The 72,089-nt window shown below is 32.8% G+C and overlaps 2 protein-coding genes and 1 pseudogene across 3 annotated transcripts; 2 read left to right on the top strand and 1 right to left on the bottom strand.

Moving 5' to 3' along the window:
* Nucleotides 1-17,736: 17,736 nt before the first annotated feature.
* Nucleotides 17,737-18,537, top strand: LOC105766986 (mitogen-activated protein kinase kinase kinase 20-like; annotated as a pseudogene).
* Nucleotides 18,538-19,517: 980 nt separating this feature from the next.
* Nucleotides 19,518-20,809, top strand: LOC105765820 (probable calcium-binding protein CML25). Its single transcript, XM_052631660.1, has one exon. It carries the CDS (start codon nucleotides 19,716-19,718, stop codon nucleotides 20,271-20,273), a length of 558 nt encoding a protein of 185 aa, XP_052487620.1. The 5' UTR covers nucleotides 19,518-19,715; the 3' UTR covers nucleotides 20,274-20,809.
* A 21,582-nt stretch (nucleotides 20,810-42,391) lies between these two features.
* LOC105765817 (protein VAC14 homolog) lies at nucleotides 42,392-51,508 on the bottom strand. 2 transcript variants are annotated; one of them, XR_008196266.1, is made up of 21 exons: nucleotides 51,211-51,508; nucleotides 50,980-51,093; nucleotides 50,798-50,863; nucleotides 50,114-50,203; nucleotides 49,906-50,025; nucleotides 49,784-49,812; nucleotides 49,526-49,668; nucleotides 49,353-49,447; nucleotides 49,027-49,113; nucleotides 48,719-48,826; nucleotides 48,503-48,594; nucleotides 48,252-48,333; nucleotides 48,011-48,076; nucleotides 47,559-47,674; nucleotides 47,265-47,385; nucleotides 46,894-47,055; nucleotides 46,635-46,763; nucleotides 46,028-46,096; nucleotides 45,502-45,791; nucleotides 44,893-45,041; nucleotides 42,392-42,721 (listed from the first exon to the last, which is right to left on the bottom strand). XR_008196266.1 is itself a non-coding variant. In XM_012585074.2 (20 exons), exons 1-20 carry the CDS (start codon nucleotides 51,298-51,300, stop codon nucleotides 45,027-45,029), a joined length of 2,082 nt encoding a protein of 693 aa, XP_012440528.1. In that variant the 5' UTR covers nucleotides 51,301-51,507; the 3' UTR covers nucleotides 44,621-45,026. The 2 variants fall into 2 exon arrangements, 1 of the variants encoding a protein (XP_012440528.1); XM_012585074.2 differs by lacking the exon at nucleotides 42,392-42,721 and having other exon boundaries at nucleotides 44,621-45,041; nucleotides 45,504-45,791; nucleotides 51,211-51,507.
* Nucleotides 51,509-72,089: the final 20,581 nt, after the last annotated feature.

The following is a 72,089-nucleotide window of genomic DNA, read 5'->3' as shown; positions in this document are numbered from 1 at the left end:
TAGTATAGTATTTTTTGATATTTAGAGTGTCATCTTCCTTACGAATGATCAAATGTTTCATGAGAGAAAGAAGCACATTGATGTTTGATATCATTTTGTGCATGATATTATTGCTCATGGTGATATTGTTGTGAGATAAGTTAGTACTCAAGATAATCCTGCGAATACGATAACTAAGTCACTTCCTATAATTAAGTTTGAGCATTACTTGGACTTGGTTGGCGTTCATTATTGAAGAATACTCCTTTAGGGGTTTGTTGGAATAGATGGAGAACTTGTTCATTGAGAATTCGTGTCAAGGTAGAGATAGTTAGAGATTGTGTGACCCAAATCTCGTCACTTGTTGAAGAAATAAATACAATGGCAAAATAAAGGGTCTGTGGGGGCGAGAGGCAAAGGGCCGTAAGACCATAATGCACAAGTTGAGTTCATAAATAACTATACTTTTACTATTTGACTTTGATTAGAACAGGGTTTTTCAACCCTTAAATAGATGTAGTTGAAGCTCCTCTTGTATCATTCATTTTTCAACATTAGTAAATTCCTTTTCCTCTGCCCATGGTTTATTTCTCGAAAGAGTTTCCACGTAAAATCTATGTGTTTTTATTTTTTTTTCTTTTCTCATTGCTTTGCAATCATTCTACCACTATTATCGACGTTTATCGTAACAGAGCCACCCATAAAATTCCATTTTTGTCATTTGTAAGCCCCCATCTTGCCATGATCCGTACCCTTTTCAACCACCTCAATTTCACCATCTCTCATACCTTAACCATTCATTGCAACCACCATTGGAAACCAAAAAAAAAAGATGAAGATGAAATAGATCTAAAATTTAACTTTTTATTATGGTGAAAACTGAGTAGCCTTGACATAAGATCAATTGCTATAAGGATATTTCCGGTTAAATATCTAAAATTTAGGTTTATATGAAAATATGTACCTAAATTATGTATTTTTTATTTAGGTACTTAAAGTTTTTTTGTCAAAATAGATGCCTAAAGTTTTATTAGGTTACCATTTTAGGTATCAACCTTTAACTCGACTAATAAAACCTCTAAACCAATCAAATAATGACATGTGGCATTTAGAATTAAATAAAAATATTTAATCAAAGTTAACGTTTTAAATATTTTTATTTAATTAAAATTGTCATGTGTCATAATTTGATTGGCTCATCTGATTTTTAACCGGAGTTAGTGGTTGATACCTAAAGTGGTAACAAAATAAAACTTTAAGTACGTACTCTAATACAAAAAAAGCTTTAGATACCTAAATGAGAAAAGTTGCATAGTTTGGGTACCTACGTTTCATATAATCCTAAAATTTATAACTTGAAGTAAAATTTTCCCTTTTATTGTACAACGTAGAAGACAATCCAATAAGCAATATGTAATTAAAGAAAAGTTTGATTTAGGTTTTACAAATCAAAGAAAAGAATGAAAAAAGTAGTTTTTAGTGAAAAAATAAATGAGTTTTGAATCGAATGAAAAAGAATCAAAATTAGGTATTTAAAAGGTGAAAGAAGTTCACTCAAATCGATTTTGTCGTTGGAAATTGACTTTGAATGAATTTTCGACCAATTCTTAATTTTTTTTCACAGGAGTTCTTGAGGTGAAAAGCAAATAAGAGAAAATGTTTTAATTTTTTTGTAAAAGTTAAAGGAGTACTTGAAATTTTATTAAAAATATCATGACTCGTAATATTTTGATAGAAAATTCTTGTAAGGTGAAATTGGTTAGAGTGATTATTGTAATAGAATAATAATTTAAATATATTTTAATAAATACAATTTAATTAAGTAAATAAAAGTTTATAATTTGGACAACAATAAAATGTTTAATACGGGAAGGCAGGGATTGGGTGTATCATGAGAAAAGTTGGTCGGTGTGGTAAGCACTTAACTTTTGGCACATGAATCTTGTTTGAATTTATGTGGCTTTCCAAACTTAAGTTAGGACAATCGGTTAATTTTTTATTTAAATCTCAAATTCTATTTTTTTCTTATAACAGTAGTTAACATTTTATCTATTATAAAGGTATGCTATTACCAAAAAGATAATCATTGTAAATCTATTATAAAATTCAAATTATAAATTTCTATCAAATAAAGAAAATGAGAACCATCTTCAAAAAGAAAGTGAGAATCAAATTAACAAAATAAAAAAAACCGTATAACGGGTGCAAGCATTATTGTTTTTATGCATATTATATTTTGTAGTCTTTCAAATGATTAATTATGAAGTTTGTAAATTTAAAATGTTCAATTAATCAGTATGAGTTATTAAATTAAATTCATTAATTTATCATGAGTTATTAAATTCAAGTAATCAATTTATATGTTTATGATATTCAAATTATAGTAAAATATTTAATTAAGGAATTGAATAATTTTTGAATTGATATTTTAACACCACTCATTCAAGATTATTTGTATTTAATAAAATATGGTTAATAGATTTTTAATGTGGAATTTTAAAATTTTATTAAAATAATATATAATTAGTAGGTGTGTTGATACAAAGTAACTATAATTTTACTTCAAAATTTAGAGCATATGTTGTTATAGAAAATTAATTTAATAAAGAATGTACTTCATAACGATGAATGTTATTGTTATAAGTGAAAAGTTAATATAAAAATTAAAATAAAATATAAAAAGCGATTCTATTAAAAACTTAATTATTATAATGAAATGTTATGATAGCGAGTAATTGTTATAAAAAGTAAACTCAAATTAAATGCATAACATAGAAATTAAATAACCCAACCATGCATTTGCATTTTGCAACTTTGGACCACCACTATCATCACACATAATTTAAAACTGAAAAGACATTCTTCTAATTTCCTACTAAATTTCATGTTTGATAATATAAATGTAAACATAATAAAAATATTTTAAATGTGGATATAATACTTAATTTTATAAGTGAATTGAATATTAATTTAATTGAGTAATAGTGATAATATTTTAATCATACCAATTAAATTATATTAGTTTAAGAATATTTTTTCATTTTATATTTTTCCATAGAAAAATAAAAGATATACATATCCTAACATTAGAATCGAAATATTTATAATTTTAATATTTATATTTTATTATTCAACTAAAATTTTGTTGATCATTTATATCAATATTTTAACAGGCTGAAAAGTATATCAATTTTTAATAAATATATTTATCATTTTATTTTGTTTTTCACTATAATCCAATGAGTAATTCAATTTATTTTGTTAACTTTTTTTTATTAAATAAAAACTATATTTTTTATTACTCTCAAAATTAAATTAAATTAAATTTATTTTAATACAATTTTATTTTAACTTTATCATATAATTTCTGAATTCGTCCTTTGAACTAAAGTACCATAAATAGCTCTCTCCCCACCTACTAGTGGTGTAAACCACCCCTCCATCTATGCAGACCCTTTCAACCCTCTCCTTTCACCAATTTTCAAACCATATTTGCAACACCTCTAGACCCCCAATAATTTATTTATCTATCTATACTTATATTTAAGTATATGATTAAATTAGTGTTACGAATCAACTTAATACAAATACAATTTAAAAATTATTAAGATGTTCTTACTTTTACTAAGTAACAAATATTAATATAAAAATATTTTTATTTTTTCATGTTTTTAATAAAATAATACTATAATGGAATTTGAATGGAGAGCATATAAATTTTAAACTTTTAATTTAATTATTTTTATTAAGATCTCACTTTATTTTAATATAATTTTTTTATAAATATATTTTTACATAGATTTTTTCACCCATTTTGTGCCATAGAACTATTATTCATTATCCTATTTTTGTATAATTTTATGTTGGAAAAATGTAATTTTTGGAAACTTTGAGGCATATTCTCGATTGGTAAAGGTGGAGAGTTGAATCATAAAATTAAAGTTTTATATTCTACTTCATGAGAACTTTACAACGGTATATCATTGCTCAAAATGGTTGAGTGATGAATGAGAAATTGATGCTCAAAGTAAACTACTTGTATATTATGTTGAGGAAAATGAAAAGCATTAGTCCTACATTGATTGGAAATCAAGTGTGAAACTTGTATATATATGTAAACCAACTTAGATTTTATTGAATGATTAAATTAATGCCCTCCCTCACATGCAAAGGGGGGTTGCAATTCTAAATTTACAAAGGTTGGGGATGTATTTGCCCAATGTGGGTAATGCTAAATGTTCAGACCAGTTGGTCCTAGGGCTTTCCAGGCTTGTGAATATTTTAAGCCCATAATTTATGTTTTTTCTCAACAAATATTATACAAAATCAATTTTAAAAGGACAAATATCACTATTTGATTTTATTCCAATCAAATTGATTTGACTTTATTCAAATTGATTCAAAGCCTCCTTTAGTGCATATTTGTATTTTTATTCATGAAAATTTCCAAAATTCCTCAAAATTGAATACCTATAAAAGCCTAAAGAATACTGCAGAATTCTTTAGAGAGACGCAATGAATTTTTCACTCTCAAAAATTCTGTTCTTTTTCTCTCCAAATTTTCAAACTTTTCGGTGATAGAAGAAGGTAAGGTCTGTTCGTTGATCACTACAGAGGTGCTACTGCTATTTTTAATATAAATATTTATTTAATTTTTTTATTTAAATCTTTTTTTTCATAAATATTTATATTTATATTTATATTTGTTCGCTAACATATTTAGTTCAAATATTTTAAACCTCACTCATTTTTATATTTGATAGCCATATTAAAACTCAATAATCATGACATCGAACTTTCATTGAATTAGAAATCGAATACTATTTTTGTATTTATTGTAGTTACTATTAGTCCTAATTTCCCACTCTTTAACCATAAAAATTATAAAATAATCCTAAATTAGGAGAAAAATATTTATAGTGGAAGTTGGGGTGTGCTTAATTTGAAGAGATAATATCCATGCACTGCACAAGTCCAGGGCACAATTAATGCAACATAAGTTATCACATCATTAATGAGCAAAATATTAAAATATTAAAAACTTTCTAATAAATACTTAAAATTTTATTTAAACATAATTATAATTAATTATAATTCTCCTTTATAACTTTCTCATCTTCCTTCTTATGTATAAACCTAAAGACGAAAATGTTTTAGGGTTCATTAAATCCTAGAAAATTTATTGAATTTTATATGTTAAGGTTTGGGTTGGGAGTTAAAATTGAATTGGAGTGAAGATTTAACTAAAATCTTAAATTTTTTTATTGAAATTTATATGAAATTTCATATATTAACTGAAGTGGAAGGTAGTTATCTTAAACAATTCCTTTGTTTCAAATTCGAATTTATTTTTCTAAAGAAGCTCATCAATAATATGAATATCAAAAGTTTTTTTTTAAGTTGCTTCATCAAATTTAACGCATTCAATGAATAATAATTAGCACTATGTTTTAGAATATTACTTGCTCAAACAACTGATTAAAAGAGTTTAAACTTTAAAACAATTCACAAATTTCTCAAAATACATAATCATATAAACTAAGTTTAAACCGTATACTAAAATTAAACCTTCAAATTTATTGTACTAATAAAATTGAATTACACCAATAGTAATAAAGAACAAGAAAAGATTCGTCATTGTTTGATATGAGGTTATTTTTTCAAGATTTTTAGAACCCTAAGTTAAAACTTCGAGAATGTTATTAAGAGATGAAGATTAGAAATTATAATTTTTTTTTTAGTAATCTCATTATAGGTCCGGATTATATCAGCTCTATTTGACATAAATGTTTAGAACTATCCATAACCCCTTCCCAACTCATAAATATGAGGATAATGCGCTTTAACACACTTGAATCCACATCCTCCTACATTGACAACAATATCCATACAAATCGAGTTAAGACTCAATCGACGAAATTATAATTAATTTTAAATAAAATTTTATGTATTTATTAGAAGGTCCTTCATTTTTTAATATTTTGCTCATTAATGATGTAGGGAATTGTGGTGCATTGATGGTGTATAAAATCATGCACTGACAATACATTAAATATTATCCCTAATTTGAATATGATATATTAATTTTACTATTTTTGTAGAACAAATTTTCATTGTTTGAAATTTTGAAGTTTTTAATTTTAAAAACTATGTATAGATTTAAAATGTTTAGTTGTTAGTTTGCAAATATCTTTGTAATATTAAATGTAATTTTGTATGATGAACGCACTAAAAACTAATAGTAGGTATACAAAACTTAAATTTGATTAGAACATTCAAGAAAGTAATAATACATTCAACTAGAAAACAGTATGAAACTTGTTGATCTTCCATAACTTCAATCTCTACCCTGAAAAATCATTCCAAAATTATTTTTATAACTATTAAAACAAAATGAATATATTTTAAATAAATATTAAAACAACAACAAATCAGTTAATCATTTAGAAAATATTTAAAATATTAATTATGTTTTACACATTATTTAAAGAGAAAATATTTAGTATACTATCAATGTTAGGAGTTGACAAGTGTCCAATAAAAGTATAATAAGCTATTAAAAATAAATAAATATTCTAAAAGAGACCGACACATGATAATTTTTTAATGTTGCTTGTGAAATAAAAAATTAAACTACCAATATACTAAATACTAACCTTATTTAAATATATATTCTTATTCGAAAACAATTTAAAGTTTTATTATACGAATTATAAAAGCTTAAAATTTTAATAATAGAATTTTAAGTAAATTATACGCATAAATTAGACGGTGTAAAATTCAATATTGGTCGGATAAAAAAATCAATATTGGTAAACTACTAATGTTTTTAAAATGTAAAATTGTTTTTTGTTGTGAAATTAGTTTAAGAATAATTTTAATGAGCATGAATTAAAGCATTATTTATATTTAATGTGTAGATATTGGGAATGTACTACAATATTTTAAATGGGAAGCAATTTATGCAAATGCATTTGAATATTTTTTAATAGAAATAATCAAATTTTTTGAATAAAAACATTATAAGAGATTTATTGAAGATATGTCCAAAACCCTGTAGGGGCGTTTCAAATAATAGAAGTCCTCTTTCATCACCAACAATCATTTTAGTTAGACTATCGGCCTCTTTGTTATCTTCTCTAGAAACATGATGAATTGATCAATGCGCAACTTTAGCGGGTGAATGTTGGATTCTCCTAACCAAAGCGAAATTCGAGACTTGTGCAAAACCATCTTGTATAGCTTGAACTGTCTCCAGACTGTCTGATAAAATAATCATACTGTCAAATCCTCCATCAAGTGCAATCCCCAAACCCTCCAAAATAGTCCATAATTCAGCATTCAAAATAGACCATATTCCCACAAACTGATTATATCCAAAAATCCAACTCCCATTTTTGTCAAGTATTACACTTCCAATCGTGGCAATACTAGAACTCTCTATTATTGCATCATCAGTGTTCAATTGAATCAAATTCCCAAGCAAGGTTGGAACCAAAGTCAAATTTACCTTATATTGTAAGGTATATTGTTTAGCCCAAATTGTAAGAGACTTTGATGAAAGAAATAATCAATTTAAATGTTACTGTTTTGCAAGTATTAGTAGAAGTTTGCAAATCACTTTAAAACATTTTAGTACTCTTTAAGTAATAATTATATTTTAGGTATTTACGCAATATTAATTAAATTAAGGTAAGGGAATCAAGATTTTAGAATTTGAAGTTTAAAACTAACGTAAATTGAGTAGTAAACTATTTAAAATATAGCATTCATGATAATTTCTTAAATCCATGAATTTATTAAATGCATATTTAGTAATGAATTTGAAATTTTGAAAATATTTTACTAATAGTAAAAAAACACTTGGAAAACTAAAGATGCTGAATATGATTTTGAGCTTGTAAAGTTGACGTAGAATATAAGATATGTTTTAAATATCAAATATGATTTTTTTAAAATAATCCATACTAAGTGTAAGAGTAAAAATAAGAAAAGATGGTGAAAGAAATTTAATAAGAGCTTCATGCAAACCTGACGTAGCAAATATAGATTTTGGAGAAGGTGATTTATGCAATTCTAGTATCAAATTATTGCAACTTAAATAGTATATTTTTGGGTGAAGTACACCAACAGGCACTCAACTTTGATTTCAATAACAAAACAATAACTCAACTTTTATCTCAATTACTCAACTTTCAAAAATAACAAATCAATCCTAATAACCATTTTCATTTATAGACGTAACGGAAAAGTTACCTATCATTTGACCAGCCATGTTGAAGTCTATTAGAATTAAGTGACCCGAATCCTTGTTAAAATAAAATACAGTGGTAAAATAAAATAAAAGTAAAATTCATATAGAACTACACTTCTTTTATTTTATTTTAGAATAAGGTCTATTTGATATTGATTAGAATAAGATGTTTCAACCTTACTACACTCCTATTAGAATATGGTTTTACAAGCCTATAGATAGATATAATCTACTCCTCTTGTAATCATTCAAATTCGACATAGTGAATTATTTTCTTCTCTGCCCGTGGTTCTTTTCCCAAAAGGGTTTCCACGTAAAAATTTGTGTGTTCTTTGTTTTTCTTTCTTTTTTATTTACGATGCATTGTCATTATCAACGTTATATTTTTCATAAATTGGTATTAGAGCTTCTGGGTTGTTTATCTCAATCGCGGTAATGGCGTATTTGAAGTATAAAATTCTGTTATTGGATCGCGACACCAGATTCATGTTGTGGCAGATAAAGATGTAGGCAATTCTTGCGCAGATGGACTTAGAGGATGCCCTACTAGCTATAGATAAGATGCCTCGACATTAACGAGGAAAAGAAGAGGCGTTAAGATCGAAAGACGTTAACACAATTACATCTACATTTGTCTAACGAAATTTTGCAGGATGTGATGAAGGAGAAGACTGCCGCTGCATTATGGAAGAGGTTGGAACAAACATGTATATCGAAAACTCTAACCAGCAAGCTGCATACGAAGCAGCGTCTTTATGCTCATCGTTTGGTGGAAAGTGCGTCAGTGCACGAACACTTAATAGTGTTTAAAGAAATCCTCTCAGACTTGGAGGCCATGGAGGTTTAGTATGATAAGGAAGATGTAGGGTTGATTCTATTTTGTTTGTTGCCCCCATCTTATTCAACCTTTAGAGACACGATTTTATATAGCCGCGGATCGCTCATAGTTGATGAGGTTTATGATTCTTTGACCTCGTATAATAAGATGAAACATCTTATGGTTAAACCCAAATCTCAGGGAAAGGGTCTCATTATTCGTAAGAGACAAGATCGAAATGCTAATGATGATTGTGGAAGGACACAGAAACATAATCCTCGCAGTAAATCTAAGGGTAGATTGAAGTCTTCAAATAGAGGTAAAACTTGTAACTTCTGCAAAAAGAAAAGGCATATTAAATCTGAGTGCTATAAGCTGCAAAACAAGATCAAAAGGGAGGCTGCGAATCAAAAGGGAAAACAACTAGAAAAATCCGGTGAAGCTGATGTTGTAGAAGACTACAACAATGGTGAACTTCTAGTCGCTTCTGTCAACAATTCTAAAGTGAACGAGGAGTGGGTCCTTAATTCGAGCTGCACCTTCCACATAAGTCTCAATTGAGATTGGTTTACAACCTACGAAATAGTGTCTAAAGGTGTTGTTTTGATAGGAAATAATGCTTCGTGTAAAATTGCAAGTGTTGGAACGATTAAAGTTAAGATGTTTGACGAAGTTGTCAGAACACTTAGTGACGTCTGACATGTTCTAGAATTGAAGAGAAATTTGATTTCGTTGAGTAATTTTGATTTAAAAAGGTACAAATACACAACTAAAAGTGAGGTTTGAAGATTTCTAAAGGTTCCCTTGTTGTGATGAAAGGGTAGAGAAAGACTGCTAAGCTATATGTTTTGCAGGATTCTACGGTTACTGGTGATGCAGCTATCACTTCATCTTCTTTATCAGATGATGATGTTACTAGAATTTGGCATATGCGCCTAGGGCATATAAGTGAGAATGACATGGAAGAAATGAGCAAAAGAATACTTCTTGATGAGCAAGGAATTTGCAAACTGAAGTTTTGTGAGCACTACATTTTTGGGAAGCAGAAGAGAGTTCGATTCACCAGAGGAATCCATAACACAAAGGGAACATTAGAGTATATTCATTTTGACCTGTGGAGGCCATCTAGAGTGCCTTTAAGAGGTGGAGCAAATTATATGCTAACACTTATTGATGATTTTTCCAAAAAAGTTTGGGCAATTTTTCTAAAGCAGAAAAGCGATGTGTTTTCTACATTTAAGTCTTGAAAAACTATGATTGAAAAAAAAATGGGAAAAAAATAAAACACCTCTGTACAAACAATGGCTTAGAGTTCTGTTCTGATGAGTTTAATGAACTGTGCAAGTCAGAAGAGATCGTGAAACACTTGACAGTTCGTCAAACTCCACAGCAAAACGGTGTTGCAGAATGAATGAACAGAACGATCATGGAGAAGGATTTGATACATGTTGTTAAATGCCAACTTACCAAAGTCGTTTTGGGCCAAAGCAGCCTCTACTGAATGTTTTTTGATCAATCAATCTCCATCCATTGCCATTGGGAAAAAAACTCCACAAGAGGTATGATATGGTAATCTTGCTGATTATTCTGATTTAAGATCTTTGGGTGTACTGCATATGCTCATGTCGATAATGAAAAACTGAAACTGAGATCCATTAAATGTGTTTTTCTTGGTTACAAAGCTAGTATGAAAGGGTATAAGTTATGGTGTCTTAAAAATAGAAAAGTTGTGATTAACAGATATATTGTTTTTTGATGAAACTGTTATGCTACCGAACTTATCTCTGAAAGACTCTTCCAATAAATAACAACAAAAGCAAGTGGAGCATCAGATTAATCCAAAATCTACAACAAAGTTAATTCCTCAAGCCAGTACAGAAATTCAAAATAGAGTTGTTTCTCTACCACAATACTCTATCACAAAAAAAGACAGAACTAGAAGAGATATTAAACCATCAAAGAAGTATACCGAGACTGATCTAGTTGCTTATGCTTTAAATGTGACTAAAGATATATATGCAAACCAAGAGCCATCTAATTATTCTAAGGCGATTAGCTGTGAAGACTCAGAAAAGTGAATGTTTGCTATGCAAAAGGAGATGAAACCACTCCACCAAAACAAAACATGGAATCTTGTGAAACTTCCTAAAGGCAAAAAGGTTGTTCATTGTAAATGGGTGTTTAAAAAGAAACAAGGGACTCTAGGAGTTGAAGAATCTAGATATAAAGCAAGACTTGTTGCAAAGGGTTAGAGTCAAATTCTAGGAGTACACTTTACAGATGTGTTCTCCCGAGTTGTGAAGCATAGTTCGATTCAAGCTTTACTTGGTATTGTGGCCATGTATTATTTAGAGCTTGAGCAGTTAGATGTAAAAATTGTAATTTTGCATGGAGAACTTGAGGGGGATATTTACATACAACAACCAGAGGGTTTTACAGTCTCAAAAAAAGAGTACTATGTTTACTTACTGAAAAAGTCTCTTTACGATTTGAAATAGTCACCAAGATAGTGGTACAAAAGGTTTGGTTCCTTTATGACTTCTCATGATTTCAAAAGAAGTAGTTTTGACAATTGTGTTTACTTTAAGAACAACAATGATGGTTCTTTTGTGTATCTACTCCTCTGTGTTGATGACATGTTAATAGCAGCGAAAGATAAAGGAAAGTTAAGAAAGGTTAAAACCCAGCTTAGTGAAGAATTTGAGATGAAAGATTTGGGACTAGCAAAGAAAATACTTGGTATGGAGATTCTCAGAGATAGAAAAACAAGTAAATTATACCTAAGTTAGAAGGGGTACATTGAGAAAGGTCTTTGTAAGTTCAAAATGCAGAGTGCTAAGCCTGTTAGTACTTCTTTAACAACCCATTTCAGACTTTTATCATCTTTGTCCCCACAATCAGATAATGAGATTCAGTACATGTCACAAGTTCCATATTCTAGTACATTGGGACCTCTCATGTATGCTATGGTTTGTTCACATCCAGTTTATCATATGAAGTCAGTGCAGTTAGTAGATACATGGTGAATCCTAATAAAGAACACTGGAAAGCAATTCAATGGATTTTAAGATACTTACTAGGTACTAGTGATGTTTCCTTACAGTTTGGAAGAAATAGAGATGGAGTCATTGGGTATATTGATGTTGATTTTGCTGGAGATTTTGATAGAAGAAGATCTCTCACATGTTATGTCTTTATAATCGGAGGTTGTGCAATCAGTTAGAAAGCCACTTTGCAAACTACAGTCGCTTTGTCTACCACTAAAGCTGAGTACATGGTGATTACTGAGGCTTGTAAAGAAGCCATTTGGTTGAAGGCTAAATGTAACACCCTAGACCCGGCCTAGACGTTATGGCCGAATCTGACGATGTCACAAGTTAGTGCTTTTCAAAAAATATGTTGTCGCTAAATCCCTTTTTCTATTTGACCATTTTTTCATTATCTTATGTTAATTTCAAATCGTGTCTTTCGTTTCCAAAATATTATTCATTTACAAATCGTTATTCAATTTCAAAACGGTTTCTTATTGCAGAAGCATTTAAATGGTTTGCGTATTTATGGTATTTTTTATAAAACATTAATTTCATTTGACAATCCGAGTTTTACCTAACACCAGCAGATTTAAATCATAAAACTGTATAAAAACCAAATTTAAACCAAAATCCATAAAGGCCATAATTACAGCAAAATACTCCCAAATAAAAGTAAAATCATAAATAGGTAATAAAAGTGTAAAAGAGTTCGTGTGGCCACCATTGAGTCCTCCGCCGCATTGATCCACCTAAATCTGGGGATTACCTGTACAGATTAAACAGAAGGGGTGAGTTTACGTAAAATCAGTGTGCAATCCCCATACAAATGAACAGACAGTAAATAGATAATCACAGTTTGGGCTTAACCCTTTTTAGTATCAGTATCAGTCCAGTTTGGGCCTTAGCCCATCTCAGTACAAAAATAGTCATACAGTAGGGCTTTAGCCCATCACAAGATATCGATAGTAATGTGAGATATCTGATCACAAAATCCTACCCATTGATGCGATCCGGTCGCATCATGTTCTGACACAACTCGATGCTACCGAGATTGGTCCAAACTCGAGGGCCCAAGTGCAAAATGAAGTTTTTAATTTTAGTTTGTCAATTTGGTCTGCTGGAAAATAAGGACTTTGATTCATTAATTTTAGTTATTTTAGTTTGTGTTTTAATTATGTCATAGTTTGCACATCATTAATATGTGTTCTACATTTAATAAAGTCATGCATTATGTAACTTTCATGTTAGTTAAGTTTGCATCATTAAATTAAGTCAAGTTAGTTTAATTATGTAACTTTCATGTTAGTTAAATTTGCATTTCAAAACCATGCATTTAAGCATCTTAGTTTAATAAATGAGTTCTTGGACATTTATTCAACTCATCTTAGTTTTAATTAATAAGTGTTTTTGTTGAACTTTATTTAATAAGTGTTGTTCTTAATTGATCTAGTTCCTCGGATTATTTATTGATGCATAAATTAAGTTTTTAAATTATGCTTCTTTAATTAAACTAGTTCTTGGAATAATTATTGCATATATGTTTTAGTTCATTTATTTAAGTAAGTTTAATGTTTGTTATGATTAATAAGTGTTTTCATTTGTTTAATAAACTCATTTTAATGTGTTTATTGAAGGTGACTTTTAGCTTATAGTGGTTATAATTCAAGGTCATTACACATTTAATTAAGTGGTGTTCAAGTTCTTTTGAGTTACAATTAAAGGGCTGTTATAAAGGGAGCTTAAAAATCATTAAAGGAGTTTTTAAAGAGCATTTTATGCCCTTTAAAATTCAGCAACAACTCTTCCACTTCCAGTAGTTTTGGAGCTTTCAAGAGAAATTAATCAAGCCTTTGAATGTCATTAAGGAGCTGGTTAAGAGATGGTGTCTATTCAACTAGCCAAGCAAAACTCAAGAGTCATTTTCTAAGCCATTAAAGACATTCAAATAAGCTGAATTAAAGTGATTTTATGGAAGGAGTTATTTGGTTCAAATAATAAGAAAAGACATCAGTTTTTTATGGCACATTAAGTGGATGTTTTTGACCATTCGGTTACCTTGTTCTAGCATTATAAATAGATGTAATCAGCCATAGAGGGAAAGAACTTTTTGCTGAATATAGATGAAATATTTGAATTGTGAGCTATCCAATTCTCTTTGTTCTTTCGGAATTGATTTGACTTATCAAGCATAGCTTGTGGCGTCCATCTATTCTTTGTTGCTGAACTTATCACCTTTGGTGTGGCGTTCAATATACCTTTGGTTCCTATCATAGTTGATAGTGGGTCAAGGTTCCTTTCCTGTTTCCTTTAACCGAAAAACACCTAAAGACCATTTTGAGATCCGGGTCAATAATTCGTTATTGTTGGTTCATTTTCGGTCTTAGCCAATTAATTTGTTATTGTTTCCTCTTTATTTTGTTTATTACCTTTGTTTGAAGCCATTATCTCTATTTTGTTTCATTTTAAAACCGAAACGAATCCATCCTTACTCAATTCACAATTGGGCAACACATACGACTCAAAACATCACGAGACGAGTTTATATCACCCATCCAGCCTCTACACACCATCTCCCTCCAACCCTACACTCCATGTGGGGATATAATCAACCCACCCATCCCTACACTCTAAGTAGTAACGAATGTGGCACTAGACAGTAATTTGCAGCTGAGCTGCTAGTAAATTAGGCTCGAGACCTTTCAGTACACTTTCTCGGAACATTATAATCCCCCAACCCAATGCAATGCAATATACAGATATGACATGCTATAACATAATATCATGTATGTAAACAAGGCATGCAATATCAAATTAGTGAGACATCATCAGGCTTAATCATATCAGTCATACAGTCATTTCAGTCAATTAAGGGTCTAGGTAAGCTTACCGACCCTATAGTAGGTTCACAGTCGACTTGGACGACCCGTGCAACCTTATCAGTCAAACAGTGAAAATAAGCCTACAAGCCCATGATGTTCGCCCGTGTGGGACCACACGCCCGTGTAGCCCAGATGACCCAAATTGGCCTTGGCCTCGTGATCCATTTTAATGTAACTCATGCTAGTTAATTATTCATATGTGTTTCCACTATTTATTCATATGATCCTTCAAAGTTGTCTACTTGATTCACTGTTACTAAATTATTTGTATCTTAAGCTAAAGAATTCCGAATTAAGATCCGCAAATTTTCCTGGAAACCAGACTCAAATATCTTCTTACCATAAAATTTTCAGAATTATTGGTTTAGCTAATAAGTACAGTTTCTTCTTTAAAGTTCCCATGTTCTGTTGTCTAACACTTTCGACCTTTCTGCACAAAAAATTATCTTCTCGTACAGAATTCGGATGATGTTCCCATTTGTTTCTCATGAAAGTAGACTCATTCAGGATTTTAAATATATAAATTCTAACCCATAATTATTTTTATAAAATTTTAATAATTTTCCAAAGTCAGGACAGGGGATTCTAAAATCATTCTGACCCTGTCTCACTAAAATTCAAATATCTCACAATATGAAATTCTTTTGCTTATTTCGTTTCTTCTATGAGAAACTATCTCAAATATCTTTAATCCCATATTTTTTTCATCCTCTAATTTGATTTCCACAATTTATGGTGATTTTCCAAAGTTAGCCTACTGTTGCTGTCCAAACAGCAAGCATTTTTGGCTTTTCACTGAATCCCTTATTTTCGTGTTTCAGGTACACACCTGGTTTTGTTTGATCCTAAAACAGTCCCCGAGCACTCCAAAGCCTATAATTGAAAAAATAAAACCATAATTAGTCTTACCTCGCGATTAATCAAAATCCCGAAACCAAAATACTTACTCATAAAACGATGAACACTTACCGCAAAAACTTCAAATCGGTATGTTTACGAAAATCACAAGAAGAGCCTTAATCCTAGCGAAATGTTACCGCCAACACCCCGAAATTAGACTATTGAACACAAAATAATCTCTTACAATGATACCCAACAACTTACTGAATTTGCACAAGTGCTGCTTAACGCTACAAAATCAAGAGGAAAAAATTGTTTAGGGGAAACAAGGGAATTTCAGCAGTAGAGGAAAGAAAAGAAAAGATAATCGAGTAAGAAGCAAAGAAGAAACAAAATTCGATAGAGATGGAGGAGAGAAAACGTTAGAAAGATGGAGAGAAAAACGACTCTTTTTTTTTAAAGAAAAAAGTGATCAGATTTTGGATATTCTCCCCCATAATCCCCTAATTCACTCCTAAAATCGCTCCTTCACTTCCCACTACACATCCACCACTCAGAAACCCAGTTCAGCATAACTCTTACCGAAATTAGGAGCAAAAATACAACTTTTTTCAACCCAAAGATTCAAACCCATAACCTCCCTCACACCAACACTCCACTTATCCACCAGACCAGCAGGCCCATTCTGTTAATTATTTTCCAACTTTTACTTAAAAGCCTATTGACCAAAGATAGGACTTATTCATAAAAATACCAAAATTTTCTCAAGTCCTAGCTTGAACTTGGGACCTCCCAAACACTCCCAGAACATATAACCACTAAAGCTAACAGATGTTTGTGTCACATATTCACAATACCCAAAATTAAAATTTTAGGGCATTACAGAAAGACTCTTCAGTGAACTCAATGAAAACCTTCAAATCAGTACAGTACTTTGTGACAGTCAAAGTGTCAAAGTGTCATCTTCCTTACAAAAGATTAAATGTTTCATGAGAGAACAAAGAAATGTTTCATGAGAGAACAAAGCACATTGGTGTTCGGTATCATTTTATTCGTGATATTTTTGCTCGTGGTGATATTTTTGTGAGCAAAATTAGTACTCATGAAATTCCAGCAGATATGATGACTAAGTCACTTTCCATAACCAAGTTTAAGTATTGCTTAGACTTGGTTGGTGTTCATTGTTGAAAAATACCTTTTAAGGGGTTTCATAGAAGAGATGGAGAACTTGTTCGTTGAGAGCTCGTGGTGAAGAACTTATTAATTGAGAATTCGTGCCAAGGTTGAGATTGTTAGAATTGAATGACTCGAATCCTTGTTAAAATAAAAAATAGTGGTAAAATAAAATAAAAGTAAAATCCATATAGCAAAGTAAGGTTTTTCAAACTTATTACACTTCATCTATTTGATATTGATTAGAATAAGGTGTTTCAACCTTACTACACTCCTATTAGAATATGGTTTTACAAGCCTATAAATAGACATAGTCTACTCCTTTTATAATCATTTGAATTCGACATAGTGAATTGTCTTCTCCTCTGCCCATGATTTTTTTAACGAAAGGGTTTCCACATAAAAATTTGTATGTTCTTTATTTTGCTTCCTCTTTTCTTTGTGATACATTGTCATTATCGACGTTCTATTTTTCACAAAGTCCTTTTTGTCATTTAATCGGTCACGTTGGAGGGTTTGCTGTCATTTTAACAGTCCTATTAAAAAACCCTAGCTGGGTAGTAGAAGAAGGAGAAGAAATGGAGATGTCGAATGTGATTCTGGTGTGCTTTTTTAGAAACCTAGTCAATTTAAAGACTTTTTGGTCCAATGACAACCCCGATAGGAGGTTTTTTGGGTGTAAAAAGTGTGTTAGTGAGTTTCAAAATCCATGCCATTTATTCGCCTAGTTTGATCCACCATTGACACCCCATTCATGATTTTAGTGTTGAGAATGGTGGGAAATTTTACAATTTGTTCTTAGAGTATGCTGATAAAGGAAGCTTGGTCGATCAGCGTCAGCAAAATGGTGGGAAATCGATGGAATCCAATGTTAAAAGATTTGCGAGATCAATGTTAAAATGGTTAAATTTCTTTCATTCCCAAGGGTTTGTTCATTGTGATATTAAGCTTCAAAATGTTCTTTTGTTTGGTAATGGGGATATGAAGATAGTTGATTTTGGATTGGCAAAAAGAAAGGGTGAAAAATAAAGGAGGTTTGAAATCAGGGGAACATCTTTGAATATGCCCTTTGAGTCTATCAATGAAAACATTTATGATTCGAGGTGGATATTAGGGCACTTGGATGCGCTGTTGTTGAGATATTTACTGGAAAACTAACTTGGCACTTGAAACTAGGAGCCAACATGGTGGATTTGTTGATTAAAATTGGGGCCAACGATGAATTGCCTAGAATTCCAAGGGAGTTATCTGGGGAAGGAAAAGATTTTATGGAGAAGTGTTTTTCTAGGGATCCAAATAAGAGATGGACAGCTGAAATGCTCCTGCAACATCCTTTCATGGCTAGTGATGATGAAATTGTTCCATCAACGTCTTCACGAGGTTTTGTTGAAGAAATCACAATATCCCTAAGATGTACTTTGGATTTTCCAGCTTGGGTTTCGACTCAATTGATTTTAAGGGAAAATTCAAGCATGTTTTCATCGGCTTGGGTGGATTTGTGAATTGGCATGTGATGAGGCACCTAAGTGGGGTGTGAGCAGGAGCTCGATGAGGTTGATGTAGAATAAATCATGGAAAATGTTAGTCCCAAGGGATTTTCTTTTCTTATACTTAATCTCAATCCATCCTTTCTCTTTTCTTTTTCATTAATTCCAGTTCATCTTTTCTTTTCCCTAAATCTATCCAAACTTTAGACCCTTCGGTTCCTCGTCCAATGTGGCAAGTTAACTGGTCATGTCATTTGTCTCGTTAGGCCTGTAACGGAAAATATTAATGGGTGACTGATTTGTCACTTTTTGATAACATTAGTGATTGATTTATTATTTTTTAAAAGTTGAGTGACTGAGTTAAAAGTTGGTTGACTGTTTTGTTATTAAAATCCAAGTTGAGTGACTGTTTTCAATCATAGAAAAGTGAATTTATTACAAAATTAAAAAGTTAATTTAAGGCAAAAGTTTAGGCGTTGATATTCCTATAGTAGTGGAAAGTGATAGATAATTTTAGTCAAAACTATTAAGTATTTAATTAATTAATTTTCCTATTGTTGATTCTTAAGTATTTAATTTATTCATTTTACATAAAGATATTATATATGTATGGAAATCTTTTAAACAATCAATATGAATTTGTAGTTTAGTTTTTATACATGTGTCTAATTTATAATTTTAGATTTATGGAGTTGAATAAAGAAATTTCACAATTATTGTATTGCTATATTTATACAAAATTACCATATGTATATAATTTATTTTTCTTTTAAATAATCATGTAGTTATTATAATTTATGACAAAATTGTAAAGTATCCATAATGAATTTTAATATTGTATGGGTCACGTTCCTATAAATACAGAAAATATTCAATAAATTTTTCCCTACAGTTGTACGAAATCATTCAAAAATATCATAAAAGTTATTACAAATTATGATTAAATTTACCTGCCATTGACAATATTAAAGTGGCAATCACAGAAGTTTTTTTTTTTTTTTGATAAACACAGAAGTTAAATTTTAAACGTTGCTACATGTAATCTATTTATGCTGCTAGAGAATCACTCAGCACTAAAAATTACGATAACGGCAAAGATGCCCTGCTATTAGATTTCAATTCCAATTATAAATAGGATTAGGATTTCCCTTTCTCCGATATTTAATCCTTATCATTTTTCTCAAAACCAATTTTCTGCTTTTTGATCTCTCGTTTCATTTTTCCAGAATCTTTAATACAAAAGGTAACATTTTAATGGGTTTGGGTTGGATTTTGAAGAGAAAAAAGAAGCAAAATTCTACGTCGAATACCCCAACTTCAACGGCCTCTCCATCTACAAGAAGTTCAAGCCAAACCCAGCTGCAGGAACTGGAACAAATCTTCAACAAATTGGACGTCAACGGCGACGGGAAGATCTCATTATCGGAACTGGGTTCAATCATGGGTTCCCTCGCCCAAAAGCACCAGTCGAAAGAAGAACTCCAAAAGATGATGAAAGAATTCAACGCCGACTATGGTGATGGGTTCATGAATTTCGACCAATTTGTGGAGCTGAACACGAAAGGGGTGGAGTCGGAGGAGGTTCTGAAGGACGCTTTCTCGGTGTACGACAGAAACGGGAACGGGTGGATATCAGCGGAGGAACTTCAGGAGGTACTGAAAAGCCTGGGGGACGAGTGTTCGATAGAAGAATGTAGGAAGATGATAAGTGGAGTGGATAATGATGGAAATGGGATGATTGATTTTCAAGAGTTTAAGGTTATGATGGTGGCTGCCCACTCCATCCAACCTTTGAATGGACTCAATCTCTAACCAACACTAGCGTCCACCCCCATTTTCTTCCGATCAATAGTGGAGTGATAAAAGGATAAATTTTTAGTTAATATTACTTTCGTCTATAATTTCTAAAAAATTCCTTTCATCTCTCATGAAAGTGAGGGGAGCATCGGTGTAAAATTTCTTACACTTTTTTATAGCCCTCCATTAAAAATTAGATATATAGCTAAAGTTAGAATGATGTTTTAGTTAAAAAAGATGGTCTTCAATCTATCTCTCTTTCTTTTGATAGTTTCATTTCCCTCAATTATCTTTAAGATAAAAGTTTTTTTATTGTAATTTGCATGCAATCAAGTTCGACAATGGAGAAGAAATTTAAAATTCATCTTTTAAGCTTTGATCTTTTTTCTAACATCAATAGATTACTTTAAGTAATTCTTTGTTTGGGTAGAAACAGAATAGCAGCAGGACTACTCTAAGAATCGACCCTGGTGCAACCTGAAACATGTGCAAAGCTTCATAGTTCAGGCCAGCTACTCGATTATACTCTCGCCAAATATATGTCATTTGAACCTGCCACGGACGTCGGCGAAGTTATGGATTTGCCACACCTTAAATAAGTCATTCTCCAAGGCATCACCCAATGGCGGAGCCTAATAGAGGCTCAGAGGGCCATGGCCCTCCAAGATTTAAAATTTTTACAATTTACTCCTTTGTAAATATACTATGGTTCTCCCAAAAATATATGTAGGTCCCTCCAATATTTTTATAGTATTAAAAATAATATTAAAAAATTATTCTTGATAAAAACAAAGGAAAAATCATTTTGAAGAGGCTAAATTATTCATGATGACTTTTGAATGATATTTTTGTTAAATAGTAATAATTTAATATTTATTTAATATTTTACTTAAAATAAAAATATTTTATAAGTAATACAATAATATATATAAAAAGAAGAGAAAAGATGAACATATTTTTATCATCTTCCTTCTTCATTTTGTGCCTAGCAAGAAAAGAAGAAGAAAATTTTCTTCATCATTTTCCTCTAAATTTTAACTATAAGGTATGTTTTTCTTGAATTTTCATAGATTTCGATTCTTTGAAGCTTGTTTTACATATATATATGAATAGTTTTTTATTTTATCAACTGTATTAAAAGTTGTAATTAAAGGATATTGATAAAAGCTTATAAATTAAGTGAAATGTGTATGTTTTTGGATGGAAAATGATTAGGAGACGGTTTCTAACTTGCTAGAAGTGTAAAAATGAAACAAAAATAGCTAGATAATATATAATAAGTTTTGGCCAAAGTGAAGGGGAGGAAGCAAACCTTGGTCACTTTGTTTAAAATTATGTTAAATGATAGCTTGTGAAGTAGTGAGTATTCTGGTGAAAACAAAATAAAAAATGATTAACTGAGTCGAACGTTATGTGAATTTCGGATCAAGAAAAGTTGTCAACTTGATAAACCATATATATTCAAGCTTGCCATAGAGTCTTTACATTTTCTATGACTTGCTACTCCTTGTTTCACTTGTTCTCGGTGAAGTCTTCTCATTTTCTAGAATTCTCATTGTTGCAGTATGTTAGAGCCATTTTACTTTGTTATAATTTTATAAAATTAAATTTCAGGTCGATTGCAAGAAAAAGAAAAAGGTAAAGACAATTGATACTTTGTTTTACAGGAAAAGTAATGATACTTGTGATGCTAGTCAACCAATGATCAATGAAGATTCTCCAACAATCGAAGTTAATACTTCTAAATGTCCAAGACTTGAAAGTGAAGATCATCCAAATATTTCTTTTGATATTAATAATCTACAGCGAGATTTGGGATTGCATCCTCAAATATGGGAATATCCCGTTAATTAGGGAGATGAAGTTATTCGAGCATATTTAGAAATTGGGTCATATAAAATACATTTGTCCGAGTACCTACTTTATGGTGACAAGAATCCTCGAAGATTTCAGTCTTCTTGGTTTTGCAATTTTTTTTTGGTTGGAGTATTCCACTACTAAAAATGCAACATATTGTTTCTCATGGTATCTTTTCTCAAAACATATTGTTCATCATGGAACGAATGCATTCACTGTCAAAGGTTTTAATAATTGGAAAACAAGTTACTGATGGAAAAATGTGTGCTTTCTTGAATCATGTTGGCCAAGATCTATTCTCTCCACATAATAATATTGAGAAAAGCTGTCAAGATTTGTTAATTCAACCTCGGAACATTGACAAGGTTATCAATGCACAAAGTTTAGATAAAAAAAGAAGGTAACCGCTTACGATTCAAGACTTCAATTGATGTTGTTAAATGGTTAACTTTGCAAGGATGTGTTTTTAGAGGTCATGGTGAAACCTCTAATTCAAGAAATCGAGGTATTTTCTTGAATTGGTTACATTGTTAGCTTCCTATAATGATAAAGTTTCCAAAGTTGTTTTAGACAATTTTCCAAGACGTGCTAAATATGCTTCTCATATGATCCAAAAGGAGATTTTACATATTCCTGCAAATAAAGTGCGTCATAAGATTCGGGAAGACATTGGAGATCCTAAATTTTGTATCATTATTGATGAGGCATGTGATGAATCTAAAAGAAAGCAAATGGCTATAGTTTTAAGATATGTTGATGAGGAAAGATTTATAAAAGAGCGTTTTTTTGATCTTGTACATATCCAAGATATTGTAGCAATAACTTTGAAAGAGGAAATATATGTTTTTCTTTCTCGACATTGTCTTGATGTTCAAAATATCCGAGGTCAAGGATATGATGGTGCTAGCAACATGTGGGGTGAATGGAATGGTTTGCAAGCATTGTTTTTAAATGATTGTCCATATGCATATTATGTTCATTGATTGGCTTATAGACTCCAATTGGCATTAGTTGCTGCTTCTCGAGAGGTAATTCCTATTCATAATTTTTTTCATTGATTTGAACTTCATTATTAATATAATTAGTGCCTCTTGCAAACACCATGATCAATTACAAGCTTCCTAAGCAATTGAAATTGCAAATATGTTGGCAATTGATGAACTTGAAAATGGTAAAAGACTTAACCAAATTGGCACTGTGAAACGAGCTGGAGAAACTCGTTGGAGCTCTCATTTTAGTTCTGTTTGTAGCTTGATAAGGATGGTTGATGCTACTTGTTCTGCTCTAGAAAATGTTATTGAAAGTGGCTCTAATTATTCTATCCATTGGAATGTAGCTGCAGTATATTAGAAGATTACATCTTTTGATTTTGTTTTTATCTTACATCTAATGAAAGATATAATGAGTATTACAAATATTATTTTTCAACATCTACATCAAAAATCCCAAGATATAGTAAATTTTATGTATTAGTCTCAAGCACCAGAACTTTGATACAAAAGTTAAGAGAAGATGGTTGAGATAATTTGTTGGAAGTTGTGAAAGCATTTTTGTGAAAAGCACAATATTGAGGTTCTAGATATGGATTCTCCATATGTGGTAAAACGTGGTCGTCACCAACAATTTGATTTCAATATGGAGTACCGTTATTGTGTTGAGATATTCAATGCTACTATAGATTCTCAACTTCTTAAGCTAAATAGTAGATTTAATGAATAAACAATTGATCTTCTTACCCTTAGCTCTACTTTGGATCCTAAGGTGCTTATAAGTCCTTCAATATGGATGATATTTGTTATATTGTGGAAAAATATTATCCTCTTAATTTCACTAAGCAAGAGAAAGTAATCTTGAAGTATCAAGTGCAGCATTATAAGCAAAATGTTCCAAATCATCCAAAATTGTAGAATCTGTCCACAATTTCTGATATTTGTCAAGGATTAGCAGAGACACAGATGTCAAAGGTATATTTTCTTGTTGATAGATTAATTCGTCTTCTGTTGACTTTTCCTATTTCAACTGCGATTACAGAAAAAAAAATTTAGCAATGAAAATTTTCAAAATAAGGCTTCGCACCAAAATGGAGGATGAGTTTCCTACAAATAATCCTGTTGTTTACATTGAAAGAGAGATTGCTGAAACTTTTGATTAAGACTCTATATTTTGTGATTTTATTTCCTTGAAAGAACGTCGTGCACAATTTTATGTAATGATATGCTATTTCTTCTTAATTGCTTCTTTTGAATCGATTGTTTATATGTTTAAATTGATTGTCATGTTGGAATACTACTTCTTTTGACGATTATTTATATGTTTAAATCAATTGTTATGTTGGAATATTGCTTATTTTGAATCGATTGTTTATATGTTTAATTGGTTGTTACATAGCATGTCTAATTTTAGCTTGCCCCCCAAGATTAACATCCTGGAAAACTTAAGTCCCTCATAGGTACCTTGGGCTTCAACTTGGAAAGCCGACAAACCACCAACCCTATAGAAAACCCAACCAACCACTCTTCTACCGTATTTCAAACAACCCCTCCCACGACAGCTACCTAGATCTTCCTCAGGAACACCCCATCGGTGTTGACCTTAACCAAACCCACATCCAATGGTTGCCAATAGCGATGACTAGCCCTACTACTCAACACAAGTTCATGCATACAAATACTAGTCATCCTACGTGCCCATGCAACATTTGACACCACTACTTAATATTTGCTGCTATTGGAGTTGTAAAAATATACTTGTTTTAGCTCTTTCAAATATTATAAAAAACAATACAAAACAACGCAGACCATTCACCATCCATCCACTCTATGCTACCCCTATACCGCAAATTCCACCAAAGCCACCCCTGCAACAAGCCAATAAATCGTCCATAATCTAAGGACAATGGAGTGCCACACAAACTTTTTGCAAAAAAGGTAGTTTCAAACAACATGTACGGTAGTCTTATTAGTATCCTAGTACCAAAGGCAATGTATGTCCGTAGCCATACCTCGACAAACCCTCACCGCCAAACAGATGCTGAATGGCTGAAGAAGAGAATTGACCCCCTATGGACCATCTCCAACATAGCTGGTCATCCTCAGCAACCGGGGATGGTGGTAAAGTAGCCCTGATCAACTGAACGATAGACTCGGGCAACAGCAACCACATCATTGCTAGTCCTAATTCCCAGCTATGTTGAACAAACCCATATCCAATGGTTGCCAACAGCAATAACTAGCCCTACTACTCAACACAAGTTCATGCATACAAATACTAGTCATGCTACATGCCCATGCAACATTTGACACCACTACCTTATATTTGCTGCTATTGGAGTTGCAAAAATATACTCGTTTTAACTCTTTCAAATATGCTAAAAAATAATAGAAAACAACGTCGACCATTCACCATCCATCCACTCTATGCTACCCCTATATTGCAAATTCCACCAAAGCCACCCCTGCAACAAGCTAATAAATTGTCCATAATCTAGGGACGATGGAGCACCACACAAACTTTTTGCAAAAAAGCAGTCTTACACAACATGTACGGTAGTCTTATTAGCATCCTCGCACCGAAGGCAATGTATGCTCGTAGCCATACCTCGACAAACCCTCACTTCCAAACAGATGCTAAGTGGCCGAAGAAGAGAATTGACCCCTTGTGGACCACCTCCAACACAGCTAGTCATCCTCAACAGCTGGGGATGGTGGCAAAGTAGCCCTGACCAATTGAACGATAGACTCGGGCAACAGCACTTGCATAGTTGCCAGTCCTAATTCCTAGCCGCATCGATCATGCCACGAACATGGGTGGAGTCCACCAACATTAACTGACCATAATTGATGCGCCCTAAGTGGGCCAATGCTTGAAACCCAAACATCATTCCAAAAGTTAATCAAACGTTCTCCACCAACCAATTATACTTCCTTATGGTTGGAGTTATCTGCTAAAGTCAGAAGGACCGTTCGAAATTTAGGATAGCTTATATAATAATCTTAAGTCCGAAAATGAACTTGGGGAAAATTAGGCCCTTTTAAAAAATTGTTCAGGTTTGGGCTTGAACATTCAAAACTCAAACCTGACTCGGTTGACTTGTTCTTGTAAGTTTATAATTTTTTATAAGTATAATGACTTATTTGACCCTCAAACTTAAAAAAAAAAAGTTAGTTTAGCCTTTGATTAAATTTTTTGCCTTTTTTTAGCCCCTACACTTGTGTTTTTGTCAAATCATGTCAATCTGGATGGAAAAATTAATATTTCTTACATTTGCTAACGTGGCATACACATAGATTATCATGTGGATGACACGTCAGCATTTAATTGATTTTTTAAAATTTTAATAATTCTAAAATTACTTTTAAAAATTAAAAATCATTAAAATTATTAAAAAGTATAAAATTATTAAAAATTTAATAGTTTTAAATTAAAAATGTTGATATGTCATCCACGTGGCAATCCATATGTATGCCACAACAATACAAGGGTTGCAATGTGGATAAAATGTCAATATTTAATTAAGTTTTTAAAATTTTAAAAATATTTTTAATATTTCTAATGATTTTAATTTTAAAAATATTTTATTATTTTAATTTTAAAATTTAAAAATCTAATTAAATGTTGATGTGACATACATGAAGCAATGTGGGTGACATGTCAACATTTAATTGATTTTAAAAGTTTTAAAATAAAATATATGTGATTATTTTAAACTTAAAAATCATTAAAATTATTTTAAAAGTATAAAAATATTTTAAAAATATTTTTTAGTTTCAAAAATTAATTAAATGTTTACATGTCATTCACATGGCATCCATGTGTATGCTATGTCAGTAAAGTTAACGTTAACTTTTCCATTCATTTTAGGTGATTTGACAAAAAAAATGCAAGTTTAAGGGCTAAAAGATGTGAAAAATTAAATGAAGGGCTAAAGTATTTCTTTTGTAAAGCTGGAGGGAAAAAAAGTCATTATCTTTTGTATATTATGTTAGTTTTATATATTATGTAATTTATAACAAATAAAAATAAATCTATAATAGTATATAATACTACTATAATGTAAACATTAAAAATTGTTAAGATAACTATAAATAAAACTTTAATAAATAAAAAATATTAAATTAACAATAATATAAATATTTTTTTAAATAATATGGGCACGACTAAAATGAGCTTGGGTTAGCTATTTACAAATATGGACGGGCTTGGGAAAAATTTAGGCCCATATTTCTAGTCGGATCAGGCCAAGCTTGGGCAAGCACAAATTGTGTTAATATCATGTTTGAGCTCAACCTAAACCCGACCTGCCCTGAACTTGGCCTGACCCAGCCCATGAACACCACTGCGCCCAACAAACACCTGCAAGTACCTCTTCCTACACATTGGCTAATGAACGCCACACATATGAGGAATTACTACGATTAATTGAGGTTGGCAATATACTTTGAACACTATGCTTGATTCGCAAAACATGCACCCATAAAGCATTAGTATTCGATAGCTGATTAACACCCAATTTAAGCAAAAATATCTTCTTTTGATCGAGGATACAAAGGAGACCCAAACCACCATTCACGATCAAAACGCAATTGTCAATTCATGAGAGATGACTTATGGATGGAGCGGCACGACCCCAAGACAAAATTGCGAGTAAGATTCACTATTTCGTTGCAGATCGAAACAAGATGCACACTAAGCACATTAAATAATTTTGTCACATCCCAAAAATCGGGTTAGTAGAACCGGGTTCTATTTAATCGAAAATCGAGTTTAGGATTAGAGTGGTTAATAAAATAGGATTTAATAAAACAATAAAATATTGTAAATAATTATTAAAACTAAAATTTAGGTAGGAAAATTAAAATTAGGTGTTTTGGAATTAATTAATTCAAAACAGATTTTAAAAACAAATCAAATTTGAAAATAATTTAAAAATGTGTTTTAATTGAAAATAAGGATTTATTTGAAAAAAGGAAGAAACTGGAGGTTGCTAAAAGGGAATTGCCCAATTTTTAAATTTTGTTAGTTATTTAAACCACCCATCGTCCCTTCCCTCCCTTTCCATAAAAAATTCAATTTTTTTCTAGATCTAAATCTAAGCTTTTCTCTCAAAATTGATTCATCCCTAATAATTTTCTAGCTCTCCAAACATCGAATTCTCCATCAATTTTAAAGAAAATCAAATATTTCTTCATCAACTTCTTCCTTGTTCTTAAAATGTCCATTCTCGAATTAACTCCATAGCTTGTTGATTTTGTCAAGTTTAGGTGAGATTCTGACTTTTTATGACCAAACTAATGTTGCTTTCCTAATTTGAGATCTAATTGATTGTGTTGAGTTTTTTTAGATTTAAAGCTTTTACATTTAAACTTCGATAAAAAAAATTGGTGAAATCCGATGTATTGAGTAATTTGGTTGATTCAAAGTGATTTACAACTTATTTTCGACCAATCTAAAGGCTTATGAAGTGAATGTTAAAAATCATTAAGGAATTTTAATGAATTAGATGTTTTCCCTCTTTTACATGTTCATACAAGCTTGATTTTCCAGAAAAGTTAAATCTGAGTTAATTGATAAAACTAATGGCTTAGATCTATAATAATATGATAATTAGGATGATAGGAAACATGTTTAAGGGTTAGGATCAAATATCGAGTGAGGAAATCACTTGTTTTGGCAAAACGAGTTAGTTTTCGGTAATGAGAAAGAAGAGCTTAGATTTGCAATTTCATTGTGATTTGATTGTGTTTATGGCTGTTCATAATATTTTTGTAATGTGTTTAATATGTATGCAAAGTTCTGGATCAATCGGGAGCCTCTACAAGCAAGGATAAGGGCAAACAAAAGCTTACTTGAGCATTTGGCATTGAAGTGAAAGCTTTAAGGTAAGTGATCTGATGTACTGCATTTATGCAAAATTCAATGTGCTAAAAGGGGAGGTTAGGTAGCCTAATTACCTATCCTAAGTTCCAAGTTTAAGTTTTCCTACTTAAAATTATGGTAATTGGAAAATGATGCTTAAATGTGATTATATATGTATATGATGTGTTATTGTGAATATATGAGATGTAATTATGTCAGAATATGACTTGTGATCTATTGGTTTTATGCACTTATCTGAGGTTATAGTGTATGAGGCTCAATGAGAATTTTTACAGCACTTGAAAATGTATAATATGTGAATGTGATAAGTGATAAGATCATGATGAACATGATATGTGAAAGTGTGTATAAACCAGAAAACAAATGTGTGTGTGTATGAGTGAATATATTGGCATTGTGACATCTTGAAACCATTGGATATCATTGGCATGCTATAGGATTGTGAGTACTCACCATTATTGTGCTTATGTATGAGGGCATTGAGGCCCTGGGACTGATTTGGAGAGATAAGAGAATGTTTCCATTCAATGGGACTGATTGGTGTGTTTTAAGAGTGTTTAGCTTCATACTACATTTTATGATACTAGTATGGACTCTATGAGTTATAATAAGTGTTGGGAGATCCGCTTATCCAATGCAAATATGTGTTTATACATGTTTCCTAGACACAATATGCCAATATATTAACAAGAATTACTATGATACATGTTTGATGTAATACCATGAGTAAATGATCTAGTATGCTTTCAATTAACCTTGATATTTTGGATATTTTTGGAAATCTTTGAGCACTCACTGAGCTGGAAAAAGCTCACACTCTTTTATGCATATTTTGTAGAAAAATAGCTTGAGTGAGGAGGAGAAGAGGGCAAGCTTGTGATCTAAAGCTAAGCAAAATACCTCGAGTATGTGTTGTGTTTTCAACTTCGATAAAGAAGGCAACGTAGGACCAAAGTTAAGGGTTTTAGACTTTAATAATTATTGGTTTGTAATTGACATTTAAGGACTGTTTTGAAGGACATTTTAAACTGGTTTGAGATTGCTTGATTGTTTGGATTAAAGCTGGAATTTGCATGATATGTTCGTTGAAGTTGCAAAATGAATGGTATGAATGTCTATTGGTGAATTGATGATATAATCATTTAAATGGTATATTGAATGTGTGAACAAGTTTTAAATGTCATATTGGTGTGAAATGAACCTACCTTGCATTTAGAAATGCTTAATATGCAAAATTGACACGCCAAGTAAATTGAATTGGGACTTTAGAAATGCATGTTAGCATAGCAACTTACTTGATTTTCCAAAGCATGTTAAAGTGTGTTTAAATACAATTGAGCATGTTTTAAGTGATCTATGTATGCCTTATGGCATGTTAGAATAGAGAAATTGATATGAGAACACGAAATGGTATGTCTAGTTTGGTGTCAAAGTGTCATATGCAAGTTGTTGTGATTTTTCTACAAATATTCCAGTTGACATCGTGACAAGACATTAATGATGTTGCGACGAGGGATCATTGTCGGGATGCCATTTATTGTGTCGTTAGGATGAAAGCCCCCTTTCAGGCAACGTCATAATGTTGGTAACCACGTCGTCATGACGTGGCAAGCTGCTTGTCATGGGTATGTTTTTGTTATCTTTGTAAGTTAGTCCTAAGTTTTATACAATTAAATTTGAAACCTTAAATGCTATGAAATTCCATGAAATTTTGCAAGAATAAGTCTTGTATGGTTAATTTCATAATTTTACTCTCGGTTGTACAAAAAGTTTTTTCTAAATATTTTGTTAAATTTATGATTTCATCTTTAAACTTTGTTTTCAAATTAAATAAGTTTTATATATCGGTTTCCAAAATTTCTTTCGAATAGTGCCTTATTTAATACTCTACTATATGTATGCATGTTGGATTTGATGTTTTACGAGTAATTGAATGAAAAGAGTAAAATGATGATTTTACCCCTGGTCAGTATTTTGATAAATTTACTAGAAAAGCATGATCCTAGGTCATGTATGATTACTTTTACTTGGCGATTGTTTATTATGCATGCATTTGCATGGTGTGATTGGTAGCTTTGAGGTGTGATTGGTGTTTGATATAGAGAGTCACGTAAGTGGCTAATGTAACGTTCCGGATTTGGGTCGATCTGTCCCGACCAAGTTTGGGTGCCTGATAGCAAGCTAATTTTATGTGTTTAATGTACCTAATTTTTGTCAATTTTTGAATAGAATGCTACTAAGCTTCTTGTTTCTTGCTTAAATTTTATCAAGGACGCAATTGGAGTGCTAAAGTTCAAAAACAAGCAAAATCGGGCTAAATTGGAACAAAAAGCAAGTTGAGAGGGCTAAATTGAAAATTATAGAATTATTTTTTTGCTTGATAAGAAAATATCATACTTTTGACTTTGACAAGTTCTATATTTAGAAAATCTGTTATTGTGGTTGGTTGTTAAGCATGATTTTAGGAGTAAATAATGTGAAATTGGTTCTTTGATAGGTGTATATAAAGGCTTGTAATTTTGGCATTAGAACATACTGGAATTTAAAAAGGAAATTAGCATATTCTTGCGTCAAGCATTCTGCCATTTCTTTCCTCTTTTTATACTTTGGTGCAATTGCCTTTTTAGTCCTTTCCCTTTTTCACCTATTCTCTTTCATTGAAATCCACTCTCATAATCTGATCAAGTATGATTAATTTCATGCTCAACTAATCTCTGTTTAGCCTTAGGCCAGTTATTATTCCGATTAAGAATAGTGAGAAATGAATCCGTACTAAAACATTACAACACGATATTCATTATCTCTCCAGAATAGGGGATAGTTACAATCGTCCCTTAAAGTTAATTCAATTTCAACTCAAAAAGTGCATGTTGGCTTGGAGTAATTAGGCGTATAGTTGGGCAAACGAGATGGTTGTCTGCCGCATTTGGGTTCCCGCAAACAAATTGGTGTGTCCAGGTGGGAAAAAACCAGTTGGACTCTGTCAAGGAAGATAATGATCAAATTTAAATGACCCACGTGGTTGAGACCGTTAATTCAAGTTGACCTCTTTTAGATCGCACGGCTGTCGAGATCATAAATTTTGGACGTGTGTTATGTGGTCAGGTAGTTGATAAGGGTTGGTTTGTAGGGTGTACCGGAATCAACCACACAAGGAAGAGTTAGCGAATAAGGCTTCCTCGAACACTATAACCAACTTATTGTTTGGAAGGAAAAATTCGCTTTCAAGGATCGACTCAAGTCTGGAATATTCCGAGTCTAAGGCTAAAAATTCGTACATTTTATTATCTAATTAATTTTTAGTTATTTAATTTTACATTTATAGTTCAATTATTATTTTGTTCTATTTATATTTTTAACCCTGATCAAATAAAATCCCCTTCGTTTTATTTTTATCTTAGCACGTTACAAGTCGTGGGCACGACAACTGCCTTGGTCATTCAAAAAAAATGATATTAGGAATGTCAATCCCTTTAGGATCGACCCTGCTTCTCTATACTACCGTTTAGTTTAGTTAGAGTGTAGGAAATTTATATTTGGTGGCCACAACAAGCATCAACACCACAAATTCGAGATGGCTAACAGATCAGACTTGGCCCAAGTTCTTCTACCAACAAAATATAAGCACTTACCATTCCATCCATTCAATTTCACACACACTTTCTCAATCACAAACTAAACGGAACCAATAGTTACTCTATGGTGAAATAATAACATCCCTATGAACTTACCCAAATTATGCACTCTAGCAAAACCAAGCATCCCACTAATATCTTTCGCCACAATCTCCAACATATAACTAGAGAAAAAATACTTATGTCTTCCCTTTGTTAACTTTTTACCCATAAAAATAACAAAAGGTGTTAAGAATATGATTAATATGATCCACATGCACCCTATTACCCTTCAAAATAGGAATAAGTCATCATTGAAGAACAAGTGAAATAATTGGACCACACTTCAAGAACAACAAACGCTCCCACTCTATAGCACCCCTTACTTGACCTGATCGTCGGGTCCAAGCTATAGGATGCCACAATCGTTTTCGAAGCAATTACTGTCAAATATATTGTAAATACATCATTCAAACACATATGATACACAATTAAATCTGAGCCTTAATCGAGCTTACAAAAGCTCTTTTGTTGACCAGAACATGAAATAGGACCAAATTGTAAAGTTTTGAAATTTCAGGGTCGATTTTGTGATGTCACTTCCTCCATTTTGCAACATCACCAAATAATTTATCTCGTCACGACATCACGCCACTTGGCGTTGCAACGTCACATACGGTCTGTCGATGTTGCGACAAGGAAGATTGCTCGTCATCAAACAATATTTAGCTTACCCCTTATCTTTGACTTCGCCGTCACGAGGGAACTCCTCATGCTTGTATCCTGCAGCTTCAAACAAAACTGTGGCAGTTTTTGTTAAGGAAGACATGGCTCGTTAGAATCCGATGTATTACATCAATAAGGTTCTCCAAGGTAGTGAATTGAGGTTATTCCAAGATTGAGAAATTGGTTTTTGCCCTTGTCACAGCCACCAAAAAGTTGCAACAGTACTTCAAGGCCCACCTAATTAGAGTTTATTATGATCAACCATCAAAGAATATTTTGAACAAAGTAGATTCATCAGTGTATATAGTGAAGTGGAGTAAAAAAGTAACGACCTGAAAGTCACTAGTGTCGAAAAACCTGACTTCAGGATCTCGTTTCCGTATTGAATTTGTATTAGAAGTGAATTAAATTTTGGATAAGTAATTTTATTTAATTAGTGTTTAATTAAGGTTATGGGACTAAATTATAAAAATGGTAAAAGTTCAATTACTAAAGAATATTTACTTAGAGCTAGAATATGAGACTTAAGTGGCAATTATACCACTACTTAAATGATAGTGGACGGTGGAGAATGGTTAATTATGGTGCAATGTTATAAATTTTAAATAAATTAAATAATAGCTAAAACCATAAAATAAGAATAAAAGTGGGGAAAAAGAGAAAACATTATTGTTTTTACCTTCCTCAACCGAAAACTAGAGAAGGAGAAAAGAGGGACGTATGGCTAGGGTTTTTGAATTTCAAAGCTTCAACTGGCTTGTTCAATTTAGTAATTTTCTTGTAATTTTTATGTTTTTGGAATCTCGGGAGCTTAATCTAGCTGACCCGTGTGTTAATTTTAGAAACTATTTAAGTTTTAGAATGATTTCATTAATGAATCTTTGAATTTTTAAGTACTAAATTGATAGGTTTTAAGCTTAGAAATGTAAAGGGACTAAATTGTGGAGTTAATTTATAGTTTTGTACAGTAGGAACTAAAATGCACAAATTTCAAAATTTGTGATTGAAATGAGAAATAGGAAGCCCTAATTGGACTATAGTGAAAACGGATTGAAAATATGAGTTCTAGATTGAAAGTTATGCTAGTCTAGATTTTAGGGACTAAATTGAATAAAATATAAGTGATATAAATTTGCAATTGAGTATAAATTTGATTGTGTATTGATGAATTGTTGTGTTTATGTTAATCTGTAGCTAAAGTTGACTCGGATTCCTCAAAAAAGAAATGAAAAGACAGTTGTCGGCGAATAGCTCGAAGTTTATAATTTGTATTTCTATAATCCAAAACTACTTCAATTGCTACTATTATGAACTATATTGTATGGTAAGATCACAAGGTGAGATGCAAATAAAAATAAGATTTGAATTAAAGTTATTGAGATTAGTTGTTACGATAAGGACTAAATTGAATGATTTTAAAAATGTTGTATTTTGAGAAAAATATGAAATTGAATCCATGTTGTGAGAAATTGTACTACCATATGTATGAATTAATGATTTGATGGTGACATTATATTATGAATTGAGTTATTGACATATAATTAAGAAATGATTACCTTATTAACTGTTCGAGTAGGGTCGGGTATAATTGGCATACCATAGGATAGGAAGAGTTCAGAGTTTTTACAGCTACAACTCAAGGAGTACTGGACACACCTATTTGTTGGTTATTCCGACCAGCGCTAGGTGCAACTTACTGTTTTTGAATTTATACAATAAGCACTAGGTGCCAAATTGGTGTGATTGGTTGCATCCGCATATTCGGCTGAGTCTGAGTCAGGTTAATAGGGAGTTAAAATATAAAAGCAGAATAATGAATTGTGAAAGGAATTGGTATGAAAATTGACTATGTTATTCAATATAGAAAGTTCAGAATTGAATGAGAAATGTGGCATTATATTGCTAAAATATTAACTACGGGATAAAATGTATCAAACGTTGAATATTATTTGAAAATTTGTGAAATGGCTTGGTATAATATTGAAATAGCATATGCATCTTATGATCCTAAATTATTTTTTTAGTATGATTTATTATTCGGATTATAGAAATATCACTGAGTTATACTCAACGTACAGTTTTGTTTTCCTTGCGCGTGTTAGGTTTTGATCTTGTACACTCGTCGATATCAGCATCCAGCTATGACCCAAACTCAACAAGTTAGTGATATCTTTTGTTAGTTAATGGCATGTACCTAATGGAGTCTTTTGGTATATAATGTTATATGTTGGATGTTGTTTTGGTAATTGAAATATCTTGTATGTGTGTATATATATAAGTTCGCAATGATCTTTGCTAAAGGAGTTCTTGATGAGTAGAATAAGCATGTATGTTTTATAGCTTAAATGATGGACTCGTTGGTATAATTGTGTTGAACTTGAATGTTTGGATGTGCTTAAAGATGAAATAGTACAATGCAAGGTAGTAAAGAAATGAGGTATATTGAACAATGATTTATAGTGAAATGGTTAAGTAATATGAATTTGGTAAGAAAAATGTTGGTTATGTTAGACATGAAATGGTCATTTGTTGATAGATTGAACATGTATTATGGATGACTAGGTTGAATTTGGTAATACTTTTGAATGTCGTGTTGATTGTTTTGGGGTGTCACTTGAGGCATATTGGTATTTTGAATGAATGTGTTACGAACATGTCTATTTGGTATGTTTTCTATTGAAATTATGCAGGTTTGAGTAGGCATTATTGTGTTGTTGATCATAGATTTTGTTTTGAGCAAGGTTGGGCATGAAGTAGGTCCTAAATGACACATTTTGTACCACACAGTCTGGTTACAAAGCCATGTGCCACTGAATCATAGGATGAATAAGAAGCACACGGTTCTCGATTGTCACACAGGCTGGCCACACAATCATATGCATACTGTAGATTTGGCCATTTAGTTTTCACATGGCCTCAGATTGTTATATGGCCCAGCCACATGATTGTGTGAATTTTTTTTGAATAATTGCAATTTTGACTGGCACGGCCACAGTGAGTTATACAGTTTGGATACATGGCCGTATGACTCCAATTCCACATGGCTACAGCTTGCCACATAGTAGTGTGACCCCTGTTTTGCACAATTTCCCTTCTTTTTGTACAAGTTTCAAAATGATCCTTGTTTGATGCAGGGTCAATGCTGGAGCTTTCATAAGCTCAATTTACACCTGATTTTGCTGACCATTTTTCGGCCACCAAAATGTTGTCGTCACAGCCGTCGGCACCCCGAGCTAGTTCGATTTATGTCGGTTCGGTTTGGGCTAGTGACGATCCAACTGATCCAATCTAGCCATCGGTTGGACCATCGGCCCAATTTCACATACAAGGCCCGGTTTGACCAGTTTTTGGATCTTAGTCTCGATTTTGGGCTCCTGGGCCTAATTTACAATCTCAGGTCCAATTTTCAAGTTCAATTACCCATTGGGCCAATTGTCTGATTTGAAAATTAATTTTCAAAAATATCATATTAACTTTAATTAATTTGATTAATATAATTTTACTTTATCAAAATTAATTTTCCCAAAAATCACTTAGATTTTTCAAATTAAATTTTCAAGAAAATTCTTTAATCAAATTCTCTAGTTGAACAATTCTTACTACCACCCAATTTAATTCCACATCCAATAAATCGACTCAATTAAATTATTTCCAAAGTCATAGAATTTTCTTCTAATTTAAAAGCAGTCTGATAAAGCTTTTATTAAGCTAGCAGACGGACCAATATACAATTAGGCTCTAGTAATTGCAATTATGTCCAGAAGCATCGTTTTGATAATTCGCAATTACTTAATCATGGAGTCAGTCCACAAAAAGTACCATGATTGAAAACTCTTTATCATATACTCTTTATGAAAGAAATTCATCCAATTGTTCTGTCCAATGACCTCGTCATGTGTGTGTTACCCTCATATTATATCATTGATTCCTTTGAGTTAAATCCGTTCACTCAATACAATCTTATTTTATCTCATTGTCACCATTGTGTCTTCTTAATGATTAATATGATCATTGTCAACAAATCACACTATGATAAATTGCTCGTTTGAGAACAAGCAACTCATGGCCACATTCTATATTATCAATCCAAGCAATGTCAATGAGAGGATATCGTTAACTCTTTGATTGAGCTATGAATTCCACTATTCCTAGTAAAGCCATGTCATACACAAGTCATGTACCCAACATACCAGCTATCGACTCGATCATCTTTAGAGCATAAGTCTCCACTTATATCAAAGCACATGAATTACATACGTATGGTTAGTGACTAAGTCATGATTTAGGTAAACCACACCATGAATGTCACCAATGAATTATTTCACAAATGGTTTCAGAATTAATTCATCTTGGGTCCAGTCCATTGTATCATTCTTCAATAATACATCTATGTCTCTACCCGTGGAGTCAACTGTTCCAATAGCCAAGATTAGCCATCTCCTCAATTGGAATTGTAGATGACATAATAATCCTCTTGAATATTTGAATCAAATGCTCACTTTGATTCTTTTACAGGATTACGGACTCATTTAGATTACCTACTGAAATAAGTTATCTTTCCCGCAATGTAAATGTTCTTACATTATCACTTATCATTAGTTTGAACTTAGACAATTAATGAGCTAATATTTGTTTATCACAATTTCACTATGCATACAAAATATGAAAGATAAAAATATAAAAGACATAACAGTAAAATGTTAAATTTATTTATTCATCGTTCAAAAACATAGAAAAAAAATTACATGTTTACTACAATATGAGCACGTTTCCCAGCAGAGTCTCCCTTACACCACCTCTACTAGTTCCACTATCATCGGTTTCAATCATCTTTCTTCATCCTCCTTCGATGTCACTTTCTGCAAAATAACCAAGTTACTTACGTATGAAACATCAAGTCAACAAAGATTATAAATCTTTTGATACGAGTCACAAAGGCCTTAGATACGTATACGAAAGAAAAAGAAAATCAAGATTCACTTTCTTGTTTTCAAGAAAATCAAGATTTCAAATCTTGGAAATCTTGGTCCAAGAAACCAAATCTTACAACTAAGGTGCATTGGATCTCAGTTACGAGCATTAACAAGCCAATTTTGGGAGAGAACGGATTACAAGCCCAAGTTCTTGAAGACACGGCCCAATAAGATGTTCCAAGCCCAATCCTGAAATTTAAATCAGACTTAGTTGAAAATCAGGCCAAATTGTCAAAGTGGCCCAATTTGTAAAATTTTAATTTTTTAAATACTTAGTTTTAATTTTTAGACTTTATAAATAAATTTCTATATAAAAATTCAGCCCAAAGAGGCCCATTAAAGTCCTTGGACGAAATTCCCTTGAAAGTAAAAAAAAATTAGGTTTTTTTTTTAGTTTTCCTATTAGGACTAGGAAAATAGTTAGAAGGCCTATATGTATGGCTTGGCCAGCCACCCTTATACACATTATACTTCTCAAATATATTAAAATTTTTAGATTTGTTTAAGTGCAGAATTCTCCTTGAGTTTATCTCTAAGAATTCTCTCTTGAGTTTTCTTTAGAAGTTGTTTTAACAATCTTTTGATTGTGGGAGCCATCTTCAGCCTTCTTCTTGCCATTGATATTCTTTGGAGGGGAGATTAGAGCCGTTTAAAGGGAGTTGTGAAATCTTTATCGATTTCAAGGCTTCTTAGGACTTTATCTTTATGTTCTTGCTGTTCAATTTCTTTTAAATTTCTGCTTGTGTCGATTTTTATTAGCTAATTTGTTTGTTGTTCTTGTTGCGTTTCAGCCTTTCCAAAACTCCAAGATCTGATTCGACCCTTCCTTGGACATAAAGAAACATTTTTGATTTCACAAAAACCCCTCTTTTCTTGCCGTCCAATCCCTAGAATTAGTTTCAATTGATTTCGTAATCTGTTTTAATTTATTTACTGTTTTGTGTTCTTTGATAGATTCGGCTGATTGGAAGTTAATCTTGGGGCTTAATTTCGTGTTCTTGGCTTCCAAGAACATCTATTCATAAGTGTTTTGATTCTTGGCTGTTCTTTATTGATTTGGGGATTTTTAGTTTCCAGATCTAATTGATTCTAATTAAGTTTTGTTATTTCATTTCAGATCCAAACGTTTAGAGTTTTCGTAAGAGTTTCCCGTGACTTGACAACTCGATCTTGGTCCACGCGCAACCCCCTTATCATCTGTACACACACCAGAATTGGTACCAAAAGAGAAGTTAGCATCGCATAGAAGCAACACATCCAGAAGAAGATCCCTCAAACAAACATTCATAGGTTGAACCTTTGCCATACCCCTATATTTTTCCATTATATAAATTCATAATTTCTTTTCTTCGCAATAAATACGCTCTTGTACAAAAAATAAGTAGCATGCACAAGAAAATCACAATAAAGTAGAAAAAGTTCATATAATACCTTCAGCAACAAAGTCTGTCTCAGGTCATGCGTGAGATCCAGCGTCTTTAGAACCTCTACCACAGGAGCTTTCGCCAACTACAACTGTCCTTCTCTGAAGTTGTAGTGTTGGTCTTTTTATTTCTTCAGATTCTTTATGTACCTCTACCTTCTGTTTACTCCTATAATCCCATTTTCACTCAGGACAATGGGCATCTCATAAAAAATCCTTAAGTTCCTGCTACAAACCTAGTAAAACATTGCCAACATCCCACATGCCATAAGGCCACGCCTTGTTGCATGGTTTGACATCATCCAATAGGTTGCTACCAATTATGTTGATGTTTGGTTTGTCCCATTATATTTGGGCTCCTCCTCATCAGGCAATATTTCCATATATGGTACAAGCTATTAGTGTCTTCCACCTTTATCAGTGAACCTTCGCATAAGCGTTAATACAAGTGCATCTCCGAATTGGTCTCCAAAATGGGTTTCAATGTATTTTGATCATTGCTAGGCTCGTACCAGGAAATTGGGAATGGAAATCCACCTCTGCATAATTGTTGAACTTTAATGTAATTTTCTCTCACTAAATGCATATTATTTCAGAGGTTGTCTAGCATCGTTGTCATGCCTTTGCTAGCTGTCCGCATCATAAAGATCTTATGATAAACTTCACCAGTAGGAGACAATATATACATGTGCGTAGCAAGGGGCTAGCAAGGCCCCAAAAATGAAAAATTTTCATTTAGGCCCCCTAAATATGATAAAATTTTGATTTAAATCTTTAAAAATTATAAAGATATAAGCTATTAAAATGGTGAAATTGCATTTTTACTATCGTATAAATTACAATTTAATTTCGGCCTCCTAAATTTTTTTTTGCTTCGCCCTTAAATATATATATAAAATCTCTTCTAAACATATCAACTAAATGTTCTTTTCCCTTTTGGCGACAATATATATAAAAAAGAGCAAACAAAGCCCACCAAAAAGTCCCCATCAGTTGACCCGGTGCAACCCCGTAAGAATTTATAATGTACAAAAAGAAAGGATGTAGTGACAAATGAAAGCCTACCTCAAATACAATAGCGATACCAAAAAGTACAGTGAATCATCCTCTTTCAAACCCACTTCGCTTAAACGATGTTTCCTTTTGGGGATTGAAAACTTGTATTTGAAGTTAGAAAAACATTCAATCTCCCTGCATTCAAGTAGATGCCACATATCCTCCATGGTAGTAGGATATTTGAATTCACCACTTCCAATAGGGACGTCATAAGGCCTTTTGTGTGCCATCGGTTTCGAACAATGATTTGAAAAGAATGAAACACAAGCAAAAGAAACTAAAAAATATGGGGAAAATACTACCAACTTCAACGCTAGATCAATTAAAGGTAAACCTTGAAAAAAATTGTAGAATAGAACAAGTGGAACACAAGTGCAAACTTAGAAGAAATAACAAAGACTTCAGAAAATATTCAAGTAGAAAAACAAACAGAAAGCCATAAAGTAAAAGTAAGTGAAGATAACACCTAACTCTGCCTATTTATAAAGAAAGAGCAACCTTTCATTTGCACTTAATGCGTGACAAAATAAGCAAACATACGCAACACTTGCGCACAATTCTCAACATATTGCACAAACTAGCCATTCCCAAAAAGACACATAATTTTCTTGCATCACCATTACTGATCTTGTATCACCATTATTGATCAACTCAATCACTCAACAGAAACGTCATCATTTTAAATCATGCATTCATAACTTTTTTTACCTATTTAATTTTAGGGTCTACCTTAAATAATAATCCTAAATTTTAAACCCAAAATTTTAAAAAATTGAAATCATAAATTTTATAAGCCATGAGTCCCAAATGTTGCCAACGGACCTAATTATTTCGCAAGCTTAGAGCACTCACTTTATAACCTCCCTCATCTAAGGGACATTTATTTTGCCACCTCCACGAGCTTTACACATCTCCAAACAAGGCAAACCTCGTAGCCCTACACCTGTCCTTGCTATGCAAATCTCACACCAAGTGGATATTAGATATCAGGCAACTCAACAACTCAAAAGACCTTGGCACAAAGCTACTCCCATAGGAACACATGAAACATTGATCTTATTGATTACTTGGTCATCTTAAGGCATTACATCATCAACTTAGAAGGTCACATCCCCGCCCCTACAAAAAGATAAGATTTGATTTTATTGCCGATGGGATGTAAACATGTGGTACCCCTTGTCTTTCGTATGTAAGCTTACTCACAACACTAAATAGATCGTCTAACACAGAAAAATTTTAAAACATTGTTCCCTCTCTGAACCCTTCCTTTCATCCCTAAGCACCACAACTCTCCGCCCCATCAAAGTGAACTGCTTCATCTCCCTCAGTTCCTCGTTGATTCCACACGTTAACAACTACTTAAGTGAAAAGCGCTATAATTCAGGGTATTGTTAGAAATTATTATTCAAGTAAACTGACATTTTATCACAAATCTTTTTAAGATTTTTAAATTTTATGTTTCCGAGTTATATTATATATATATGGAAAACTTATTGTGTTTCAATCTCATGGTATAATAATATTGAAACGACAGGGATTTACATGACGATTAGAAATATGGCATGCCTAGCGTTATATCCTGCGCAAGTTTCTATCTGTTCAATAACATATTTAAAAGTATATATACAAATAAATTTGGTATAATGATTTAATGGGCATGTCTTGCAAATTTTACGACAATATGAAAGGTCTTCTAGGATTATAATAGACATGCTATTAGCAGTAAAAATCTCGAAAACACTTTTCAGCTTGGTAGTAATCTTTTTTTTTTTCTTTAAATGGTTGACTTGGTAGTCATCTCTATTGAGAATGAGCTATTGGATCGCCCTAACTTCCGATAGCTTGTATCTTGTTAGCTTCCATCTTGCTCTTGGAATCCCTCTATCTTTACATTCCGCTAACTTCAAATTTTACTAGCTCTTGCTAGCTTTCATCCCGCTAACCACAGATTAACTTTGAAGGTAAATAAATATAAAAGCTTTCTTTAAAATAAAAACTATTAAAATGATAATCAACAATCAAATTAACATATAAAATAGACAAGTAGATACCTTCTGCAACCGTATAGCAGAGCCGCATAAATACTTAATCATGCGGTTGCGCTTATTTTATTCTTATTTCATAAATCGATCGTTATTTAGTTTATCATGACTATACCCCAGATTTCTAGTGTATCAAATTCAACAAGGAAAGAATCCAATCTCACTCTAATACAATTGCAGATCTTAAGATTAAGTTTTGGGATCTCATAAAATATTTAAACTTCTAAGAGTTCAATAAGAATTTTATAAAAAGATCAAAGAATTTTGAAATTTTGAGATAAATAAAAATTTTCAAAATTTCTAAAGGACCTAATCAAAATTTTCTAAAATCTCCAAAGAAAAAATGAAAATTTCCAAAATTTTGGAGATTAATTAAAATTTACTAAAAATTTCAAGAGAGCAATAAAAAAGTCCCAAAATTTTGAGAAGGCCAAGGCCCCCTAAACCACCATTAATTAGGGTCCGCCTCTGCTCTCGTAAACACAGTTTTTCTACCAGTTTCTCTCTCACTAACTTTAAAGTTTCAAAGTTCCGCAATCCTTAATTTTTAGTTGTACCAATATTTTCAATCCTCATAATTCCTATTTCCAGAATCTCTCTCAACAACACTTTTTAACTTGTTTCACTTCGGGAACTTCTATTGCGAAAACTATGGAAGTTAACCTTAAAACACCATTCCATCTAAAAAAGCATAGCTTGAAAGCTTAAGAGTTAGTTTTGCAATGCTTTTCAAAACTGCATTTAGGTCATAAAGCACTTTTGAACAAAAACTAAAATTTTCTACTTCTGCTTTTGGCCAAAAAAATTATTTTCCAAAGTATTTTTTTGTCCCAAAAACACTTTTGAAAAACTCAAAAACAGCTTATTTAGCAATCCTCTTATCTCAAAAGTGCTTTTTGTCCCAAAAGTGCTTCTGAAAAGCAATGCTAAACTGACTCTAAATACGAACAAGTTAGCTTATTAACTGTTCTTTGGAAAACAAATGCTTCTCCTCTCGTTAAACAAAGAATGCATTCACGCAAAGCATCCTTGCCAAAATATGTCGTCTGTGTAACCTCCATATAACAATCACCATATCCACTACCTATATAACTTCTATCCCATTATCCACGTTCATGTAACCTCTCTTACTTCCACCACCACCTATTATTTACGGAACATTCACCCCTTCTTTAATAATCTCCCTTTCATAACCTCATTAAGAGGGACATAAATGAAGGATAGAACGTTCCATTTGAGGACTTATTCTAAATTCTCTCTACAATTTTCTTTAAACAATCACAACCACCACCGTAACTTTAACTTTTTCTACCACTGAACTTGTTTTTCAGAATCTGCTCCAATCTTCCTCTCCACCATCTCTTGACAACACTCCATTTTACTATATTGTAACATATCCTCACCTTAACAAAAGAACACTCCACAACAACTTACTGTGAATCCATTACACTCTTCCAAAGAAAAACGATTTGATAGAATGTGAAACGCACCCGCTTATATTCTCAAAAACCTTTCCTTTTCTATATGATGTAAGATTAATGACACAAACTAAGCTCCAAGTTCCAGATTCAACTAGTTCTTATCACCCTCTGAGCAGATTCAATATCCCTGTACAACTTTCAAGAAAAATGTACAAATTGAGAAACTTCAGAAGCAATAGACAAGAAACCAAGATATAGAATCAAATTATGCATCCAATAAAACGGATACATGCATAGTTTCACCAAAAGATCAATTTATTTGTACATTAGCTATTCCATTGTTATAGAAGGATGGCTACGAGAACACAAACAGATTCAAAGGGGGAAAAAAAGAGTTGCATTTTAGTAAACTTTATTAAAATTATCTAATTATCTAACTCTAATCCATGTGGTTTTCAATAAAAAAAATAACTCAACCACATGGGTATATCATGTTCGTAAAGGGGAAAAAAGGAAAAAAAAATACTTGGAAAACCCGCACACTTATACTTGAAACCGGATTTTCACCATCCCAAACTCCATGAGGTTTAATATAGAAAACAAACTACTATGGATGTACAATTTTACAAACTATACCATATCTTACCCGAGGATTGTAGTATGATTGAAGTTGAATTATCAATTGGCAGTAACGACAGCAATTAAATCTACAATTGCCCCGGCCCTCCCTAGATGATAATGGAGGCTTGTTTGTGCCTAATGTTGAAGGTTGTAAGGGTTCTACTTTGGGCCCTCCTGGATACAAAAGAGTGATGATAAGTTGATATGCATATAGTGGAAAACCATAAAAGTATCAGACAAACTATGCTACTCCGAGTCTCTGTTTTCTTTGAAGTATCCATGTCCAGTACATATGCAGACAGGTAGGGGAGTATGGTCTTCCAACTATATTAAAAAACTTGGAAAACTATGAGCATATTTATATCGGGCATAAACCCATATCCAATACTCACTCGAACATATCTATGTCAGACAAATACTTGTATCTGATGTTTTGCCTTCAAATCAAAGTAACATAGTAGACAAGCTTTTCAAAGGTGAAAAGAGATGATAAGACAAGGTGAAACATAAAGATAATTTGCAGTCATCCCGCTCTTCTTTAACCTAATTGACAACAAATGGCCAGATGTCTAACAAAATAATTAAAATAATGACGCAAGACAATGAAAAACAAGACTCTAAACAAGCAGCTTACACCTTCAAAAATGAAGTGGAACTGTTTCGTGATTGTGCTCGTGATTTTGCAAGCATATGGTGTTGTTGCTGCATTTGCTTAAACTGTTGCAATGAAGCAAAGTTAATTCCATTCTGTAAATTCCCATTATCTTGGTCTATATCACCATCCTCGGTAATTTGTGATCCACTATGATGTAAAATTTGAGAGTAAGGGTTGCCTGAAGCTGCTCGTTTGAGATTACCACCATCGAAAGAGTATGATGGCACAGTTTTTAAACGTCTTCGCAAAACCTTGAATGCAGAACTTTGCTGCAGTTAAATAAAAAGTTCAGGACAATTTAACAATGAAAAAATAATGCACGTTGTGTGTGTATCAGTCTGCAATGGGTAAGAAGGCACAAGAGATGTCCCCTTTAAACCATCCAACACTTAACATTGGGAGTAAAAGAAAACATTGACCCGTTTGGATGAAGATAAAGTTTAAACCCGTGTTTCTTATAGTAGGATTAGGAGAGGTACCTATAAAGAAAGTAGCAAAGACATACCTGTGGAAGCAGCATCAAAAGACCATATAATGCTTTAAGCAACCATATGTATTGTCTGGGTTCAAGAAGCTGGAAATCAGAAAATATCAGCCACATAACAGGTTTTTTAAATTCCAAAGAGAAACAAGGAAAATGGAAATCTAAACCAAATATGTATTACAAAATTGCAACTACAATGACAACCAATAAAATCACTAAAGCTCACATATTTTGTCACAGTAAAATGATTAGCAAGGCCTAATTTTCGAGTTCCTGGATATATGCAACTATCATATAAAAGATTGATAACCAGTCACTGAAATTGCGGATGCATAACCTTTTCAAAAAGGAAGGCTTCATAATGCACATCAATGGCATAACATCCCATCATAAAATGGTAGAGGTAAGGAAAATTTTTAGACATTACCATACGAGTAAACATATATATTATGGCAAACAACATAAAATTGCAATCGAACATGAATAAAAAATACTGCTTAAGACTTGCTGAAATATAAGCAAATATCAAAAGTGAACCAAAAGCTAAAAGAACATATCTGGTGATACAATCCCCAATTAAAGCTATTAAAACAATTGTAAGGCAAGTTGTTAGTATTTGTCTAAGCACCTGCAATCTTAGATAAGCGAAGACTGGAGTTTCGAGCAAGCGAATCAACTTATCAAGCTGGACCAAGAATTTGGCATTAATATCTTCCTCAACCAGGGACTGAATCACAGCACATGCATGTTGGTACGTCTAACATGCAAATAAATAATAGATTAATCATCATGAAAGTATATGGTGCAACACCACACCTCTTCCCTCAGCCATCACACATGAAAATTGAAAGACTGGCTACCCATTTAAAGGAGTTACGGAATCTTACCTGAGCTAATAAACAGAGACTAATGATTGCCATGGGTGAATGGCACCATGATGCATACAAAGAAACAAATAAATCTTTTCCAGCAGCATTAACAAGTGACTGTTTCAAAAGTTCCCGAAGCTCAGATAGCTCAGAAGAAGTGAGTAGAATTAAATTCAAAGCCTGAATCACAAGCGACGAAAATTTTAAATGACTACCTAATGGAAATACCATTCTACTAAATGAACAAAGATTTGAAAAAAAAACAGTAACTTCAATGACAATGTCATGGTTATCACATATTTAAAGTTAATGGAGTTGCTTCATGTTATTACTTATAACCAAAGAGAAAACTATTCCATTAGATATGCTTTTTAACTACATGACAGAACCTGAACCATAACGCAGGCAAAATCTAGGTCTGCTTCTCCCTCTAGTATGGTGGATAGCTCACGATAAACCCTTTCAGCATCCAGGAGAACACAAAGTCTACGGATTATTAAAGCACCACGCCTAAGAAAACAGGAGGATGATTTGCAAAAGAAAAGGTGAGACATATGTATAAAATTAAAATAAGCAGAGCAAGTTGGCCATGTAGTCTATATGAGTGCTCAGCTCAGTAAAACAGTTCAAAACAATAATAATTTCAAATAAGAAAATTTGGGGCTTGAGGGTCCTAGAATCACCTCTCCAGAAGAGAATGATCAATCCGGAAATTATGCACCAGAAAAACAACAAGTTGGCGGAAATGTGGGGGATCTTGTGCAATGCAAGCGTGAATGTCAAGAACCAGGAGCACCACCTGGTGCAGAAATCCAAATGCAAGATAAAATTAGTATACACAAACAAGAGCAGTTTTAGGTTAACAGTACAAAGAAACATTTTAATAGACAATGGGAGTAGAAGTCCTCTTTGTAAAAAAAAAAACTCTTTCTAGGCTCTTAGGAAAATGACTATATTAGCGAAAGTTAACTAGAAGTTCCAATAACAGTTCCACTCAAGAAATAAGATAATACATAAAGGGCACATCCTATTGTAATTATAATGATGCTAAACAGAATAGCAAACCAAAAATAGAAGCAAAAACCCTTGATGAAACAATCAAATCAGAAACACATAAGCAGGAGCATAACTTTACCTCATCAGAAGAGTCAGATAGAGCTTTCAACAGGGTGTCAAATATGTCGTTTAGAAAACACAGGACCTATTTCAGGTGAAAATTTTAACATCATTTTTATTGGAGAAACACTAGCATCAGAAAATTCAACTGAATAACAAGCAACTACAAAAACTAAAAGAACACGAGTGCTAATATAGACCATGACCTTATACTTTGCATCTACTAGATGCACATAAATTCAAAATAAGTGCTTCCTCACCTCAGCACGATGTCTGTTTAAAAGGGTTGATATCCAGTGCAATGCTTCAATTCTGGTAGCTTCCCACTCACTATCCAGTTGCCTGATCAAAATCATTGTAAAGTGAAACTATTTCAGCAGTATTAGAAAACATCATTTTAAGCACTTTTCCATAGCTCTTCATAATTCAGAAATGCAATATATTTCCATAGAAGTGCAAACTGCCAGATACATTCTAAACCTAGCATTTTCCCAGGTAACAAAGACTATACCTCCTCGCAATCGAGAGAATGCCACCCACATCAAAGTTTTCTGTTGGATTAGCCTCAATTGAACGAAGTGCTTCATTGGTTTCACGAGCAACCTAGTATAAGAATATTAAGACAAACACATAAAATGACAGAAAGAAAACAACTACACATGAGTTTCTATAAGCAATTGCAGATAATTAAGATGCATTAAGGAGACTGCAGAAGAAATAAACTTACCACTCTAATTTTCTCTTCTTTATCAGATATGCAGGGGAGAATGGCTCCCAGTATGTCAGCATAGTAGGGAAAAAGCTGGTCTCCACCAAGTTTTACGAACTCATTTATCTGTACAATGACAATCAAATTTGATACTGTCTATGAAAAATGAATGTACCAGATGGAATAGTAAGTCTATGAACAGCAAGAAAAGTCAAGATTATCATAGTCTGGACAAACATATTGGGCAGAATCTGTTTTCAGATTCTTCTCCTCTTTTCTGATAGGGTCCTCCTTTCTAGGGCAAGATTAAGTCCAATTCCACTTACCCAAGTGATGGCTGTTAATCGAGTGAATTCATCAAGAGCAGCTGCCCTTTGCACCAATATTTCAGCCATGCGACCATAATCTACAGACTTCAAGAGTAGCACTGCTCGAGTCAGAAAATTACAAATGAAAAAAACATATTCTTTTTATCAGAAACTTTCATAAATGATGCACAATAAAGCCATAAATTTCTTTACTAAATAAGTTACCAATCACGTTATTCATATAAACATTTGTAAAAAGGCAATCTTGGCATAAGAAACTTCAAGAAAAGTGACCATGGAGCTGATCCACAGTTAAAAGAACAAGTTCTTTGAGGAAGTCTTACTGGAGAGTTCTTAATCTCTAGGAGAAACTCTGAAAGTGCTGAATCAGCTTGCTGCCGTATTTCACGACTAGAATCACTTAACATATTAAACAAACCTGAAAGTTATCAAGAGCTAATTTAATCACTCCTCATAGAGAGTAGCATATTAGTTTAAAAGACCAAAACTTTATTACCATCAAGAAAATCAGGGAGGAAACCCAACATGTCAATGTCTGGAACACTATCCAGTACAGTTATCCATCCAACCAAAAACTGACGGACATAGGGGTTTAGGACATTCATGCGCTCTCTCAACAATGGTATAAATTCTTCAATACTGAGGAGAAAACAACCATATGACAACATTATCAAGATGGTTCCCAGAAAATTAAAACGAGACCTCTAAATATAACAATATTCATGGAGTGAAACTAGAAGCAAATAAAGCAAACCTGAACTGATCACTTTCAGTAACAATGTCCTGTTTCACATTGTAAAATAGAAGAGCAATAAATTTCCATATTTCACATAATTATTAAGATGCCAACGTTTAGATGAGGGGGCATTCACTAACCTTCACAAGCCTATCTAAAAGGTGAGCAGCACTCTGTACGTTGGCATCTGAATCAGCAGAAAGCTTGCATAAAGCATCAAATATCTTATTAAAGAATATAATAAAATCTCCTCGGACAACCTGTAAGGCAGAAAAAAGCATTTCCAATTCAATATTAGTCAAGAAACAAGTTGTAGAAAAAAAAAACAGAAACACAATCTCCTTTCACCTTTGCAATGTTATATAGAGCTTCACAAGCATAATAACGAACTCTGCTATCTTGGTCAGAAAAAGAACTAAGCACTGGTGGCACAATTTGCTGGGAGATTGCATAGAAAGCAAATAAATCACTAAACAATAACAAAAGAAAAGGAGAAAAAGAAGTGTTTAAACAACAACAACAACAACAACAACAACAACAACAACAACAACAGCTGAGAAAAGAACTGCCTTATCTAAAACAGGAAAACATAAACATCGGCGATCACAACAGGCAACAATATTCCATTTTTCCTTTCTATTCTCTTTGGGAAGGAGTATAATCTGAAGTAATGCTAATCCACTCTTAACTGCAAAAGCATATAAAATCTCAACCCCTACCAGAGATCAGAGAGGTCACGAGGTTAAAAATATAAAGTTTATTAAATCTACAATGGAATAGCCGATAGCTTATGTCAGGTAACAGTTAATAAGGCACACCAAATGTATGCCTACAGCAGTTGCTTTCTTATTCATAGACAAAGACATACACACATTAACAATACTAAAACATTAGAAGCATAAGGCACAAATCTTTAAACCTTAAAACAGAAATCTTGGTTCTTAAATGACGAATCGATGGTAAATATTACCCTTAGTAGTCATAAGGTTTAAACATGTTAATAGACAGCATTTAAAGACAACTGATTCTTACCTCAAGATGTTGGGCAGCTTCGGAACTCAACCCAACAGTGGCGGCAGCTAAACCTATCAATCCTCCCTGCATATACGCAACAACTTAAACAAATCTAAGCCAAAATTCAAATTGAATAGATAAAAAAAAAAATTTCTCACGAAAAGGTTCAAAATTTTGAAAATTATTCATCATGCACCAACCTTACGGTGATTGGCTTGTGGTGAGCCGGTAAATTCAGTAGCTAATAACTTGATCACCGCCGATATCTTCTCGTGATCTCCCGATGAAGCCAGCTGTTTCACAATTCCTTCAATCTACACAAGATTATGGTGTCAAAAGAGTAAGCAATTCAATCATTAAAAAACAGACCTCGATATCAAATTCCATGAAAATTCAAAAAGTAAAAAATTAAAAAAAAAAGGAGAAATAACCTCTAGGGCCGCATTCTTGCGCTTCTCGTACAGCTTGTCGGAGAGATTACGAAGGACGGAGGCAGGAATCACGGAGAACGCGTCGGCCATAACAGAAATTAATAAAAAAACAAAAAGTTTTTCCTTCGATGAAATCAAATTCGTTTCCTGATCTTTTCAAATTCGAACCTGAACATCCCTTTTGGTCTTTTTAGGGTTTGATGTTTTCCTTTCGGGAACGGAAAATGAAAAATCGAGGTAATTAAGATCTGGTGAAATTGAGTAGAAACTAGAAACGAATAGTTTAAAGAAGAAAAATTACAAAAGTCAATACGATATGATATTCTAATTTCCTTATTAATTTTTTGGTAAAATACCTTTTTTTTTCAATTTTTTAAAAATTTAAAAGTAAATTCACGATTAATTTCAAAAAAGAATTTCAATCATTTAATGTCCTTTTTTAAATTCAAAATTTCACATAATTTTATTTCAAAATTTCACTATAACATAAAAACTATTTATAACCTTTTACAAATATGATCACATTTAGACCTGTCCATGGGCCGGGCCGAGCCGGGTTCGGGCCGGGCCCGAAAAAAATTTTGGCCCGAATCTTAGGCCCGGTCCTGCCCCGACCCAAAATATGGGCCTGAAATTTTACCCAGGCCCGGCCCGAGAAAAAAATAATAAGCCCGAGCCCGGCCCGGCCCGATTTTTAATAAACACAAAAAAAATATTTTAAAAATAAAAAATAAAAAAATATTTTTAAAGTATTTTAAAATTAAAAAATAAAAAAATAAAATATATATTTATTATATTCGGGCCGGGCCGGGCCGGGCTCGGGTCAAAAAAATTTAGCCCGAGGTTTTTTTACCCAAGCCCATATTTCGGGCCTATATTTTTACCCGAACTCTCCCATATTTCGGGCGGGCCGTTAGGCCGGGCCGGGCCGCCCGGCCATGGACAGGTCTAATCACATTCATATTAAATATTTTTTATATTATTTATTTTTAACATAAGTATTACTTTTTTATAATTATTTTTAACTTATAAATTTTCAATAATCTATTATTTTCTAAAACAATTATTTATCCAAAGTAATTACAAATGCTAACATTTTGAACTACTAAATTCTAAATTAGTGTTCTAAGATACTAGCATTTTAAAATTTTGAAAAATTTAAAATTTTCGTCCAAACACATTTTTAATGGTGACTTACCTCTTACCCTCCCTAAATTTTAAATAAGGAAATAAATTATATTAGGATTATTCCAAAAGGTATAGTTTTTAGGTATCAATAAAATAGTACCACGCCATTAAATTTTAAAAATAACAAAATATTATTATACATTCATCAGATCTACTATTTTCTCCAACTTAATTTAACTTTAATTAAATTACTTAAAAATTTTAATTTTTAAATTATAAACAAACCTCTTTCCTTCTTTTACAATTTTTAATCATTTTTTCTAAAATTTAATTTTTTATTTTTTCAAACCAATTGGATATTTTTCTTTCTTTTTCCATTTTAAATTGTTTTCTGTTTCATGTTATACATTTTTTAAAGTAAAAATTATATTGTATTAAATCTTCAATAATAAGAATTGTGTAAATTTTAAATTTTTATGTTATTTAATTTTTATTTTAATTACTTATGTTTTTATTTAAAAAGTAGAATTGGAGAGTAAATTGAATATAAATGGGCATGTAATAATAATTTAATATCTTTAAAATTTGATGATGTGACGAAATTTTATTAGTACCTAGAAACCTTAATTTTTAGGATTGTCCGAATATAAGTTATTCCTTCAAGGTAAGATAGGTAATCAAATTTATCATTTGTTATAGTAATTAACAATATCAATTATAATATATTTTTGCTTAATTAAAGAATTCAACGAAGTATCTCGGCTAAAAAGGAAGTTAGTCATCTTTAAAATTAAAAAAAAAAGAGTGAGGAGAAAAAATAAAAAATAAAAAGGAGAAATAAAGATCTCAATTAAAAATATTATGTAAGGTTGTAATATTTTTGGCTTAATATAATATTTGGTATTCAAATTTGACACTTTTTAAATTTGGTACTTAAGTTTTTTGGGTCCAATTTGCATCCGAACTTGATATTTTTTTCTTAATTCGGTACCTAAGATTATTTTTTTGTCTAATTTTATACCTAAACTTGTCAAACATTATACAAATTAATCTAATATACTAATAGTATTATTTTTATGAGACAAGATAAAAATCAACGTATGACCAACATTTGGCAAATGATATGAACTTTTTAAATTTTCAATTACTTTTAGTTTAATTATTTTTAATTTTTAAATTTTTAAATTTTAAATTTTTAAATTTTTTAATTTAACATAATGAATTTATTTTATTTTGGGTTTTAAAACTCTTGTTTTCTTCTTTAATATCTATTTGTTCTCCAAGCACAATTTTTTAACACGGATTTCCTCTGACATTGATGATATTTTTTGCAGAATTGAGGGCTTTGTGAATACCAAACCATGCTTTAAGTATGCGGTCCCTCTTAAATCATTCTTACTATTGTTAACTCGATAACTCAATCAAAATAGTCAAAAAGTGTGGTGAATTGGCCCTTTAAAAATTCAATATAAGCAATGAAAGAACATGAAATAATGAATGCAGTGGTTTAGAGTGGTTCAATCACAATTGCTTATTCCATTATCTTAGCTTTCCACAACTAAGGATTTTCTTAAATTTACTAATTTGATCAACTTTTGAAGACAATGTTTAATCTTACAACTCCCTTAAGATTTCCACCCAAATCTTAAGCCCCAAACCCTCTTAAAGAGAAATAAATAAGCAAACAAATAGATAATCCTTACAAGATCATAGTGTTTGCCAATTAAGCACAAATACAAAGAAAAGCACTTGAGCTAAATGAAAACAATAAGTGCATATATAAAACATATGAAAAAATTGAGCTCTAAGGTTGATAGAATGACACTTTTAGCTTTTTGATCTCTTTTGTTATTGTAGAACCTTTTGAGGATGATATTTATACTCCCAAATTGATTTCCAACCGTTGTGGCTGTTGGGATATTAAATAGAGCCGTTGGGGATGACAATACATGTACATTTATGTCACTTGCAACAATAGGTATCAATACTTTTTTATCAATATAGATACTATTAGCATTTAATGCATCAATTTAGTGATCGTTAGCCCTATTTACATTGATACTAGATAAAAGGTATCGATACTAAATGTGTTTGTTCAAAAAATTCTTCGAAGTCAAAATGTCAATTTCGTATCGATACTGAAAAAGGTATCGATAAAAACATCATAGTATCGATACGAAAAGGTATTGATAAAAATATCTGGCATCAATACTTATTAAAATATACCAATACTTATTAAAAATATTGATACTTTTTGTTTTAAGCGGTTTTTCACTTGTTTCACTTGATATAAAATTGTTTCACTTGATTTTAAAAATTATTTCACTTGAGTTAAAAATATTTGAAGTGTTTTGAACTTATCCCAAATATTTGTAAGTGTTCAAAGTACTCTCTAAGTATTTGGAGACTTTAAAAAGATTACTTTGAACTTCATTGATTCTTTGTTCAAAAACAATTTTATTCAAAACATTTTTATTTGTTATATCAAAATAATTCATCAAATAAAACTTAATTCAACAATCTCCCCTTTTGATATAACAAAATATTTTGGTAAATTTATTTTTGAATAAGCTACTCCCTTTTTAAAGTTCAATTTTAATCAAGGGCTTGATTTTATGGTTTGAAAATCGCCACTTAATTGTCACAAAATTGTTGAAATTAAGAATTTTAGCCATTTACCTTATCAACCAATTTACATTTTTCTCCCCTTTTGTTATATAAAAGATATGAGAAGAAATAAAGCTTAAGAGAAAGAAAGAAATGGTTAGTTCCATAAGATGAAACAAATAAGAAATAGGAGCTAACATAAAATAAAACATCAAAGTATCTTAATATACCAAAGTAAACATTTAGCTTAAACAAACATAGTTATAGGAATCAAGTTAAAATAACCTAATGATGCACATGAAAATGTATGAAAATGCAAAACCTATCCTAATCCTCTTGAGGTGGTGGAGGTGGAGGGAATTGAGACATAATATAGGCAATGTTGTCCTCCATCCTGAACATCTTAAGGTCTAAGCCTCTAATGCCATATCACAAAGAGCCAACTGTTCCAAGTATAGCTAAAGTATCAGCCGAAAAGTTTTGTTCTTGTGGTGGAGCAGATGAAGGAGGCAAAACTTGCTCTTGAAATGGAACCAAATCGGGAGCACCACCAACATCTTCATCCTCATCCTCATCCTCATGGATTTTGGGCTGTGCACCCTTAACCCATTAACCGATATGGGGATCCTTCTTGTAGTCAGCATGTCGCAGCACACCAAAGCTTAGTAGTGTAGGAGAGGCTAAAGGAGAATCGCCTCAAGCAGGGATATTAAGGCTTTTGAAGATGAATGAAAGATAGGTTCCAAATAGTAATGTAATAGAGTTAGTAAGCTCCTTCCCTATGACCTTAGTGATATCATTGAACATGATTAAAGCAAGGTCAAGACACTTATTTGTTTGAAAACTTTCAATCCACCTATAATCAGTGGACCGAAGGATAGCATGTTTTGAAATTGAGCATAAAATTCATGTAAGAATCAAGTGTAGAAAATGATCATGAAGGTTAAGTTTCGAAGCATTCGAGCTAGGAACGATTAGAGTAGGATTAAAATAGACCTTTCTCATTTAATTCACCACCGAGAGAAAGTTTTAAAAATTCATCGAAATCCTTAAGAGTGAGACGTATGAGAGTGTTCAAAAGAAAAGAATTTATAGCAATAATGGTCTCACCCATAGGATCATGTTTGAGCAAAGCATTCAAATAAAATGCTCATACGAGGTTGGCATGGGTGGAAGATCGAATGTTCAAAAAATAAACTCAATACCAATAGGCTAAAGTTTGGAGATAAGCAAAGTTAAAATCGACTAATTAGTCTAAATCAAGCGATCGAGAGACGTTAACTTTGCGAGTTGAAAAATCTGTATTAAAACGCATTCTCTCTACGGAATTTCTTAAACATTTATTTAAAAAATTATTTCGGCCAATAGGTGGGTTGGGCGAAGAAGAATCGGTATGAGATTGTTTCTTTACAGGCATAATGACAAACTAAGACTTATAGACACACTAAACTACTTAGAATTTTCACTCGGGAATTTTGTCGAACACTTGGTGGGCAAGGGTTTTGAAATTTTTTTTTAAGAAAATGTTTAAGTTTGGGTGACTTTCTGCAACAAAAACACATTTGTTTGTCTCAAACAGTTCCAATGAACAAGATTCAACCAACAAATAACACAAATAATTTGTATTTTTCAAAGTTAAAGCAAGTGGATTTTTACCTAAAAATTGAATTTGAAATGGTGAAATCCTAGTGCAACTTTGTTGAATCTTTGAAGAGATGTAAATGTGGGGTGTTCTAATAAAAAAATTTGAAGAATGATCAAAGGATTTTGAAGTTTTTGAAATATAGGTTTTAGAGGATTTCGTTCGTTAGAGAGAAAGGTTTTGAATTTTTTTTTGCCAAATCTGTTTTAAATACACTACAGTTTAATTTAAAAACCTGATGGTAACAATATTTTTTGTTAAGTATCGATACTTTTGATTAAATATCAATAGTTTTGTTAAAATATCGATACTTGTTCTTAAGTATCGATATTTTAACAAAAATATCGATACTTAAATGCCCAAAATGGTTCCTGAGTGCAGAAAAAACTTCCCCGACTTTAAATGTAAGTCCTAAGACATTTTAAATTGTCCTAAAATGACTTTTTAGTAAATTCTAATGATTTCATATGTTGAAATATACAAAATTTAAGTATGACGCATATGAATCATAGAACATTAAAAGTACATCAAAAATTGGTTTAAAACACTAAGTAAAATCCATACAAGCACATTCAAAGGCATAGAGAATATTTTGCATATTAGATTAGATTGGTCAAAATAGGCTAAATATGCAACTTTTGACTCTCCCTAACTCATTGCATATAAGAGCCATACAAATAATTTGTACATGCTTTTTTACTCAAAATCAAGTAAAACCATTTTTGAAAACATTTAAAGTTCTTAAAAATCAAATGAACACAAAGTCAAGGTAAGGTAGTGATACCTAGTTTTCTCCTAAATGTCCACAATCTTTCTTTATCTAATGGTTTAGTAAAAATATCTGCTAATTGGTGTAAAATGTTAACAAATTCTAGAACTATGTCTCCCCTTTGGACATGATCTCTAATGAAATGATGCCTAATCTCAATGTGCTTAGTTCTAGAGTGTTAGATGAGATTTTTAGTGAGAAAAATAAAACTAGTATTGTCACACTTAATAGGAATGGTATCTACATCAATTCCATAGTCCATAAGTTTTTGTTTCATCCATAAAACTTAAGCACAATAACTACTGATGGAAATGTATTTCGCTTCGGTGGTGGACAATGCAACACTATTTTGTTTCTTTGAAAACCATGATATGAGCAAGTTGCCTAGGAATTGACAAGTACTAAAGGTGTTTTTCCTACCTAATTTGCAACCTTCAAAATATGCATTCAAGAAAGCATGCAAACTAAAGGATGAGTCTTTAGGATACCAAATGCCTAAGTTAGGTATGTCTCTAAGGTATCTAAAGATCCTCTTAATGGTTTGTAAATGTCATTTCTTAAGACATGATTGATATCTAGCACATAAGCAAACACTAAACATAATATCAGGTCTACTTGCAGTAAGATAGAATAAAGAACCAATAATTGACCTATATAATTTTTTTATCTACACATTTACCTTTCTCATCTTTGTCAAGCTTTGTAGAAGGGTTCATAGGTGTAACTTGTGGTGTAAGGATATCCATATCAAACTTCTTGAGCATCTCCTTTGTATACTTAACTTGATTGATGAAGATGTCGTCCCTCCTTTGCTTGATTTGGAGTTCTAAAAAGAAATTTAGTTCTCCCATCATGCTCATGTTAAACTCACATTGCATTAACTTTGAAAATACTTTACAAAGAGAATCATTAGTAGTACCAAAACTAATATCATCTACATAAATTTGTACTACTAACAAATCTTTGTCCTTCTAACAAATCTTTGTCCTTCATTTTAATAAAAAGTGTTGTGTCGACCTTCCCTTTATAAAAACCTTTTTCAATAAGAAAATTTGACAATCTTTCATACCAAACTTTAGGAGCTTGTTTTAAACCATATAAAGCTTTAAAAAGTTTGAAAACATGGTTTGGAAATTTTGAATCTTCAAAACCAGGTGGTTGTTCAACATACACTTTTTCATTTATAAAACCATTTAGAAAATAACTTTTAACATCCATTTCATATAATTTAAAATCATTAAAGCATGCAAAAGCTGAAAGCATTCTAATGGCTTCTATTCTAGCTACGGGAGCATAAGTCTCATCATAATCTATTCCTTCTTCTTGAGTGTAACCTTGAGCAACAAAACTAGCATTTTTCATCACTATGTTACCACTCTCATCTATTTTGTTCCTAAAAACTCATTTAGTACCTATAGTAGATTTAGTACAAGGTCTTTTAACTAGGGTTCATACTTTACTTCTCTCAAATTGATTTAACTCTTCTTGTATAGCCAATATCCAATATTCATCATTTAATACTTCTTTGATATTTTTAGGCTCTATGCATGAGATAATTGTAACATAATTACATGTGTTTCTAAGAGAAGATCTAGTAATTACCCATTTGGATGGATCTCCCAAAATATTACCATTCTTCACATAGTTGTACTTCCTTAGATGATTGACTTCCATTTCCTCTAGAGTAAGCTCCTTTAGAGCATCTTGAGTTTGCTCTTGTATTTTTTTTCACTTGATGATTGATAAACTTTTTCACCATTATTAGAAATTCCTATATCATAATCATCAATACAAGAACCATTTCTATGAGGAGGGTTAGAATCATAAAAAACATGTATAGACTCTTCAACCACTAAAGTTCTTTTGTTAAAGACTCGATAAGTTTTAGTATTTAAAGAATAACCAAGAAAGATTCTTTCATCACTTTTTGCATCAAAATTTCCAATATTATCTTTTTCATTATTTAAACAAAACAATTACCTCCAAAAGGATGAAAATAGCTAATGTTAGGCTTTTTGTTTTTGAAAAGTTCATATGGAGTTTTCTTCAAAATAGGCATAATCATCACTTGATTTACAATATAGCATGCGCTGTTTGTGGCTTCCGCCTGAAAATATTTTGGCAAAATTTTTTCACAAAGCATGATTTTAGCCATTTCTTCTAAAGTTCTATTTTTCCTCTCAACAACTCCATTTTGTTGAGGGGTTCTAGGTGCTGAAAAATTATGGCTAATACCATTTGAGTTGCAAAAATTATTAAAACCAAGATTTTAAAATTTGGTTACATGGTCACTTCTAACACTAGTGATAGAGTAACCTTTTTCATTTTGATTAATTTTTGAAAATGTAATGAATTTCTCTAAAGTTTCATCTTTAGTACTTAAGAAAAGAACTCAACTAAATCTAGAGTAGTCATCTACAAGTAAAAATGCATATTATTTTCCACCCAAGCTAGTTGCTCTAATTGGTCCAAAAATATAAATGTGAATAAGTTGTAAAACTCTACTAGTAGACACATCATTAATAGGTTTAAAAGAAACTCTTTTATGTTTGCCTTTAGTACATGTATCACAAACTTTATCAAAATCAAAATCAATTTTTGGTAATACTCTTACTAAGTCATTTTTAGCTAATTTATGCAATATGCTCATGCTAGCATGTCCTAATTTCCTATGCCATAACTAAGAAGTTTTTTCATTCTTGGTTATGAGGCAAACATTTGAATCATGTAAGTTATCTAGATGTACCATGTAAATGTTTCCTATCCTATGACTAACCTGCTGCCAAACGTGGTGGTTTTAGTACATTTCGGTACTTAGTTAGTTTGTTTTTGGGATATTTTATGTTTAATTATCACATTTTTAGCTTTCGTAGTTTAGATTCAATTATGTGCAAAATAAGCATTTTTACGTAAGAATTTATGTTAGTTGACCTATTAGGCCAAATTAGGCCTTAGGTAGTTTTAATATGTTTAATTGAGTGTGCAGGATGTATATTTAGTAGCCCGACAACCTTATGGATGACAACAGAGTATAACACAAGTTTCCCAAGATGCAACACGTGAAACTACAACTCCAAGATCAAGAAATCGGTGTCTTGTCAAGACACATCTTGGCTTTGTCGCGACACAGGTCTAAGCGTGGGAGGCAAGAATTGAAAAGGCTAAAATCATCTGCACAATCAATATTTTATGAGATTAGGGCCTATAATAAACCTATTTAGGATTTCTAAATATCATTACAAATAGAAAGGTTAGTGCTAATATGTAGGCAAGGCTTGAGGAGCCGTAGTAGTAGAGTTAGGTTTTAGTTCGTTTATTTTCCATTTCTACATACTTTGTTCTTTTTGAGTAGGTTCGACTTGAATTTAAGTCTTTTCTATTAAAGTATTCAATATTTTTATTTTATTTTTCTTTTGCAAACATCAAGATCAGTTAACTATCACAAAATTATGCAACTCCGAGCACATCTGATTCAATCAATCGAGAAATTATTTACTGTTTCTTTTACTTTAGTTTATGCTCTTTATCTATTTTATTGTTTATCATAATATAATTTTTTAATTATTACTATTTAGACTTGTTATTGTAGAAGTAGATTTCTGATTTAACTTGTCCTCCCTTGGGTACGATCCCCGAAATACTTCCCTGTGTTCCATTGTACACATCTATATTATAACTTGACCTATATACTTGTGAGCACCACTTAATTTTATATATTTTTGGTGTGGTATTTTCTAGTCAAACATTTGCATGTTTGGCGGCGATCAAGTTGTTCGCGTTGTTGCTAGGGAGGTTTTGACATTAAATCAATTTTTTTCTATAATTAATAAGATAAATAGGAAAGTTAAAATTTATATATATGATTTTTTTATTTTCTATTTTAATTACTAGCTTTTATTCTTTTGTCTCGGATTTTAGCGTATGTCTCGAAGTGGAGGCATCGCAATCAAGCCATATCCTGATCCGGAGCAACTCCTAAGGTGTAACCATCAAGTAAGAAGAGATGACCTAGTCATGGTAATTGATTTACCTCAAGAGAACCTGTTGTTTGACAATCCACCCAAACAACAAGAACAAATCCCTAGAGAGCTACTGATGGCTTAACGAACTTTGCATGAGTTCACACTTTTACATTAGATGCCGTGTGAGGCAGTATTGAAAGATCGATGATCAATGCTAACAATTTGAGATAAGGATGGCTACAATCTAGATGATCCAAAACACATTGTAGTTCAAGGGAAATATGATGGAGAATCGGAATCAACATTTGAAGCGGTTCCTTTAACTTTGTGACACCTTCAAATATAATGGAGTAACCTATGATGTTGTTCGTCTTCGATTATTTCCATTCTCATTATGCAATAATGCAGCCGAATGGTTAGATTCACTAGAACCATGTTCCATAACAACATGGTACGAACTAGTGAAAAAATTTATTCATAAAATTTTCTCTATAAGCAGAACCATTCGGCTTAGACATGATATCACCAATTTTAAACAATTCAAAGGTGAAACACTGAACGAGGCATGAAAGCATTTCAAGAATGGCTTCAAATCTAAATTTTCTACAATAGCGTAGACAGAAATATCAAGGCTAGTATATATAGAGGAGTCGAAGGATCTCTTATGCACCAACATTTGAGAGATCATATTAAATCATAAATGATATGGCAATGAACTCGTACATGTGGCCAAATGAGATATTCACGTATAAATCAAAATCTCTAATCATGAAAGCCATCAAAGAAGAGGACAAAAATCAACAAAATTTGGAGAAGCTAAACCGGTTGGAAACGACTATCAAACCTACAAGAATAGAGCCATATGTGGAGAACCAACCAGAGGATATTAGCTATATTGATAATAGGGGTAGAAATCTCTATTGAACACATATAATCCCAGTTGAAAGGATCATCCGAACCTCAAGTGGGGAGGTAATCAAGGAAGAGAAAACCAAGTGCAGAATAGACCAAATTCTCTATACCAACCACCACATGTACAAAAAACTCAAGAAAGAACCATGGAATATGACCGCATTGCATGTGGTTAAAGATTCGATCAAATTGAGAGGAAGATGCAAGCTATGTGTGCAGATATGAATGACATGAAGGAGTACATACGCTAGATAATGGGTCTATTACAAAAACAAATTAGCCAAGGCATCCCTAGTAACATGGAGAATAACCCTCGGAGAGATGGGAAGGAACATGTGAATTCAATCGCCCTGTGATCCGGTAAGAAGCTTAACAACCCAAGTGCACCCATACATGAAAAGGAGAAGTTGTCTAAATCTGTCAATAAGCTCATGAAAGGAATCGAGCATGAAGAGCCAATAAAAGAAATTGTAGAATTGATAGCTGAACTGGTAATATCAAAATCAAGCATGACAAAGGTACCATTCCCGTCTAGGTTAGATAACAAACAAAAGAGGGGTGAAGTTGATTCAAGCATGACAAAGGTACCATTCACGTCTAGGTTAGACAATAAACAAAAGAGGAATGAAGCTGATTTTGTAAGTTTTCTCAAGTTGTTTAAATCCCTCAATGTCAATTTACCACTCTTGGACTTGATTGATAAAATTCCTAAATATGCAAAGTACCTAAATGACCAACCAACTCGTCTAGTGAAAGTGTTCCCAAGTTCTTTGCTTCTTCTATGGCAGTCACTTTAGCTTCTCATGAATTTGGCAAGATTTGAAGCATTTTCCTCACTACTTCTTCATAGGGATAAGTCTTCTCATATGACTTGAGCCTATTTGTGATGATTGTGAACCGATCAGACATTGCGTTGATATCCTCCTTGAGCTTCATCTTGAATGTTTCATAATTAAGTATGAGAATTTGACCGTCTCTAGACGTACTAACATCCAGAGTGTGAATACTATAATAAAATATAGAAATACGAGGTGTTATCCGCAAATATACGGGTCAAGTTGTAATATAATTTTACAATGAAGTAGGTGAGTACTCCGAGGATCATACCTAAGGGAGGTGAGTGCTAGATCAATTCTAACTTAAACACTAAAAGATCTAATTAGTACTTTAAATCAGTTATAGTACGAAAACATAATAAAAGAGTTTCTAAAGTTTCTATAATGATAAAATAAAATAACATAAAACAAAATTCAAGAGACAAAAGAGTAGGATGAATAAAATCTTGATTATGTGTGATTAGCTTGCTTCGGTAATCCTCATCAACAGTCGTTTTGGGTTCCTCGTCAATCAATACTCGCCACCCTAGCAGGATCTTCTGATCTTCCAATAACATAATGAGTCAGCAATGACTACTTATCTTTCGACATCACAGTCCAGACTGGCTTGGGGTAAAGGTGTTCACGGATGGGCCATACCAATTTTAGGTTAATTCCCACATTGATGACTTCCTGGGGTTGTCGAGCCTAGGGTTCGTTTCACGTTCTTCCTTTCCCAAACAACTGATCTGTTGAGTAACCCTACAAAATAATTAATAGATCATACCTCCACTCGCTAATCCCCATAGGAGGATTAGTTCCTCATGGCTTTCATAAACAATATAGAGTAGATGAAAAGAGAGAACATGATAAATGGATTAAAGTGTGGAGTTTAAGAAAACACCTGATTTGTATTAAAGATGGAAATGAATCCATAGAGTTTGACGATCTCCACAAATCAGATTTCTTGAAAATAAAGAACAACTGAAAATAAATTCTAAAAACCTAAGAAAGAAAGAAAACTAAACTAAATTTAAAAGAGAGAATTTAGGCTAATTGAATGATGTCCATAACATGTGCCAAAAGAGCCTATTTATAGATTCTAAGGGGTCGGCGTCCTTAACACTAGGTTAGCAGACGTTCTCGAGCTTTAAGTTTGATTATGCAGACCAAAACGACCCTATTCCGTGTTTATCTCTCATCTAGAGTTGATGTCGTGACACACCAGGACCTATGTCACGACATAGCAGTCAGTGTACTTCTCTTAGGATATCTTCAGGGGTATGTCGTGACACCTTTGGTCTATGTCACGACATTGAAGGTAGTCTTGAGCTTTCTCCATTCTGCTCCCTATGTTGCGACATCAGACATCCTGTGTTGCAACGTAGCGACCGATATCAGTTTATTATGCCTTTTAAAAGTCTCGTACATACTCACAAAGTGCCTTAGCTCACCCTTAAACCTTATTCGGCCTTTAAGGTCAATAAAAGACTCAATTTGCACATTTTATTAACTAAGTGGAAATTTTAAGAAAACATAATTAAACCTTAATAAAACACTTGTCTTCAAGCTCCTAAAGTGCAAAAATTAGTTTAATATGCTACACAAAATTACGACAGATCAAAATTCCAACTTTTGACTTCTTGACTTGGCTTGTTCCCTTATGAGTGACTTCTAATTTGTCCCAAATCTCCTTGGCATTGGAACATGATGACACCCTACTATATTCATCGAGACTAAGCGCACAAAATAGAGCGTACATAGCCTTGACATTAAGTTGAATACTCCTTCTATCTTCATCGTTCCATTCCTTTTTGCTCTTTGGAACTAGAAGCTCTCATTCTTGTTTGAAAGGCTGTAGCACCCCTAACCCATCATCGTCGTCAGATTAAGGTTACAGAGTATTATAGTACAATTCAAAACATTTAACTTCAATTAAAAGCAATTATACAAATTATAAAATAACATTCAATAACTCATTTTAATCAATATAGAATACATGTATGAACCAAGCCTACAAGGCCTTAAAAATAGTTTGGAATCAATCAGGGACCACTTTGAAACAAAATAGAAAATTATGGAAAATTTGAAAAATTTTAAAAATAGGGGTCACACGGCCGTGTGAGACTGTATGACAGAGCCTAAACCGTGTGGCTTAGAAACATGGCCGTGTGGCTACTCCACAAACTCGTGTGGCTACTCTACGTGCTCGCGTACGCAGACCGTGTAACTAATTGTACCCGTGTAACATAAGGTCACACAGTTATGTGGCCAGACTGTGTAACTCATTGTGACCGTATAGCTCACGGTCACACGGCCGTGTAACTTTTTGTGCCCGTGTGGACTAGCCTGCACTAAAAACAAATAAGGCACATGACCGTGTGAGTAGGTCGTGTGTGACACACGACCGTGTGATATCCAATGTGTACCTTAAAAAGTTTGCAAAACAAGGAACATTTTCATCTAAAACTTAGGTACCAAGCCAAATCAAAACTAACCAATTCCATATCTTAAAAACATATTTAACAAGCCTAAAACATGCCAAAACATTCATCCTAAGTGCGTAACCAATGTGTCCTCATTGACACCACAATTCAATTACCAAACCAAAATCTCATTTCAAGCCAAAGTAATTGCATTCAAAGATCTCAAACACCTTTAATAAATCATACCAAAATCACCATTCCAATCAATCCATAATTCAAATTTCCACATTCTTACACTTTCATATGACTTATACCAAATATATCAAACAATTCTCAAAACATATATACATACCAAAACCAAAATCATATTCACATGTACTAAAATCCATCAAAGGACAAATATCATTCAAATGTTAAACCTCGGTACACTCAGTGTATAAAAAAAAGTCAAGTGTCATCACCTCATCACATATTAAACCCGTACAATGCACTTTATAAATTTTTAGCATGCCAATTGTACTCTATCCTACATTTATCCAGCTTAAGAAATAACATCATTGAACAGTGTTCCAAACAATTTACTACTACAATTCACTCTAATTTAACATTGAACATTCAATTTCTCATTTAATATACAATTTAAAATAAAATAAATTAAACCAAACGAACTTACCAGGGCTAAACTGCAGTAATGGACAAAGTCTAGGGACTATTCTACAACTTCCCTTTTCATTGGTTATCTAATTGTTCTTGATTTATAATATGATTTATTTCAATTATTAACCTCAATTTCATATACTATTCAATTCAATACATATAACTTCTTATTTAATATTTTGCACATGTGCCCCCAAACATTTACATTTTATATAATTTAATCCAAAACTCAAAAATTACAAAACTAACCTAATTTTGTAACACTCCAAACCCAGCCTAGATGTTATGGCCGAATCTTACGATGTCACATGGTAGTGCTTTTCAAAAAATAAGTCGTCGCTAAATACTCTTTTCTATTTAACCATTTTTTTATTATCTTATGTTAACTTCAAATCGTGTCGTTCGTTTTCAAAATATTATTCATTTACAAATCATTATTCAATTTCAAAACGTTTTTTTTTATTTTTATTGCGGAAGCTTTTAAACAGTTTGCTTATTCGTGGTATTTTTTATAAATCATTAATTTCAATTGAAAATCAAGTTTTACCTAACACTAGCAGATTTAAATCATAAAACCGTATAAAATCCAAATTTTAAACCAAAATTCGTAAAGGCCATAATTACAGTAAAATACTCCCAAATAAAAGTAAAATAATAAATAGGTAGTAAACAGTGTAAAAGAAGTCGTGTGGCCACCACTGAGTCCTCCGCTGCACCGATACGCCTATATCTAGGGATTACCTGTACAGATTAAACCAAAGGGGTGAGTTTATGTAAACTCAGTGTGTAATCCCCATACAAATGAATAAACAGTAAACAAATAATCACAGTTTGGGCTTAAGCTCTTTTCAGAATCAGTATCAGTCATATAGTCATTTCAGTCAATTAGGGGTCTAGGGAAACTTACCGACCCTACAATAGGTTCACAGTCGACTTGGGTGAGCCATGCAACCTTATCAGTCAAACAGTGAAAATGGGCCTACAAGTCCATGATGTTCGCCCGTGTGGGCTCACACGCCCGTGTGGCCCACATGACATAAATTGGCCTTGGCCTCATGATCCATTTTAATGTAACCCGTGCTCATTAATTATTCATATGTGTTTCCACTATTTACTTATATGATCCTTCAAAGCTATCTACTTGAGTCACTGTTACTACATTATTTGTATCTTAAGCTACAGAATTCTGAATTAAAATCTGTAAATTTTCCCTGAAACTAGACTCACCTATCTTCTTACCATAAAATTTTCAGAATTTTTGGTTTAGCCAATAAGTACAGTTTATTCTTTAAAGTTTCCTGTTCTGCTATCTCACAGTTTTGACCTTTTTGGACTAAAAATTAATTATCTTCTCGTACAGAATTTGGATGATGTTTCTGTTTCTTTCTCATGAAAGTAGACTCATTCAAGATTTTAAAAATATAAATTATAACCCATAATTATTTTTATACAATTTTTAATGATTTTCCAAAGTCAGGACAGGGGATTCCAAAATCATTTTGACCCAGTCTCACTAAAATTCAAATATCTCATAATATGAAATTATTTTGCATTCGTTGTTTCTTCTATGAGAAACTAGACTCAAATATCTTTAATCCTATTTTTTTCACCCTCTAATTCGTTTTCCACAATTTATGGTGATTTTTCAAAGTTAGCCTACTGCTGTTGTCCAAACAACAAGCAATTTCGACTTTTCGTCGAATCTTTGATTTTTTTTGTTTCGGGTACACACCTACTTTTGTTTGATGCTAAAATAGTCCTCGGGGTACTCCAAAGCCAATAATTGAACAAATAACAATAATCAGTCTTGCCTCGCGATTAATCAAAATTTTGAAACCAAAATACTTACCCATAAAACGATGAACACTTATCGCAAAACTTCAAATTGGTACATTTATGAAAATCACGATGAGAGCCTTAATCCTCGTGAAATGCTGCTGCCAACGCCCCGGAATTGGACTATTGAACACAAAGTAATCTCTTAAAATGATACCCAACAACTTACTGAATTTGCACAAGTGCTGCTTAACTCTACGAAATTACGATGAAAGAATGGCTTAGGGGGAACAAGTGAATTTCGGCAGTAGAGGAAATAAAAGAAAAGATAATCTAGTAAGAAACAAGGAAGAATAAAAATTCAGTAGAGATGGGGGAGAGAAAACGTCAAAAAGATGGAGAGAAAAACGATTCTTTTTTTTTCGAAAAAGGAAAAAGTGATCAGATTTTGGATATTCTCCCCCATAATCTCCTAATTCACTCTTAAAATCTCTCCCTCACTTCCCACTACACATCCACCACTTAGAAACCCAGTTCAGCACAACTCTTGCCGAAATTAGGAGCAAAAATAAAACTTTTGCCGTCCCAAAGATTCGAACCCATGACCTCCCTCACACCTTATGCATAAAAATACCAAAATTTCCCCAAGTCATGGCTTGAACTTGGGACCTCCCAAACACTCCCAGAACACATTACCACTAAAGTTAGCAGATGTTTGTGTCACACATTCACAATATCCAAAATTAAAATTTTGGGGCGTTACAATTCTACCCCCTAAAGAAAATTTCGTCCTCGAAATTTACCTGATCAGAACAGATGAGGACACTACTGACACATTGCATCCTTAGGCTCCCATGTGGCCTCTTTAGTGTTATGATTACGCTATAGAACCTTTACTAGTGGAATGAATTTCCTTCTTAGAACCTTAACGTCGCGATCCAGAATCTGAACCGACTCTTCCTCAAAGGTCAAATCTAGCTTAACCTTAATCTCTTCAACAGGGACAATATGGGTAGGATTAGAGCGGTTGCGCCTCAACTTATCCTACAATATCTGAATCACCCTCTCAGACTGACCATCGGTCTGAGGATGGAATGCAGTACTAAAGTCTAACCTTGAACCCAGAGCCTCATGTAACTTCCTTCAAAATCAGGACGCGAAACTAGGATCCCTATCAAAGATGATCGAAACCGGTACTCCATACAGTCTCATTATCTCAGAAATATAAAGCTTTGCCAACTTGTGCAGAGAATAATCAGTACGAACTGGTATAGAGTGGGTGGACTTGGTCAATCGATCCACGATGACTCATATTGAATCCTTCTTAGTGGGTGTTAGAGACAACCCATTAACAAAATCCATAGTTGCGCGCTCCCATTTCCAAAGAGGAATCTTAACCGGCTGCAGTAAACCCAAAGTTAAGTGATGCTCAGCCTTAACCTGCTGGCATGTTAGACATCTGCCCACAAAATCAGTAACCTCACATTTCAACCTTGGCCACCGATATAACTCACGGAGGTCTCGGTACATCTTATTTTCGCTAGGATGCATAACATAAGGGCTACTATGCGTCTCTCTCAGTATGGCCTGTCTCAAATTAGTATCATTTGAAACACAGATTCTTCAATGGAAACAGAGTACCCCATCACTGTTTAGTCCAAAATCCATAGTATTACCACTCTCAATCTGCCAGAATCGAAGACTCAACGACTCATCCTCTAACTGCTTACCCTTAATCTGTTCAATCCATGACGGCTTAACTTGAAGCTCGGATAATAAACTACCATTCATCAAATACACTTAGGCGAGAAAATATCACCCTCAAATCAGTCATAGCCCTACGGCTCAGTGCATTAACCACCACATTGGCCTTACCAAGGTGGTACTCAATGATGCAGTCATAGACTTTAAGTAGTTCAATCCTTCTACGCTGCCTAAGATTAACCTCCTTCTGAGTGAGGAGATATTTGAGGCTCTTATGATCAGTGTAGATGATACACTTCTCACCATACAAATAATGCCTCTAGATTTTCAGTGCGAATGCCACATCGGCCAACTCTAAATCATGTGTCAGATAATTCGCCTCATGGGTCTTAAGTTGACGAGATGCATAGGCTACCACCTTACCATCCTGCATTAACACACATCCTAAACTGACATGTGATGCATCACTATAAATAGTAAACTCTTTTCCAGGCTCCGGCTGTATCAGAACAGGGGCATCAGTCAGTATAGTCTTAAGCTTCTCAAAGCTCTCTTGGTGTGCATCAGTCTAGTTAAATGGCACACCCTTATGTAGTAGCTTAGTCAAGGGTACTGCAATCAATGAAAACCCCTATATAAATCATCGATAATATTCCGCCAGTCCCAGAAAATTACGGATCTCAAACACGTTCCTAGGCTACTTTCACTCCAACACAGTCTCAATCTTTCGAGGACCAACTTGAATCCCCTCACTCAAAACTATATGACCAAGAAATGTCTCCTCACGCAGCCAGAACTCACACTTACTAAACTTAGCATAGAGCTATTTTTCCCTCAAAGTCTGAAGAACGACTCGAAGGTGCTCATCATGCTCATCCTCAATCCTCGAGTAAACCAGTATATCGTCGATGAATACCACCACAAAACGATCCAGATAAGGCTGGAACACTCGATTCATTAAATCCATGAAAGCTGTCGGTGCATTAGTCAGTCCGAATGGCATCACTAGGAACTTGTAGTGACCATAACGAGTCCTAAATGCCATCTTATGAACATCAGCCTCCTTAACCCTTAATTGATGACATCCAGGTCAAAGTTCAATTATAAAGAAAACCAAAGCTCCTCGAAACTAGTCAAACAGATCATCTATACTCGGTAGGGGGTACTTATTCTTAATGGCCAATTTATTCAGCTGCCAGTAGTCGTTGCACATACGCATGGATCCATCCTTTTTCTTTACAAACAAAATCGGTGCTCCCCACGAAGACACACTAGGGTAGATGAACCCACGATCTAAAAGCTCTTGAATCTGAGCCTTAAGATCCACAAGCTTCTCCAGTGTCTTTCTATAGGGAGCGATGGACACCAGAGTTGTACTAGGAAGGAGCTCTATCCAAACTCCACTTCACAATTTGGAGGTAAACCCGATAGCTCATCAGGAAAGATATCTGAAACATCTTTTACCATTCTAATATCCTTAACTGTAGAGTCCCTAGAATTCGAAACACTTATATAGGCCAAGAATGCCTCACATCCCTTACGAACCAACTTTTCTACCACCAATGTAGAGATCACATTAGATAAGTAGTTTCGACGGTCTCCGATCATGACTACCTCCATATCCTCCTCAGTGATTTTCGCCTTCTCGACTAGGACAAAAAGATCTCGGTCCCTCTGCGGGGCTATCAGAACTTTCAAATTATCTCTGAAGCCATCCTTAAAACGGACACATCTCTCATTCTCAGATGCCACCATACCTCGCGTATAGCGACTCAGTCTTAGAAACTCAGCCTCATACTCGGCCACTGATCGATCCCCTTGTGTAAGATTAAGAAACTCCCTCCTACGTGCATCCACATAACTAGCTCCGACATATTTCCCCTAGAAGGCGGTCTTAAAGAACTCCCAGGTCAAAAGTTCGGGCTGAGTGCCCTCCTTAACGGTCAGCCACCACTGTTGAGCCTCGTCCCGCAGTAGCGAGACTATTTATTTTTACATCTTTTCCCCTTTTAATTCTATTTATTTTCTAAATGACTAAAATGCCCTTACTTAAAAAAATCCTATTTCACTTATCTCATGTCCATTTTTGTCCATCACTAACTAATTGTCTAATTACCATATAAGGACCCCTAATTTATAGTTCCATAACAATTAAATACCTTTAACATATAAAACTCAACTTTTACACTTTTTACAATTTAGTCCTTTTGACTAAATTGAGTGCCCAAACGTCAAAATTTTTGAACGAAATTTTCACGAAATCTTTCTATGAAATTGTAGGCCATAAAAATATAGTAAAAAGAATTTTTTCTTCATCGAATTTGTGGTCCCGAAACCACTGTTCCAACTAGGCCCTAAATCGGGATGTTATATTTCTCCTCCCTTTTAGGGATTTTCATCCCCGAAAATCTTACCTTTGAATAGATTTGGGTACTATTTTCGCATGGTCTCCTCAGGCTCCCATGTAGCCTCATCAACTCC

This window comes from Gossypium raimondii, chromosome 5 (genome assembly GCF_025698545.1).
Source record: "Gossypium raimondii isolate GPD5lz chromosome 5, ASM2569854v1, whole genome shotgun sequence".
NCBI classification, from domain to species: Eukaryota; Viridiplantae; Streptophyta; class Magnoliopsida; order Malvales; family Malvaceae; genus Gossypium; species Gossypium raimondii.
The sequence above is the reverse complement of the archived record's forward strand: the minus strand, read 5'-3'. Positions and strand labels throughout refer to the sequence as shown.

Bases quoted from the DNA above. Each gene is read 5' to 3' on its own strand.
- LOC105765820 (XM_052631660.1), top strand. From the start codon at position 19,716: ATGGGTTTGGGTTGGATTTTGAAGAGAAAAAAGAAGCAAAATTCTACG.
- LOC105765817 (XM_012585074.2), bottom strand. From the start codon at position 51,300: ATGGCCGACGCGTTCTCCGTGATTCCTGCCTCCGTCCTTCGTAATCTC. The intron at 50,026-50,113 runs GTGAAAGGAGAT...TCTGCCTTACAG, and splicing joins CTCTATATAACATTGCAAAG to GTTGTCCGAGGAGATTTTAT. The intron at 48,334-48,502 runs GTATAGTCTTTG...GATTTTGATCAG, and splicing joins ATTCTCTCGATTGCGAGGAG to GCAACTGGATAGTGAGTGGG.